This window comes from Ammodytes marinus, assembly GCF_949987685.1.
Source record: "Ammodytes marinus genome assembly, chromosome: 18".
Classification (NCBI taxonomy): Eukaryota; Metazoa; Chordata; class Actinopteri; order Uranoscopiformes; family Ammodytidae; genus Ammodytes; species Ammodytes marinus.
This window is the reverse complement of record NC_137222.1, coordinates 3948789-4020877: the sequence shown is the minus strand read 5'-3', so window position 1 is coordinate 4020877 and position 72089 is coordinate 3948789. Positions and strand designations below refer to the sequence as shown.

Sequence of the window (72089 nt, the reverse complement as noted above, 5' to 3'; positions counted from 1 at the left end):
TTTAAACTTTCTGAAAAGTTACTTTTTATTATCTTATTATTTGTATTATGGAAACGACTTGGAATTTTAAGATGATACAAATATTTGTTTAGACATGTTTGTGTAATTGGTATGCATCTCTCTTTTATTTGTTATCTTTGTTAGGCTACTTTTGTTGCACTGCAGCTTTTATCTAGGCCTACAATTCTAATCTTATTCTACTGTTGTGTTCTTATAACGCCTAGTGAACCAACCTCATGTCCAGCACACTTCATTTAATGGTTGACCCTGTGTCAACCTATAAACCTGAAACTGTTTTATTGACACAACCACACAGTTGTGAATGTATAAAGATAGAATAGATAGATGTCTGTAACACCCTTCTACAAACATTGTAGCCTATATGTATATGTATACAGTATATAGCTCAACTCCTGTGGTCTGACTGTTGAATAATTGCTCATCCCTGCAATGAGAACTGTATCTAATGAGGCTGAGGTTCTTTGGAAAACACTTGGACTGTGTTGCGTCCCTGCAGGGAGAAACGACAGCTGTTCAAACACATGCACAGCTCACGTCTTACACTTTCCACCGTGACACATAATGAAAACTCTGTTGCATATTAAAGCTATATGATGATACAGCACAGCCGTGAAGGCCACGCGGACACATTCTCACACACACACACACACACACACACACACACACACACACACACACACACACACACACACACACACACACACACACACACACACACACACACACACACACACACACACACACACACACACACACACACACACACACACACACACACACACACACACACACACACACACACACAGATAAAGACATGACGGCTTAGAGGTTTAAGATATAGACCTGGGAAAGCACCAACCTTTTCGCACGAGAAACGTAGTGAAAAAAACAACACCATGCACATTTGGCTGTTGTTATTTTAACTGCCCATTCTGTGCAAGTGTAAGCAAGCAAGCAGGCATGGGGTGTGAAATCCTAATGACCCAGTGCGCTTTACCTTTTGGTTAAAGAGGGTATTTCCTAACAACAACAACAACAACACTTCACACCAAAACAAGTGTGAAGAGGAGTCACTTGGAGCCACGGTGGGAATGAAAAACAGAATGGATCTGTCGGGGGGCCTTGAGGCTGACAAAACAAAATGTAAAAAAAAAAGAAAAAAAATCCAAAATGAATTCCAATAACTTTGTTCTGCTGACCCCGTCACATCACCACAGTATGACCACAGAGATGTGGCAGCTCTCAGGGGCCCCTCAAGACCCCCGATACCAATTAGAGAGATTAGAGAGGAGTCAAGACAAGAGCAGGAGAGTGCCTTAACCAAACAACACATACACCCCACCCCCACCACCCTTCTCCGCGTCACCCAGCTGGCATACCAGAGCAACAGGATGACTGTTAAAAACAACATCAAAGTGGGGTTGAGAAAAGCCCAAATGGTGAACTGCTCAAGGGTCACCGTTAACTACAAGGAACCTGACATCAACCCCCAGACCCCAAAAGGCCCAAATACAGCATGCACTTAAAGGTGCAGTGTGTAATATGACATCATCAAGAAAGTTCTGGAAAATTCTAGAAAGTTCTAGAAAATTCTAGAAAGTTCTAGAATGCAACGCTCCCTGGGTAACCCCACCCCTTTCGAATAATAACAGAAGCTACAGTGGCCTGCAAGGACAAGAACAATTCTAAATTCTAAACAATGCACCTGATGACATTCCAACCATGACGCTTCCAACATGGCGGCGCCAATGCTTTGGTCCTAGGTATTTATGAAATATGGAGACATTTGAGACCCTTTCTAAGGGAAAAAATAATAATAAAAAAAAAATGTTCAGCTATTATGCACTAAATTAAACGTACTTATGGATATTATAATTATTTTCTACAAAGTCTGCTAGGAAATAAAACACACAATTCTACACACTGCAGGTTTAAACAGATAGATATAAGGATGCTGCTGTGTCACTGCTGACGACGAGACTATTTAACATGTTTTCAACTTCTGTGAAAAGCTTGACTGGGTACTTCTTATTTTTACCCATAGGTTCAAGGTTCTTTATTGTTAATTTGTTGTACTTGCATAGCCTACATAGAAAAGCTAAATACCATTTCTTCCGTCAAACATTTGTCATAAAGTGGAACATCAGAAAGTTTTAGTATGAAACATAAAGTTTTGGTTTTGGTTTTTATATGGCATCAGAATAAAATTAAATGACCCAACAACAACCGAGCAGTTATGAGCCTCATGCTCCAACCCAGTAAGGCCCCGGACAAAACTTTTCTTTTAAAACAACTTGGAACAAACTAAAAAGAACACACCCTGATTTCACTTTTTAAGAAGGAGTTCATATAATGCACAGCAGAACCAGAAATCCCATCAGAGCTGGACGGCGGCCAGTTAAGAACAACGGCCAGATTGAGTTTGAGCCAGCGCGGCCTCTTTATGATGGAGCGGACAGCTGCTCTCTCCCCCCAAACTGTACCTCTATAATGACTCTACTGTACTGCTTTCATTCTTTAACTTTCATACTAAACTTCAGTAACACTTTACAATAAGGGTACATTATGTTAGTTAGGCATTAACAGTTAGTAAATGCCTAAGTAAGGCTTAATAAGCATTTACTAAGCATTACATAACTGTTAATACATGCTTAGTAAATGGTTGATAAACATAAACTTAACATTAACTAAGTGTAATGCTTAGTTTATCCTTAACTAAGCATTAGTTAACGAAGCATTAACTAACCATTGATAGCATTAACTATAACAGTTAATTAATGTACCCTTATTGTAAAGTGTTACCCAAACTTCTTTAAGACTGCGTTAAGCTGGGAAAAAATAAAGAGGCCAGTTTACTTTGCAGTCTTGTACTCGACATATTTCAAAATGAGTATACCTCCGGAAATATGCATCCTGTACATGCGGTTGTTCATGGCGACTTGCATATAATAGCGTTTCCAGAATTGGAATGCGGTTGGTTCCCGAGAGTAGATTTTGCAAAATACTCATGCAGAGACAGACGGGCTCTTAAGTTTGTCTCCGCTGCTGTCAGAAGTCATTACACACAAGCCGCCGTGCCAGAACAATCCACTGAACTCTGTATTCAACTGCGTCCAAGCCCAGAGAGAGAGAGAGACAGAGGGGGAGAGAGGGAGGGAGAGATAGAGGCACGGAGAGAGAGAGAGGCAGAGAGAGAGTGAGATAGAGAGAGGAGAGACAGAGAGAGAAAGAGAGAGGGAGAGATAGAGATGGAGAGAGAGACTGAGAGAGAGACAGAGAGAGGGGCAGAGAGAGAAACAGAGAGGCATAGAGACAGGGAGAGAGAGAGAGGCAGAGAGAGAGGAGAGAGAGACAGAGAGGCATAGAGATAGAGAGAGACAGAGACAGCGAGAGAGAAAGAGAGGGAGAGATAGAGAGAAAGAGAGAGGCAGATAGAGAGAGGGGAGGGAGGGAAAGAGAGAAAGAGAGAGGCAGATAGAGAGAGGGGAGGGAGGGAGGGAAGAGTACTCAATATTAAAAAGCTGCCAAATGTTTTCCTTGCCTGCATTTTTCCATTTTTTTCTGCAGCTCACGGAAACTTCTCAGACGCCTGTCCTAGATAAAGCCGATATGCTTTCTTCATTCTTTTCACATGAAAGAGAGGAATTCATCTGCCTTAAGTGAAAGAAAAAAACAAGAAAATGATTTCAACGTTTTTTGCTGGCCTGTGCACAGTCATGGTCTGAGAATGCAGTGTGAGGGTCATCTTTAATCAAGTAATACCCAACACAGCAGTAGAGACATTGTGTTTTCTGGTTTTACATTCGTGAGATAACATATGTGGGATCTAATAACCTGGATCCAAACGATTTCAAGCACTTTCATGATGCCCAGTGGATGATTCTCAATGATTTTGGTGATTCTGTGACATTTGCTCTAGTGCCACTTTAACGCTTCTTAGTGAAATGTACCAACAACTACTGTATTGACAGTCATGAAATTTGGTACATACAGTATATTGTTGGTACTCTACGGAAAAATCCTACAGACCTTTTCTAACCCTCTAAATTTTCATCTATAGCACTTCATATATTTCACTACTCCAATGCAGACAATTGTATTTCCCTGACAAGGACTTTGGTTTCCTCTCTTTCCCATCTATTCTATTGATTGCCATTTTGTCCAGAAATGCATGACCCCTTCAGAATGAATTGCAATAACTATGGTGATCCATTTATCTTTAATCTAGCACGCAATCAGCAGGTCATAATTTGCATTTTACCCATTACTTTATGAACACATGGCTGAACAAATGCATACATTCCCTTAAGAATTAGTTGTAGGCCGACTTTGTGTTGTTTCTTCTCGTCAAATGTCAGCATCCTATAATCTAACATATTGAACATGGTAAACAGAACACATGTTAAACCATGCTAATTAGCAATACAACAGTACAATATAGCATTTAGCTCCCCAGTTTTATTGTCTCCCTCAAAGCTGTCTCCAGCATGGGCCATCCTTTTATCACATGAATTGATGTTTCAGGATGTTACCACATGTTCTAGTGCATCCCTCTGGGGGAAGCCATGCGCCATGGCAGGAAAAGGATTTGACTTTGATCTCATATAGAAGAGAACACATCGAGCCAACAGTTCAAGCAAAGGTCATTCTGTCTGTTAATAGCCAAAAAGTACTAAGAAACATTGTCATTTTCAAGATCGGAAACAGGGTAGCCTACGCTGTGAGGATGTATAGGATATGGACAATTGTTTTGTTGTATCCCGTCACCAAGACTTCTTTTCCGATTCCATTGTCTGGTTTCGTGGAGCAGATTAACACCGTGGCAGTGTATTGAAGCTGGATATTGTTACGAAACAAAGAATGATCTGGCGGTTATTGTTTGAGTTAAGGATATTGCAGGAAAGCAGATGGGGGCTGTAGAATAGATTGGAACAGAGAGAGAGAGTCAAGCAGCTCCAGACAGCGAGGTAGACACTGGTTTGGCCATCACAAAAGAGGAGGCTAATTGACAGTGGGTGCCATTGTAAGATTAATGAGTCCTGCAGTAAAAAATCGGTGTTATAAAAGGAACAATGAAAAACGTCCAGGATTGCTTTAGAATTGCAGCAGCAGACATACTCTTGCTACAGGGGTCGGGTAATGATAAGATAACAGAGACCTTTTCTCTTGAGCACACAGACGATTATAAAGTCACTGAGGGTATCTGTAGCCCAAAAAAGAACTTGCATAGCTATGGAAAAAAGGGAAAGACAGGGGTTTTAGCTTATTGTATGAAACTCTCCTCTCCAAGCCCCGATCACATTTCCCCCTATGAAGGAAACAGCTCATCAGGCCCGAACACAGAGAAGACATTGTTCACTAGATGAGGTACTTTAACTATAGAAACTTAGAAGGAAAATGACTACCACATTAGAAAGGTTAAAAAGAAACTCCTGTACTTCAAGTCAAGTTCACCAATTAACGACGTATCTGATTTGTTTAAAGGTGCTATGAGTAATTTTTTAATATTTCTGAAACGGTCACATTTTTTTCCTCTGATGATCATGAATGACATGTAACTGCAAACGTCCGCATCAGTGCAAAGAATGCTATTTTTATATAGTGTTTCTTATTAGCTTTGTCATGGGTACGCTCACCCAGGAACTACAGCTGGCGTAGTAAAAACACTACCGCTTTTGTCCAAAGGGGTCGCAAGAATGAGCACAAACTGAAAGTACCTCAGAGCAACTTTAATATGCGCAGAAACCAAAGTGTAAATGTCACAGTTCGTCTTCTGTGTCAAACCTTAGAGCTAGGCTAAGCTAACTGCCTGCTTTCTGTAGCCTTATATTCAATGGAAAAACACAAGAGCATCAATCTTCTCATGCAACTCTAACTATATTTCCTAAAAGTTCTACTCCCTCTAAGTGATGCAACATACCATAGAAATAAGGAAATTTGAGATAGTAAGAGTTTGAAGGATTATGAGGGATTATTGGGCTATACTGTGCATGCACATACACACACAGTACAGTCTTGGACGAGCACGGAACAAGATTGTCCGTTTTTCATTTCCCGTGGCACATTCTGTAACTCTGTCTGTTTGGCATTGTGCCGATGTGGGGGCACATATTGAGCCCAGTTCTTAAGGGCATATTGTATTTAGCTGCCGTTTCAAGAGACAGACAGTGAGATGTGACCCTATAAGTAATTACAATGTTTGAGCAGAATTTAATATGATGTTTGTATCCCATGGGGGCATTGTTCCTAGATTATCTGTGACCATTTTTGTTCATGTGGATGGAGAGGCCGATTGGTGGTTAAGATTCCTTCCATTTATAAGGCAAGGCAAGTTTATTTCTATAGCACAATTCAGACACAAGGCCATTCAAAGTGCTTCACAGGGACATACAATACATCAAGATTAGACATTGGAAATTGCAATCTTGGCCTGCATTAGACATCATGTAGGCCGATCACATCCGTGTCTGTTTGGTCTCTTTCCCAAAATCCGATCCCATTCTTGTAATCTAAATGGATCTATCGCATGTGATGTGCCTTTACTAACAGAGGACCTCTCCCACTGTAGTCGGTGGTGAGTTAAACAAACTTTAATAAACACATACCCTACGAGCGAAAGAATAAAACAGATTTCATGAAGAGTCTGGTGGTCAGACCTCTGATGTGTGTGTGTGTGTGTGTGTGTGTGTGTGTGTGTGTGTGTGTGTGTGTGTGTGTGTGTGTGTGTGTGTGTGTGTGTGTGTGTGTGTGTGTGTGTGTGTGTGTGTGTGTGTGTGTGTGTGTGTGCGATGAGACTGTCTTCAGTGACAGTAACCACACGCATACTTTGAATCCAAACACACCACCCCCTGAGCACAGCACAGCACAGCACTATCGGTGGTCTGGTCCCACGACTGTCCCCCTCCGTGACACCATAAAGTAAATCATGATCCGAGTGGACTTACTCCCACTTCCATAGACAAATATTATAAAAACACCATTTGTTAATACTGTATTTGAACCACCATGAAGGAAAGAAGAAAAATTCAACTTCTTTGCAGGATTCAGGAGTCTTACAGAGGAGCTGCAAATACTAATTACAATATTTGGTCCTTTTTTTGCCGACACATAGAGACACAAAGCATTCAGACATCTGCCTCATATGAATAGGCAGAGGAAAAATGTAATACAACTTGCTAGAATTGAGATAAGTTACAGGGCAAGCACATTATTGTGTTGCCTAGTATCATAACTTTGGATGAAATTACATTCCACTTTCATACTGCAGTGATGCTTTCAATTTATGTGCTTTAGTCAAGGGGCATGTTCATCTCGTTTGTAAGTTTGTCACTAGATATTAGATTGAATTTGAGTAGGCTGGATGTGGAAATTTTAAATTAATCTTGTGTTGGGAACCAAGGAAACTTAGGTGTTTTCATCCGTTGCCTCTCAAATAAGAGTATTTCATAGAGGGGGTGGTGCGTGCATGAGGTATCAGGTACAAATATGGCTCCTTTCTGGACCAACCTAGAGTAGAGTATTTGGATTAGCCGTTAGCTCCATTCAGGGTGGTCCTGGGATACAGAGTTTATGTTTTATTTAAACACAGGGCTCCCTGAGTCTGCGTATTGTCAGTGTTCGGACAAAAGCCACGCTGATTAGTTAAACAAGAGATGAGATGCTAGGTCCAATAATGTGTTCTCTGATGACTGGAGTTATATAAAAACCTTTTACACAACCTGGGAGACATAATCCCTGTTTACAGTAGAAGGGTTTGGGGCCTGGCTGAATATAGATTTATGGATGGTGATGGAGTTTTCATATCTTTCTCATAAGCTACTGCTGAACACTGCATGGCACACAATCAGCTATTTCCACTGCGCTACATATTCGGAGCAATTCTTGGATTTCGTCAATTACCTTTAACTCATTCCAGTCTTCTGTTGTCCTGTACTATATGAAGAAAACATTAAATTAAATCATGATTTTTTACTAATGTTTACTTTTAGGTGCTAAATTGGTGAGATATTACAGTCCGCAGCAAAATTACCGGCAGAGCCACGTTACTAGCATGTGACTAAAAAGAACATGGTTGATAATGAATTATTTTTTCTATATTATTAGAGTATTTGTTTTATTTCTTTATTTTCTGCATTCATTTAACTTAGATAATCTAGTGTCTATGTGTGATGTTCCTTACAACCCAGCAGCCACCAACAGAACTCGTGTGGGCTGCAGAGAGAGAGAGAAGGAGAGAGAGAGAGGGAGAGAGACAGATAGAGAGATGGAGGAAGAGAGAGAGAGACAGAAAGACAGAGACACAGAGAGGGAGGGTTGATTGAGTACGCTGTCATCTGAGCAGACACACCACAGAGACACAGCACTATAACACTCCTCATCAGAGTGTAAAGTAAACAGAGCTTGTCTGGACATGGGCAGACATCAGTCAAACAGTGAAGGGGCTACAACAATAACAGCAGGTACTGACCTGTCCGGGGTTTAGCCAGAAAGAAAAGGACCAAAACACTGCTGTGTAAACAAAAATTAAGCAGCAAAAAAAGACAAAGATCTGAGATATCCTTTTCTATTAATCATTTATGTGAACAATAAATCCGTTGGCAGAACAAACCCATGATAAAATGATTTGGCTGAAATACTCTGGTACGTTACCAACAACGACTGCTGTTCCAACCATCTGTTTCCTAATTGTATTTTGGCATTGTTTGGTTTTTTTGTTTGAGTAAAAAAATTAATAGTCAGACAGTGATGCAGCCAGATGAAATAAGAAACTCCTTTAGGGTTTAAGAGGAAATGCCTTTCTTGAAAATACAGACGGGCTAAATAAAAAAAAATCATGCTGAAAGTCTTCCACTTATTTTTGAATACTTGTGTTTCAATATTTGTAGGCCTACATTAAGAATAATAGCGATTGTTTTCAAAGCGAGATTTGTAATCTCATCTTTATACATTAAGCACACACACACCCACGCATACACACACACAAGCACCCAAACACACACATACGTACACACACACAGACACACGTATGTATAAACACACAAACACCACACACAGTAGCAAGGGAAGACGGGCTGGGTTTTTTTTGCTTTTCCTGCTAAATCTAAATATTGACTCAGGAACCCATAATCATACACAGTCTGAACAAAATCGAAAATAAACAAGTGGGCCTGTAATGTGTGAGTGTTTGTGTGTCTCGTGGGCACTGAGGCCCTCCAATGCTGTCACTAGCAAACACACATAAAACAAAGGAAGTGGTTCAGTTTTTTTAGTGAATACCAGACAATATGGATTCCATCCAGCACGCTTAAGCTACGTGCATTACTTTGAATTAACTATATATAGACAAAGAAGCTCTACTGAAAAGTCTTCTGTGTCTGATTGAAACATCTGCTATCAATTCACATAATTTGACTTTGCATACAATATTCAAAAGGCCTCAGTTTGCCAAGACATAAGTAAAAAAGGCAATACAAATTCCATTATGCTCTCGAGAGGAGCTTTGGCACTCCGATGCCAAGTTTCCAAGTGACATCAACGGTGTTATTGCTGCGCTGTAACGTTATTAAAACCTCATTAAGCTTCGTATCGGCCTTTCAATCTAGTTTTCTTTTGCTTCATTTCTGGAGAACTGCCGTTACAATATTGGGGAAAGATACACACATGCTGGCTCTGAAGGCGCCCTTGTTCTACAGGCTTTACTAAATAAACTTGATTGATTGAATGAGGCTTTTGTGTTAGCATACCGTAGGGGTCTTTTTGTTGTTTTCTCAGTGAGTCTCTATGGCTCATTAGTGAAGTGGCATAGCTGTAACATTTCAGGCTCCATACTGAGGCCTGTCAGTTTAAAGCTGTGTACCTACGTTTAGCATCACAGAGCTGCTAGTGTGGCTGTATTATTATTATGTTAATGAAGTGATACAGTTAAAAATACATTGAATAAAGTGAGTGCAGGTTAGTTGTGCATACATACAGGGCTTTGTTTGCAAATCATTGAAGAACATAAGCATTTTTTTTCTGTCTTTATTTAATAAATACAGGGTAAGTCTCTACAAATATCCCTCACAAGATGGACTTTGCATAGTGTGAGGCAGGTTGAGTATACAGAGTGAGATTTCCTGGTTCTTGCACCAATGCAGTTGAGGATATGAGTAGAAACAATGAATGTTCTTATTGAGACTTGATAAGTCCTGCTTTAGGTCGGTCAGCCCCAGTCTTGACCTGCTGAATAAAAAACAACAATATAATTAGTTAGCCCCCTAGACAGTTTTCTTATTGAGTATTGAGTATTTCACACAGTCCTTTGCAAGTTTAAAGGTGCTGTGTGTAATAATATCGGAGTATTTTAGCACTGTCTAGTGGTGGGATTCCAGATTGCAACACTCCCTGGGTAACTCCCTGCTTTCGAATCATTTACAGAAGCTACGGTGACCTTCAAGGACAATAAGCTAGTGACTAAAGATGGCCTAAACCATCACTGCCTCAAGTCATTCCACAATAACAAGTGATGAGGAGAAGTCGTATTATGTTTTGTTATTTATTCAATAGCACTTTCTACACACTACTCCTTTAAAACTTAAATAAGTTAAATACCTCATTTGTGGTGCTTCTTATAGATGGCCAGATATTCATTCACATCATCGGGGGATCCCAGGACTACGGGACATCTCTCGTGGATGGTGGTTGGCTGGATGTCCAGGATATTCATGGCTCCTGTGGTGGCCATTCCTCCGGCCTGCTCCATGATGTAGGCCATGGGGTTGCACTCATACAACAGCCTCAGCTGAAAGGGAAGAAGCAGAAGATAAGTTTGTTGAAAAAATATTATTAAAATAGGCATTACGTAGTTTTCCTTCTTGTACCAGTATTTAATTATTTTTATTGTTGTCATTATTGTCTGTCCAAGGATTGTTGAGTGAGTGAGTGAGTGAGTGAGTGAGTGAGTGAGTGAGTGAGTGAGTGAGTGAGTGAGTGAGTGAGTGAGTGAGTGAGTGAGTGAGTGAGTGAGTGAGTGAGTGAGTGAGTGAGTGAAATACAAATAATTTGATGATCTGAAATTATTCCATACTTAAAACATTTTTCAAACACTTTCAAACCTACTCACCTTGCCCTTAGGACTCTTGACATTAGCAGGATATAAAAAGATCCCTCCGTACACCAAAGTACGATGGACATCAGCCACCATTGAACCCACGTATCTGCTGCCATACGGAGCAGAACCGTCCTAGAAACACACAACAAAGAATTGATTGTATGTGCCAGCAGTATCACACCTTTATATTCAGTGACTCCAACATTTAATACTGGTAACATACTGTAATAAGCCAAAGTAACAATGTTCAAAAGCTGTTCACTGTTCACACTCATTGTCGTTACCTGTGGGAATTTCTTCTTCTGCAGGTATTCTGTCACATCTGGGTAGAACTGCCCTGCGTAGCCCTCATTCAAGCTGTAGATTTTCCCCTTCTTCTTTATCTTCATATCTCGATCCACTAGGATGAACTCACCAATCGCCTACATTACAAAATGCACCGGTGAAAAACGTATCAGAACTTACTAATAAACATATAAACAAACTGAAATAATGTGCAAATGGAATCAAAGTAACAAGACGACAATATACGATAATCGGGTAACAATTTTTTATGCCATATACTATAGTAGAGCCTTGGTCTTACAGGGTCGAGCAGGAAGCCGTTGACTCCCTGGCCGGTGGAGAGGACTATCATGGTGGCGCTGCCGTACAGAGCGTAACCCGCTGCCACTATGTTTCTACCGGGCTGAAGAGAATCCTTCTCATTGGGCTCATCATCTGTGGTCTAAGGAACAAAACATGAACAAATATCACATAACAGGTCATTGGTAACTTTAGATGTAAGATAAAAAAAGTGCGATATTTCACCCTGAAATGCAGTTTAGCAGAAGTATGAAGTAGCACAAAACAGAAATACTTAAAAAAGCATAAGAAGGCCACTGCACTTCAAAATGACTTGATTTGTTTTCACACATGGTAATTTGCAAAACCCCCGGAGAGGGTTTTTGGAAGAACACAAAAATATAGATTCAAGAATAATCCATATAACATATAAATGAATTCCATATAAAACAATTGACCTATACTAATATGAATCTGCTTGCAGTGCCATAGCTGCTGACCTTTTTGTAGATGGCAAAAATTGTTCCGATGGAGACGAGACAGTCGATGTTGGAGGAACCGTCCAGTGGGTCAAAGCACACAATGTATTTTCCCTGTCGGTTGAGAACAAAATGATTGTATCAATATCACAATAATTAAGAATCATAATCAGAATATCTTTATTGTCATTGTAACAAGTACAACGAAATTAAGTGCAGTCCTTGTTCAGTGCAAAAACATCACATTGAGGTAGTACGTATGCATAAACATTCACAACTATGCTTTGGTAGCAACATTAATAATAATAATAATTCCAGAAAAACATGGCAAAAATGATGCATATTTAGAGAGGGCATATATGCTTTTCCCAATGTAAGTACCTGCTTGTCTGGCTCCACAATGAGGGCCCTCTCATCCTCCTCTGACACCAGGACGCAGGAGGAGAAAGAAGACTTGAGCATGTTGATGAACAGGTCATTGGACAAGACATCCAGCTTCTTCACCTGGTCCCCTGTTACGTTGGTGCTTCCAGCGATGCCATGTCTACAGGGGAGAAAAATAGAAGTGGAATGAAGCTTGATTATTTATTTATTTTAAACTTAAATTTTTTTTTTTGCTTTTTCTTGCTTTTATTAGAGAGTGTGGAGAGACAGAGGTGAAATGGGGCAGAGAGGGGAATGACATGCAGAGAACGACCACGGCCTGGATTCTAACCCGTGGTCTGCTGTTTCTGAGGACTGAGCCTCTATGAGCGGGCGCTCTAACCACTACACCATGAGCGCCCTTCCCCCTTAACTGTTAATTCTGATGCAATTATTGAAAACATAACCAATCAATCAATCCCTTATAAACTGTGTGCCCTATTCATTGTTCTTTTGTGTTAGAATAGTACATCAGTTAGAAGATCTGAAGAACCCACTATCTGCTTGACCTTTGCCCCCGTGGATTGTACACAACATGTGCATGTGCAGAGTTTACCTTTGGCCGGAGCCTCAGTTAAAAGTCCTAACAGACTAATGTCACACTGCATGGTAAGTAAAACTAAACACTAAACCCAGGTATCAATTCCTATTTAGAAAGTATAGAAAACCTAATGCAGTGGAACAAAATAGAAATTGAGACTTGCTAACCTAAAAGTTATGAGAAAAGCAAATGGCAATCATCAGATAGCAGTGACTTGAAATTGGTTAGTAAATGTTTAATAGGGTGCACACAAACTGTTGTTGCTGCATCTCATTTATAGGTCCAAATGTTATTGAACAACCCGTGTATTCACTTTCATATTCAGATGCACACTTTAAAAGGAATAGTTCAACATTTTTAATTTCAAGCTTTTTGCCTCACTCTCCAGCTCAAGAAAAGGCAACATAAACCGTTCCTGTAACTGTACGTGTATTTTTGATTTAGAAATGGGCAAAGGTTTCTACTCCAGGTTAGCTTGGCTCATACACTGGTAGTCAAGGGGAGCAGGTCAAAAGATAAACTTTAAAACATCAATAAACACTTCTGTGTGCTTGAGAAATAAAACATTTTGAACTATTCCTTTAATATTCAGATGGATGCATTCAGAGTGGCCTTATATTACCGACACCTTGGAATGAGAAGAAAAAAAATAACAAAACATAATGCTACTCACAGGTTAGCGATGCCAGCCTTCCTGACAGCGGTAGAGATGGCTTTGACGGCGGTGCATATGGAGTTGAGCAGGTTGGTGAGTTCCCCTGTGCCCTGGGCCTTTCTGCCCTCCTCCAGCACAAACCTGGTGAGGGTCAGCACGTTGGTATCGAAGGCTCCTTTCTCAGTCATGTTGCTGTCAGCTGTGGCACTGGCACCAAAATGACTTGGGTTAAATAGGTAAGCATTGCTGCAAAGTCAAAAAAGTGGACTCTAGAACCCAGCTTGGGGGCAGGGACAGGGGTGTGCATCTCTTCCGACCAATCAAACGTGTCCTTTCTCACAGTTACTGATTGGTTTACTCACTTCTTTGACAGTGGGTTAGGAAAGGGGGCAAAGATCAAAGATAGTAACAAAGGCCTTCGCCTGATTCAATCCCTGCTATTTTAGATTGGGGATCTTGTGTTTTGTTGTGTTTGACCCCAATTTCATTGTGTTCCTTTGGGCTGAAGTGCATAATTATTCCCAAAAAGCTTTAAAAATGAACAAATAGTTGCTGGATTTCTATTACTTATGAACTACACAACTTTAGTTTGTTTAGTTTTACAAGTGCCAAGTAATCCTAAAATGTACTTTGTTAATTTAACGTACTTGAGGCTGGAATATACAGTACAGTCACCAACACTGATAGATTCTACCTTTTAATACCGACCCCAACTTAAACCCTAAAAATTAGTTAATGAAAAATGTGTGCAAAGCTTGTAGGGGAGAGTGGCCTAAGTTGTGCATTTCGGAAGTTGTGCCACCCCTTGTTTCTAGAAAACCGTGGAAGAAATTGGAAATGTGACCACATATTTAAGAAGAGCCATCCATTTGACTCATCCTGTAAAGAAGGGAGACACAAGGAATAACATATAAGCACATTTAAGCTCAAAAAACTGTGTTTTGCCTTTCAAAGTAAAATTTCCATGGTCAAGGTTTTTTGATTATTGTCACTTATAGACAAGTTTGAAAACATTTGACACATGTTTTAGTGCTTTGGTATGCTACATTTTGAGTCTATACAGTTAGCACGATGTCAGCCCTAAATTGCTGCATCGTGCTTATTATCCAAATTTCTGGGATTGGGGTGATTTGTGCCAAAGGGCCTAGGTGAGTTATAAGTAAGTAAGTAAGTAAAATGTATTTATAAAAGCACATTTATGACAGTTTGCACTGTCCAAAGTGCTGTACATAGTGCATTCAGTAGGTAAACAATGAAGGTAAAATAACAATAACCAAAATAAAAGACGTAAAGCCCATACATCCACATAAACACAGATAGTAGTGCAGAGGTAAGATAGTTAATGGGGAGGAAACACCAGGGTGTACATATGGGTTTTGAGCCTTGATTTAAAGGCAGAAATGTAGAGGGAATCACATTTGTCAGGTGGCAGTTGGTTCCACAAGCACGGAGCAACTAGTGCAAAGTACATTTCTGAGAGTTGGCCAGTGGCATGGCTGTATACGCTGGTCACCAAAAGAAAGTGATTGTCTACAGTAGCTCAGAAGAGAGTGACATCTCAATTCCACTTAACGACACCACTGATGAGAGTTCAGATGGCCAGAAAGATGATGATGGTGACTTTGTCATTGTGAGCTTTGCAGATAAAACCATTAGATCTGCTAGGCCTTGTTTAACCCATTGATGACTATGGCAATCTAGGATGCATGTCCTTAATGCCTGAGGGTTTTCTGAAAAAATAGTACGAATTGTCAAGTCTACCAAAACCTTAATATCTAAGCCTGTGTAGCACATAGAAACATGAAATAAAATACATTTAAAAGTTAAGGTTCACAGGTTTTATTTAAACATGTTCCCTTAGCGATTACACACCAACACATTTTTCTAAAAATCGTCAAAATTAGATGGGGGAGAAAAAAAATAATAAATAATATAAAATATTTAGTGTGATTTTCGTCAGTAGCCTATAGTGGACCTTGATTCTGCGCACCAAACGCCACTAACTGTTCTGTAATACACTATCGCTGACACAGCCGGCTTATTTTTTTTAAATTATTTTGTTTTATTTTTTATTTTTTTGATTGATGTGATTTTCGGCAAACCACACAACTTTTGGGTGGTCACGTGGTCTTAAAAAAATCAACAAAACCCACCTCATGTGTATTTGAACCAATGACAGTGCATTCTATGCTGCGCATGCCATGAAAATTAGATAAAGTAACAATGCTGCACGATGCAGCATCAGGCAGGAGAGGCAATGTGGCATCGCGCAGCAGCCGTCATCAATGGGTTAAGAAAATTGTCCTTCAATCTTTGTCAACTATTTACTTTATTTACTTTAAGTACACCTTAAATAAGTGATTGTCTAATGGATTTGTCTTGCATTACAGTTTATGAGATATATAGCAATGGCACAATTTACCCCATGGTATTCTCTCCAACCGCACAACTTACATCACACTGGGGGCAAGTTGTGCAACAAGACAACTTTTTTTCCGAAAGCTATATTTCTTCAACAGTTTATTCCAGATCCAAAGTTTTTATTGCCAGGGATGCACAACACCCTGAAATATATGTACATATTTGAGTTGGAGACTTTACTGTCAAGGCCTTACTTTAAAGTCACTTTGAGTGAAAAGTTGCACAACTTAGGCCATTCTCCCCTATAGGAAATGACCAACTCAGCACTTCTTTACAAATTACATGTAATTAAAAAGAAAGAAAAAAAAAGCTTAAACACTGGTTCCCTGTGTGATACTGAAGAAGGGGTAAAGTTCAAATCATGGGACTCATTGTCCTTGCGTACCCTACCCGATTGTATAGAACACCTTTAATTAATAACATGATCTCATAAAACAGTATTTTCAAGGTGATAAGACAGCTGCACTCAGAGAAACCCTGGTGCATGTTGTCAGTCTGTCCATTCATGCATGGGAAGGGTTTTTAGCGTCTATGTCTGCGACACACACACACACACACACACACAAAACAGTAAGATAGTAACAAAGGCCTTCGCCTGATTCAATCCCTGCTATCTTAGATTGGGGATCTTGTGTTTTTTTCCGTCTGCATAGTGAAGTTCCTCTGAACAATGTTTTGAACAAACAAAATGGCTATAATTTATAATGAAATAACATGTAGTCTCAACACATTGTGACCCCGGTTTTCATTGTGTTCCTTTGGGCAGAAGTGCATGATCATTCCCAAAAAGCTTTTAAACAGAAACAATGTTTATAGAACATTACATGAATCACTTTAGCTTAATTCCTATTTCCCTACGCTACGTCAACAAATAGACTTTCTAAATGGTTGCTGGATTTCTATTACTTGTGAACAACACAACTTTAGTTTGTTTAGTTTTACAAGTGTCAAGTAATCCTAAAATCTACTTTGTTAATTTAACGTACTTAAGGCTGGAATATACAGTCACCAACACTGATACTACCTTTTAATAACGACCCCAACTTAAACCCTAAAAATGAGTTTATGAAGAATTAGTGCAAAGCTTGTATAGGAAATGACCAACTCAGCACTTCTTTACAAATTACATGTAATTAAAAAGAAAAAAAAAAAGCTTAAACACTGGTTCCCTGCATACTGAAGAAGGGGTAAAGTTCAAATCATGGGACTAACCGTCTGTGCCTAGCCAACCCTGATTGTATAGAACACCTTTAATTGATAACATGATCTCATAAAACAGTATTCTCAAGGTGATAAGACAGCTGCACTCAGAGAGAGCCCTGGTGCATGTTGTCAGTCTGTCAATTCATGCATGGGAAGGGTTTATGGTGTCTATGTTTGTCACAAACACTTGCATACGCTCACACACACACACACACACACACACACACACACACACACACACACACACACACACACACACACACACACACACACACACACACACACACACACACACACACACACACACACACACACACACACACACACACACACACACACACACACACACACACACACACACACACACACACACACACACACACACACACACACACACACGTAAAACAGTGTTCACTTGGTCTAGGAGTTAAATGAAATGTTACAAAAACCTGTTTCACAACAAAGGGCTAAAGTTGAACTCTGAATTTAACAAAACACCAGCCATGATAATAGGATTAACCATGACGTCATCATGATGGTTAATCTAACACTATTCATTGTCACCGTATGCCCCTTGCATACACTCACATCTAATACAGTTCAAATAAAATGTATATATATATATATATATATATATATATATATATATATATATATATTTCCTTAAAAATAAACTTAAGTTAGTCACATTAGTTAAAAAAACTAATGTGTAGCCTACATATTTGGTGTTGCTGGTGATGTTAAGTGCAAATGTATTTTCCCAATGAGTCCACACGATGTCACTGTTCAGCTCACAAGCTGTCGAATATAAATGAAGTCCGGCCAAACAATACATTCTATTGGTCTACCGTCTATCTTAGTTTTGTAGTTCTCTGCAAATACAGGCAGTATATTAAATCATATGCTCTGTCTCCCTATAATGCCACTGGAGGGAAAATGTAATTTTACAACATACAGTAGCCTATATTAAATAATGTTTGATTCGTTGTGTTAAAGTATATGTAGTATAATTTATGCAGTTAGTATTGTTTTAGCCATGAAAAAGTTGTAAAATGATAGGCCTATCTAAAAAAACTGTTGAGGTAGGAATATTGAAAAAAACATGCTACTGAAAGATGCTGCAGAAAGTTGTAAAGAAGAGACTTCAGACCCCCACAGAGACAAACATCATGTAGTGTTTACGCGGTGTAGTGGTTTCAATAGAAGAAAAGACATCATCAATATTTTACAGAGGGATTTTCATCACCTGACTGACTCCCAGGAGTACCTGCTGTGCTGTGCCGTCTGTGTTGACAGCTCCCCGCGCATGCGCAGTAGCTGTCCTGCTCCTGCAGACTTGAACACTTCTGCACAAACACTAACCTGAGGAACAAAGGAGAAGGACATATTAAACTCGCGGTCGCATTGATGCCATAGGACCTTCCCTAACTTAATAGTGTTGCTGTTTTGAACTTTCTACATCATGGGAACTAGTTGTTGTAGGTGTCCACCTTGTCCTCCTGCTCAGGTGAGTGGCATCCATCAATTTCAAATTAGCCTAGGCTAGGCTAACAACATGTAACTGCACTTAGTACCCAGAAGCCCTCGCTTCGTAGTTTGCACCTGCGTCATAAGCCCTTATAATTAGGCTGCTGTCTTGGGAAATCAGTTTTTTTTTAAATACCCCTTTTTTTTAAGCAAAATAAAGTCAACTTTAACTGTATTATCTTATTTTATATACACTTCATAGGCTCTTATTTTATATACACTTCATAGGCTGTGTCAGTAGGTTATGTTTACATGTGAAATGGCATCTTCCTGTGGTGCAATGTAATCAAGTAGGCCTATGTTTACTCCAGTAGTACCTCATTTCAATTTCATGTATAATTGTCAATATTTAACTTGAGTTTTGGCATTGTTTTACATTTTCAAACTTTTACTACACTTCATCTCAGAGGCAAATAGGCTGACTGTACATTTTCAGGGTCCCCATCTTTAGAAAGTCCTAAAAGGCATGGCGAAAAAATAACCTACGCATATAATGTACAAGACACTAAGGCCTATGTGAATTTCTTGTAAATAAACCCCTCCTTAAACCCCCAACATGCTGACAGCAGAAGGTGCACTGCTTACAGTTGTCATAATACAATTTGCCTTGTTGACAGTTGTATATATTTATACAATTCTTCATATTCAGCTTTGTGAAATACTAGTATTTTTTTTCATATTTCCCTGTGAACTTATATTTTCTCTTGAGTCTTGATGCTTATGTTGGAACAACCAAATGACAACTTACCTATCTCATGTCATGTTATTTTATACTTAAAACCCTATTTAATAAAGTTTTAACTTTTAAATGTAACTAACTCTCTATCAAGGCGAAACATAACGTACGAATATAATGTACAAGACACTAAGGCCTATGTGAATTTCTTGCAAATAAACTCTCCTTAAAACCCCCCCAAGCTGACAGCAGAAGGTGCTTACTGCTTACTGATGAGAAAGTGATATGGGCTTTGCAATGTGGTGAGTCACTGTGTTGTGCACTCAGCCATAATCATTTGCTCGCCTTGCTTTAGCAGAATAATCTATAATATGCCATGACCTGGTATTGCATTTCTTTTATGTAAGCAATGTAAGGTTAGCTGTTATTGACTGCTGGACTGGATCTGGGCTGGGAGCGCGAAGGAGATTGAACGAGTGATGCAGTGGGACAAAACATTTACAGTATGGTGAATGTTGCTAAGTTTTTATTTTTTTTTACAGGTGTATTCAAAGTTCTAACTGGATATAAAGGGAAACGCTCCATAAGTGATACTTTGTGAATCATCACTGATGGCTCAAGGAAGTTACATCTTGAGACATGTGCCAGGTAGGCTAATTATTTAAATTACTTTCACAATAACTTTTTTTTGCTTGATGTATGTGGATTTCCTTATTATTACATTATTTTATGTACTCCATAAAATATGGTTGTCCTTTTGTTTATATTGTTTACACTTGAAATATTGCAAACAAAGTTATCTCACCATCCATTAAAATTATGAATTTGTTTGACGATTTAAAATACAGTTCTACCTGTTTGTTACAAACGTTATGTGTGTAAAGAAGTATTTGATGAATGAAAAAGTTTTCTGTGAATTTTCTTGTGTGTGTGTTCACTGGCCAAAATACTTGAAAGATGTCTGTGGTCGAAAAAAAAAACCTGCCAAGAATATGGTCGGGGCATTTAGAGGGATGGTTGCAGAGTAATTATAGAGTGTGGGTTCAGTCTATGTAGAGAGACATACCATTTGGAGAGAAGTGAATACTAAAAAACAGAGCGTCTACTACACAATGGGTGAAGCCTCCTCTGTCCCTCCTCTTCCTCTGTCCTTCTTATGGGACAGGCTCTGAGAGTTTATAGTCAAAAACATTTTGAGGTGATAGAAGGAAGGCTGTAGACTCGGAATAGAAACGGGCGCTGATGAGCATATGATACTAAGGTAAGAAATAACTGTAGGGGTAGAAAGCATAGATTATAAAGCAGTATGAAGTGAGTCCATTGCTTATCGCAATATTGTGTTTTTGACTGTATTATTTGTTACTGAGAGTTAAGATTTCAAATTTCAAATATGAGTATTGTCGAAGTAAATTTTATTTGATATTTAGTTGTAAACTTAAACTCAATTCATCGGAAATTGTCTTAAGCATTGTTTTCTAACAATTAGGGAGACATTACGACATAGTATGTATTTTAGATTTCCCATTTATGTTTAGACTTTCTTTTTACACTGCTCGAGAACTAAACTATTGTTGTTCCATTGTTCTAACAGGTCAAAGCACTGAAGAGTGTATTCCTAACTGCCTGGGGATTGATTATAGTTATCAGTCGGAGGTGGGTGACCTCAAGTGTTTGGACAATTTCCCAAACGGCATCACCATTAAGCGACTAAGCCTTAAGAGGAGGCCCAGAGTGGCCGTCGGTGTGGAAAAAACACAGAGTGCCATTTCATCCAGCCAGTGGCAATCTGCAGAATCCTTGTCATCATCTGTCAGTGATGATACAAGACTACTGGGCATGTTTTCTTCAACCAGAGGTCGACCTCCTCTGCCTCCACCACACGGTTCCTCACTGGATCACAAACCCTCGAGGAGTGAACGACCAGCAACTTCTCAGATACTTAATGAATCAAAGCCTCAGCCTGCTGCAAGATCCCTTACTTTGCAAAAACAAAGCCCCACGGTGGACAAGACCATTGTGGAGACCGACGAATACTTTGAGCAGGAGTTGACAAAACAACCTCCACCTCAGCCATTACCACGTCGACGACTTGCAAGCTTTGGAGGGGTCAGCTCTGCGGGGTCGCTCTCCCCCTTCACAGGCCTGGGTGCATATAATCAGAACAACAATGGAAATAAGCCCACTTCCGCAGAAGGTGATATGCATGTCCACCTCGGCTCGTCCCTGGGCAGTAGAGGCAGCACAGGATGCCTAAGGCTAAGCCCACAGAGCTCTGGTAGAAGCACCCCAGTTACAAGTCTTGGCTCAATGCACCTGCAGCATGTCCGTGAGCAGATGGTGGTGGCCCTGCAGAGGCTGAAGGAGCTGGAAGAGCAGGTGAAAATCATCCCCATCCTCCAGGTTAAAATCTCAGTCCTTCAGGAGGAAAAGAGGCAACTGGTCAATCAATACAAGAACCAGGGTAACGAAAACGAGGACATAAATGATGCGATCTGGAGGAGGCCATATATAACGGAAAAGTCTGATATTGAGAACAAGGTGAATATAGAGGAAGAGCTTGATCGTTTCAAAAGGGACTGCACTGACCTTAGGGAGTTCAGGCAACTGTCAGAAGAGATGGAGGCATTGGAAAGAACCATCAAAGACAGACATGTGCAAGAATTGCATGGAAAAGGCCATAGCGCTCTTCATGACAAAGCTATCAAGTCTGTTGCAGTTGGAACTGACAAAGATATAGATATCACCGTGTCTAAACCCACAACAGAAAACAAAAGTGTGTGCACTGATCAAGTAGACATGAGGTCCATAGCAACAGAAGTGTCCGAAGATAATCTTGGAATTTACACAGAAAGGGAAGTAGAGCTTCAACAGTTAATAATTGATGCCTTGAAGGAGAGAATGTGTCACTTAGAAGCAGAATTGAAAGACTCCGCTCTCCAGACAGAGATGAGCCGTCTAAAACTAGAGCTTCAAGCTGCAGGAGCTAGGAACCGTGTTGATAAAGCCACCTCTGCTAAGCCGTCCACTATGAACATAAGCATTGAGGCCAGGCCTCCAACCACAAGCCAGGGAGTGGGTAATCACACAGAGCTCCGAGATGCCAGCACAGGGGAGGCAACAGAGGTGAGGAGTGTGGGAGTATCCTGTTGTAGGCCTGAGCTGAAGGATGTTTGCACAGGACCAGATGTGCCCATGAATCACTGGGAGGTCAGGAAGCGAGTGGAGACAGTGGACAAGGGCGTGGGGTTCCAGGTTTTTACCAACACACAAGGAGTTGGGATGGAGATAAAGTTGTGTGATGCAGAAACCAACACGGAGGTACCAGTGGAGAACCTGGGGTCTAAAAAAGGACAGATTAAGTATAAGTCAGTGGCTTGTGGGGACTGTTCTGTTGATGTAATCATCTATCAGGCAAAGGATGTGGTTTCTCAAGGTATTTCCACAGATCCGATCAGAGGAGTTGATCTGGGAATCATGGCGACGCCCCAGACAACTTGTCAGCGCACCAACACTGAGTCCAGTTCAGTGTCTCGCTTTACCAACACCAGCCATGCCTTCAACACAGACTGCAGCACCAACACTGTCCTGAGTACCCAAGACAAGCACACCAGCACCGGTCAGACTGTCACTAGGACAGTTTCTGTGGGCAACAGGGTCAAAGATATCACCCCGGAGACCTGCACCATTGGTGTAGGAACGGCAGATCTGCTAGGAAGTGCCTTAAAACAAACGTCAGGTACAGTCACCAAGGAAACCCGAGACACTGGTGTTGGGTTCTTGAACATTAATGAGAATTTTCTAATTGGTCTGAAAACACGAAACATGGCGTCAGGACCATCTCTTCTGCCCGACCCCATCAGGACCAGGAGCATCGGGGTGGGAGAGGGGCGGATACGGGACCTGTCAGTTCCATCCAGCAAACCAGTCGAGATGCTCCAGCAATCTTCTCAAAAGTCTCAGTGGGACCCAGAGCTGAACCATTACATAGAGAAGATGCAAAGACTCCTGGGGGAGCACGGGGACCTGCTCACAGAGGACTTCACTCCGCAGAGGGAAGGGTTTGTCCAACATCACAGCAGCCAAGGAACTGCCAGCTCAAAGCTCGCCTGCAATAACAAAGCTGCCGAACACAGAGGAAGAGAAGTCCATCCTTTAGATTCTCAGCCACCAGGTAAGACTGTAGGGATGGAGTTAGTGTTTAAGGTGGACAGCGATTCTGGAGAAAGCTTGCACTGTACCTTTGTTAGTACAGCCCCACACACAGTACGGACAGGTAGCGGATCCGGGAGATATTCTCTGATTTTGACAACAAGTTCTCTCCAGAATCACTCCACCTTTACACTATTTAGATGATATTTTTCTGAAAGTTAGTGTTTTTTTATCCTGTATGTTGTTGTTTTCATAAACTCACTAATATCTTCATTCTTTGTTGCAGTCAGTAGAGAGTTTCAGTCCCCATATCAACTTTCACTCGACTCTTCTAAGTGTGACGAAACCAGTGCAGGGAATTACCAACATGGTGGCAATGATTCTGAGGTCAAAAAAATGGTACAGATGTTAGAACAACAAGCATCCTCAGCCCTACAAGGTAAACTTGTGTGTGTGTGTGTGTGTGTGTGTGTGTGTGTGTGTGTGTGTGTGTGTGTGTGTGTGTGTGTGTGTGTGTGTGTGTGTGTGTGTGTGTGTGTGTGTGTGTGTGTGTGTGTGTGTGTGTGTGTGTGTGTGTGTGTGTGTGTGTGTGTGTGTGTGTGTGTGTGTGTGTGTGTGTGTGTGTGTGTGTGTGCGCGTGTGTGCGACAATGTTTTGTAAAGTCAATCTTCATAAGAAATACAAAAAAACCTTGTGAAAATAGTTATGTTTAAAAATATTCAACTTCCAGACCGCTCCCGAGGCCCAGATTAAACTTGTGTTAGGTTGAGAGGAAGTGGCTGTCTTTGGCGTGGCGAGGTTGACATTTTGAGGGACGCACTTGCAATGTTTGGAATGATATCTGGTTTTGGAAGCAGTCTCGTACCACATACAATTTTGTGGCTGAGAGTCTAAAATTTAAATCGGCTTCGTAGGAGGAGCCAGTGTCAGAGAAAAGCTTTCTCTTTTAAAATGAGGCCTTCAGATTTGTAAGAATAAATAAAGCATAATAAAAATATCCTCACTTAGTGTTGCGAAGATATTTTTTTTGTGTTTGTGTCTATTAATTGCCTTGTATTGTATTTAATGAAATACACTGCAGATGATACAATGCGGATGTTAAGTCTTACAAGCTGTTGCTGCATTGTTGTTTTCAGAGAGGTCCACTTGTGTTGGTGTGCCGCGCTCTGTAATGAAGAAACAGAAAGGAGACCAGGGCTGTAGCAGCAACAGGAAGAGCATGAAGTTTATGAGGGTGACCACAGGGTAATCATCTCATGTCTGAACTAGTTTTTTAAACAACGAGGACTCATTTGAAGTGCGTTAACTCTTGTGGATTTCTCCTTAGATTGGACCCCATGTCATCTTACGAATTCTCTGCAAGTGAGAAGGCTAATTACTCTGACGAAGTTGAAAGGAGAGGAAACAAAAAACTAAGGGATGGGTCTCAAGATGGAACGCATGTGAAAAAGAGCAAAGGTGGCTCCAACAAGGGATCGAAAGGCACCGCAAAATCACACACTCAACAGAGGTAATAATGAAGTCCAGAAAGAAGGCCATTTATCCTGATATTTTAATGGCTGGTTTCTGCTCTGACCTGAATTTACAACGTGTAACCTTTAGCATTTCATTTCTTTCAGGTGTAAGTTAAGCCAAAGGATGCTCTCAGCTTGCCAGGCCTTAAAGATGCACCTGAGTGATGACACAGCTTTATCCAGCAGGGAATTGGTAAGTTTCACTATAATCAGTGTGTGAGCCATTGAAGGTCAGTGTGTGTGTGTGTGTGTGTGTGCGCGTGCGTGCGTGCACATTTAATGGTATGCCTCTGAATGGTGGCGGTGGAGCGATGCTGGAGCAGGATGTGCTCAGACTGAGTATGTCATTTTAAATGAAATGACTTTGGCATTGGACACAATGGAATGTGTAGCACTGTAATTGTCTGTCATTTTCTCCTAACTTATTTGTGAAAAAGACTTTTCACTTTCATGATGATTTGGTGAAAATATAGAAGAAGAGATAGTACAAAGGGAGTATAGTGAAAGGGAACAATCATGGGGTGTGGAGGAAATGACAGTGCCCGAGTCTTCCTTTGTTTTGGAGATTTTTCTAGTCACTTGTTGCTTTGTTACATGGTAAATGGTCTCCACTTATATAGCACTTTTCACGTTCATTCAATCACACACACATTCATACACCGATAGCAGCAGCTACCACGCAGGGTTCACTCGACTATCGGGAGCAATTTAGGCTTCAGTGTCTCTTTGCCCAGGGATACTTTGACATGTGGCGGGGAGGCAGAGGATCCAAAAACCGACCCTCCAACCCAGTGGACGATCGCTTCACCACAGCAGCCCACTTCTAGTTATGCTCTTTGTTTTCTTTTTTTCACATCCCTGTAATTACAAGATGTTCCTATATAGTTAAAATTGCTCTTCACACTGTGAATTACGACAACTTGCAAGGCATGTATTAAGATGCATGTTTTTATTTTATTTTAACATACACATACCTCAGACTTTGTGGTATTCTGTTTTGCAGCATGAATGTCTTCAAACACTCCAACAAGAGTGGTTCTATGTGTCAAGTCCCAAGTCGGCTTCCCCTGACTCTGTTGAGGACCACTTGTCCACATTTCGGGGCATTTCACCGTCAGTGTTGCAACATATTGTTAACATGGCGGACGGCAATGGAAACACAGCTCTGCACTACAGCGTGTCTCACTCCAACTTCGGCATTGTCAAGAAATTGCTTGATGCAGGTACAGTCATATTCACAGGAGAACTAATGTTTGTCATTTACGTAACATTTTGGCTTTGTCATAATTTCTGTTTTTACTCTCAAAGTTGTTATGACTTAACAATAATTGCACCACACTTAAAAATGACATGTTGGTCGTATAATTCCTGAAAGTAGTAACATGTGTTGCATATAAAAGTCCAATTTAAAAAACATAAGAGTTTTTTCACCAGCTGTGGACAGATACACAAGTGATACAAGGTTCAGACATTTGATTCAGGGCCATTTAGAGGCTTTAACCAATATTAATTGAACTAGCAAACAGTGAATGCGCTTGATGAATGAGGACATTACGTTCTCTTAGTTTTAACTAAAAGCTTTGAACAGCTTTCAGAAGAGCATTGGTCCTACTCTGTCCAGTTTAAGGTATAGAATAGAAATGTTTTACATTTGTTTTATTGTGTTGCCCTCCACGTATATTCCAGGATAAGTAAATAACAAAATGGCCAATATTTATTAACAGTGATTCAAGGTAGCATAATGCTTTACAAGATTATCTGAGTGTGTTTCTTGCTCATTCTTAATGTTAAAAGAACAAGATGTGCACATCACAAAATACATGCTGTTGAGATAAGTGCACAGCAGGATGGAAGCCACAGTGAGTTGATGGTCACTCTGACCCAGGCTAAAATGGGTTTGCATTACTGCTGCTCTGCCAGTTAAGCATGGCCTTTCAGCGTGATTTTATCTATGTCTATGGATCTGAACCTGCACTTTCAATTTGACCATTTGACATTTTCATTAGGAGAAGGCTACCTTTTCTTAAACCAAATAAAATCAAATCAGTGATATTTCTATAGCCCAATATCACAAATAGACATTTGCCGCAGTGGACTTCACATTCTGTTCAGTATGATATCCTCTGCACTAAGAGCCTGAGCTCGACTGAGAAAAAAAACTCCCAGTAAAAAACCCTTTAATGGGATTTTAAAAAATTAAAATAACTAGTGCAGTGCCCGTAGGAAGCAGGTCTGCTGTGTGTTTCCCGCTCGTCACTCATTTCAAGCTTTGGTCGCAGCAGCCAATCGAATCAGGGGGAGGCGGGGTTTAGCCGGAGACTACTTACGCTACATGCCCGCCGTTACTGTGGCCTTCAGTGTGCGCATGTATTCGCCGCCAGCTTGATATAAATATGATAACTTCTACATATTTGGTCAAAAACTTCATAATCAATCAAGGATGCACACCTTCGTGCCGTGCGCAAGCAATATCCGAAAGCTCAGGCCGATCTGACTAACAGTGAGAGAGATATGCGAGTCACAGACAAACACACACAGACTGTTACTAGAATTATTTCATCAAACTACCCAAGTGTTTGAATAATTGAAACTGAGTCAGGCCTTCTTGGAAGCAGGTGAATTTACTTGCAAACAGCATGCAAGGGTCAAACAACATGTATCACAAATGGGCTTACATGATTGAATACATCGAATGAACAGTGTACAGAGATTATATGTAGTGAAATGTGTAGGCGTATACACTCGGTTTGTGTGTCCAGCCCGTTTTGCTGGCGAAAGCAGAAATGTTTTTAATTAGGCAGATAACAGGATATGGGAAATTTAGGGAGTCTTTTCTTACTGTGCACATGAATGCGTCATACCTCTGTATGTGCCAAAATCTTATTAGGCAGTTTCTTCTTCAAGGCTAAACAACAACTTGTAGCAAAACACTTTGGAGTTCTTTGGGACAAAGTTCAACAGCCAGAAAGCATGTATTGTGCATTAAAATATTATACAATCATAAAGCAAACTAAATTCTGTTAACATTCCACCCTTTTTATAATATTTAATGCAACTTTCTGCAACACTTCAAAGCAAAAGGGCAAAGCATATGAGTAAATATATTTCAGTCAAGCAGAATAATATCAAGTACATCAACATCACAGTTGTGAAAATGCAAGTGTGTGTACTGGTGCAACAGTCTATGTATAGTTTCAGAGAGGACAGTCTTTTGCAGAAGCCAGGGAACAGGAACCTAGGTCGTCTTGATGGTCAACAAGTCCCTTTGTGGCATTTTGACGCAAAGTGTCCTTCATATCACAGTCACTGGGGGAATGGTTAGGTATTACCATAACCTATTCAGATTGTTCCTCAGTGTCCAATTGTCCTTATTGAAGCATGGTCAGCTTCGTCTTCTCCTTGCATCTGAAACAGAATGAATTTGAGCAGTAACATGTTCTCAAAAGAAATGCTCATCATTCTGCCAGGGTTGTTTCTAAAATATCATCCTATCCATTTTGCTTGCTCTAGATGTCACAATTAACGCACAACAACATTTTAGGATAGGTTTGATTTCATTCTTCAGTTCACATTTTTTGTCTGTGTTTGGGCAGCATTCAAGCACACACAGGCAGGCAGGCCCTCCCTTTTCTGAATGGGACTGAATCACACACACACATTTTCCTTCAGATACTCCCATTTTTCACCTTACAGAGACTGCGTCTCCCACACACATGTTTTACATGTGCTCTCTCCTTCTCTCTTTTCAAATATGCATTTCATCTATCACATAACACATTATGATCACATTGTTCAGCACACAAATCCCTTTTAACTTGTAGTTCAAATCAAAAGCATTGAACAATTCTTTTTAGTGAACATTTTCATAAAAAGAACACTTTTTTTAAGTTTATGCTGGGACTTTAAATGATTGACTGCACCTTTAATCTTTAAGGTTCACTATGGGGCTTGGATTGGCGAGATATTCAGCTCTAAACTTTAAAGCGTTTAGCAATTTAGTCAGAACTCTGGTCATCTTTAGGAGACGAGCATTTTATAACCCATCATAACAGCATAACAATTGTATGCACACTTACAAAACCTTCTATCTCCCTTCCCCTACATACTTTTTCTTTCTTTATAACATCCATAAACAATCAGTTCCAAACAATCTTTTTCCTCTTACACTTTCAACAACATTCTCTTATTCATCTCCTTGGCCACCACCTTTCTCTTTACTGTTCTTTTTCTCTGCCTCTTTCAGCTGTCGGGTGAATTACCTCATTGTTAATTACAACCTCCTCACAGGCTGTAACTAGCTGCCGGAGTTGAGATGTTAGTTCTTCACTTGTCTTAAGGAGGCTTTTAAGCTGGTCTTTGCTTATTTTTATATCAAATGTATCCATTTTACAAGTAATTTAATTTTTAAAATGTAAAATCTAATATCAAATTACCCAGTAATCTATTTAAACAGGGTGTACACCCTTATTCCCTCCAATTGATTAACAAAATTCACCAATTTAAAACTAGAACACCCTATGTGATGTATTCTAAACAAAACTAATAAGTCTACTCTGCAGTTGTAGACTATTGACAAACATAACAAAACAAAACAAAATCAGCTGTTAATATTCACCTGATTTCAAGAAAGCCTCGACTCGCTCAGTTTTGGCTCTGGATTCCGTCACCCCCCCTCTGTCCAAGTCGAGTCTGCTGACGGCCTCTCCCTGTAGCAACGGGCTGGAGGTCTTCTGTGGAGAGTCCCAGACTCCCCCGTCTTCACGTGCAGGCTCTTCTTGTCCAGAGAAGAGGATGTTGGATCCGGCAACTCGAAGGACCATTTGTTACTAGAATTATTTCATCAAACTACCCAAGTGTTTGAATAATTGAAACTGAGTCAGGCCTTCTTGGAAGCAGGTGAATTTACTTGCAAACAGCATGCAAGGGTCAAACAACATGTATCACAAATGGGCTTACATGATTGAATACATCGAATGAACAGTGTACAGAGATTATATGTAGTGAAATGTGTAGGCGTATACACTCGGTTTGTGTGTCCAGCCCGTTTTGCTGGCGAAAGCAGAAATGTTTTTAATTAGGCAGATAACAGGATATGGGAAATTTAGGGAGTCTTTTCTTACTGTGCACATGAATGCGTCATACCTCTGTATGTGCCAAAATCTTATTAGGCAGTTTCTTCTTCAAGGCTAAACAACAACTTGTAGCAAAACACTTTGGAGTTCTTTGGGACAAAGTTCAACAGCCAGAAAGCATGTATTGTGCATTAAAATATTATACAATCATAAAGCAAACTAAATTCTGTTAACACAGACAGACAGACGTTTCTTGCTTTATAGATAGATAATAGTTTGCAAATACCACCACTACACAGAGAAGATGTGGGCTTCCCAAATTTCTTGCTTACATAGCTCTGTTTTCCTCTCTTTTGTTTTTATAAAACCCGGGCCGATTGACCGACGTCACTTCAGAGGTGTGTAACGTGAATCATCAGAACAAAGCCGGGTACACGCCCATCATGCTGGCTGCCCTCGCCGCTGTGGAGCGGCCAGAGGACATGAGAGTTGTGGAGCAGCTGTTCACTAAAGGAGACGTCAATGCCAAGGCCAGCCAGGTCAGTCAGTATTAAGGTAACGGTGGTGGATGCAGTAGTGTTGCTTTAAAATTGTGTCTATATGTTGCTTTTGGCACTACTAAAAAATGGTTAATATTGTTTCTCTATAACAGCTTTTTTTGGGGGGTGTTACTTTATTTTATTTTATTTATTTTTTATTTTATTTGATGTATGAATGTAAAGAGAAGTTGTGTGTCTCGGCATATGTTATAAAACTGGAGGAAGAAAATAAGTACAAACGAAAGTGAAGTGTTATGACAAGCTGTCGGCCTGCTATCTGCACTGCACACTCACATTACTAAAAGGAGATCCGGCTAACAAGCGGTAAGCAAGCATTTAGAGGATGATCCCCACACACACACACACACATTTAGTTCTTCTCATATTTAATTTTTTTTTTTGCGTTTAGGTTCTATTTTTAGACTTGCTGCAGCTCTCGGGCTCGTTCACAATCAATCTATTCCAAATGTGGCTATTACTAAAATATTTTTCATGCAGAACTAAATGTGGATTTTTACAAGATCAGTTCTTAAAGATATGGTTCAGATATGTTTTGTATGTATTTAACTTTCCTGGAAAAATAGTTTTCATTTGGTATGAATCCTACCAAATTACATGGACATTTTTACATCATTATAAGAAAGTTATATCACTGTGAAAAACAACTTTTTTTGTGTGTGTGTGTGTGTGTGTGTGTGTGTGTGTGTATGTGTGTGTGTGTGTGTCTCTCTGTTTGTGTGCGTGAGTGTGAGTGCATATCTTCATTGAGTGAATCATGAAAACAGTGTGATCTGTCTTATCCTGAAAACGAGACGTGTGTATTCATTGACCCTGCTATCTTCCTGTGTTTGACCCCATTTCCCCCCTCCAGGCCAGTCAGACAGCCCTGATGCTGGCAGTGAGCCACGGCAGGATGGCCATGGTGCAGGGGCTCCTAGCACAGGGGGCCCGGGTCAACCTCCAGGACGATGAAGGCTCCACGGCTCTGATGTGTGCCAGTGAGCACGGGCATGCAGACATCGTCAGACTGCTGCTGACTCAGCCCGACTGTGATGCCACCCTCAATGACAGTGTATGTGTTAGTCACTGCTGTCTGCCACACGCTGGGCAGCTTCTGGAAGTCTAGTTGGCTTCAAGCGGCCGGCCAAGTTGAAGCTTGCGAAATGTGTCTGATGCTGCATTCATGTGGCGTCGGAGAAATCGGAAAACGGGTTTACCACGAGAAAAATGCACATGAAAATCTCTGCTCAAGTCGGAACAAAAGCTCATAAACTCGAGAAAGATTTTGGTCCCTCACTTCCTGACTTGATTGTCATATGCGTTGTCAACATGGCGGGCAAAAGTAGATATTTTGTAAGAAACGTTTTGTTAATTCACGTATTGAACATCAACTTTTAGCTCAACTATCATTTGCAATGTGCTATTACAGTCAGCTGTTTTCTACATCAAGTGGCCAAGACTACTTAGAAAAGTTATCTATTAATGTTAGTACGGTATAAACACCTAACCCTATCATTTACGAATCATATTTTATGGCTCACCAGGGAAAAGCTATCAACGTTGAAATAAAACTCTGAGCTGGAGCAGTCAACACATCTTCTTTGTAGCATCCATGTTGTTTGTTGTTTGTTATTACAACATAGCGACTTGAGCACACGTGAACACACCAAACTCAGAAACTCGGATTATACGATGAACACATGAATGCAGCATCACATGTCGTACTACTAGCCTAGTGAGGAAACATTTGTTGAGAAATGCCATATAAATGTGTAAGGGGAACATTTCATCATTCAATATGGAAATGTACAATAAAGTCAAACCTATCGTAATGTGTATGAGTCTGTGTGTTCACAGGATGAAAGCACAGCTCTGTCCATTGCACTGGAGGCAGGGCATAATGACATTGCAGTACTCCTGTACGCACACGCCAACTTCTCCAAAGGACAAGCAGGGGTATGTGCGTCACTACTTTCACACTAACACTTTAACTAAGTATATATGCGGGTAGGTTATAAAAACGTTTTTGGTGGTGTGTGTGTGTGTGTGTGTGTGTGTGTGTGTGTGTTGTGTCTTAACAGGCAGCTGCTCGTCATGCTGGAAGGTCTCTCTCCTCCTCTGGTGGTAGACATATCTTTGAATGAGGTGACGTCCCAACGCCTGAGTGGATGCTTCTGATGTAGTATCACAGCCCCCATAACAAAGGGGAGGACTTTAACAGTGTCAACTTCAAACGTGATCTGTAGGTAGACAAAAAGTGAGTTAGTTGACATGTATTTGCATATCATATTGCAACTCTGCAGTATTTTACATTAATCAGAGTTAATAGTAAATGTCTTATCCTGCAGACATCTATTATAGGCTATAGACTAAGTTTTTCTTTAATTGTTTTTTCTCAGTAAAACAAAAAGAAATTGTTTGTTTACAATCGCAATATTTTATAAATGAAAAAGAAAATTAAATAATATTAAATTAATTTAGAAAAAGATAATAAATATATTTAAATAGAAAAAAAAGTCTTTATTTTGTTTATCATTTTGAAGGTGGAAAAAAAACCTTGAACTTTGTACATCCAGATTTTTATTGTAATGTAAAAAGAAAAATGTACATTTGTATTTATGAGTTGATAATTGTTATATATTTAAATTGCTTTATAATCACGAAGAATGATATATTTTAATCAACAATTCACTTTTTCATCTTACCAAACTTTAAAACTACTGCTACATGCAACTTAAGACAACAGATTCTAAGCAGGTATTGTTGTTGATGATGTACTAGCCTATAAAAGTATATTTCAACATTTTGCTTTCTTGGTTAGCATATTCCTTTTTAGCTTTTGTTTTCAGTATTAATGCTAATCTAAGCTAATTGAATGTTGGCTGTAGCTTCATATGTGTGGTATCAATCTTCTCATCTTGCTCTCTGCAAGGAATTGATTAAAAAGAGTGCTTGTCTTAATTATAGTGGATAGTTGTGACACTGACCAAAAGCTGAACAGCCTCGTTTTTCTTTTCTGTGATTAAAGTTACATTGTATTGCTCTCACTGCTATGCTCTCCTGTCATTGTAGGTTTTAACTGTGAAACATCCGTTTCAATTTGAAAAATATTAATTTATCTGTAAACTTAGGATCACACAAGTAAAATAGTTAGTGTATTATACATTTGCACAATGTAGTCAATACACATTCCAATAGTTCACACACATTTATTATCCATTTCATGAAGGGAAATAACAAGCTCTTATATTGTGCTAAGCTGGATAAGGGTTGTTTCTACACCATGTCCTCACATTTCTATTATTAACTCAACCGGTTAAGAAAAACCCTTCTTGAAACTACTCGCCTCTGTATCCATTGACTATTTCACAAGGATACATCAGACGGATCCATTCATTTTTAAACACCTTTTCAGATCACAAATATAAACCACAGCAGGCGCTCATTCTTATAGTTTTGTTAGTGACCTGAAAAAAAGCAAATCACAGCCTGAATCACTGATCAAAGCATGGTTGGGTTGAGCCATGCTTTGCACCACTGGAATATAAAACTGAATTTTAGTTTTTAATGACCTGTGAATCATTTAGCATTAATAATAAGAAATACCGGTGCCCTTGCGGAGTTCTGCCTGTTTTTATTAATATTCCATCGGATGAAGCCCAGCGAGGAGAGTTTGTGAGGCTCCATTCGCATTAATTGTGGGACAATAATTTAATTCTGCATCATCTCTGCCATGGAGACACTATCATTGTTTTGTTTTACATAAGAACACTAGTGATGCGGTATAAATTATACGTCAAAAAATATATATATTTAAAAGTTACAAAATGAGCAAATAAATTCACTTTTTTTGAAGTATAAAACATACATCTTCTCAGTATTAATTCTTAAGTACTTGCAAGAATTTTGGTCATAAAACCTTTTTGACATGAGGTCAGCTTGCAGTGACACCGCGGGTTGTCCAATTGATACTCGACATATTGAACATTTTGCCAAATAAAAGGGTTTAAAAACGGTTCTGAGTATATGTACATTGACAGGTGTACGAAATAATATAGTTATTCATCTGAGCGGATGACTGTTTCCCACTACTGTAAGGATTGTGCATGTGTGTGTGTGAGTGACTGAGAGCACACTGAGCAATAAAGTACAATGATATACAAGGTCCAACTTCACAATTTGCAGTTGCCATGGTAACAGTGGGCAGTTTTGAGCAAGTGGTAACACTGAATTGACATCTCTGTTTCGGTTCACATTGGGCAGACCGAGTAGGAACGTCACTGCGCCTTGTTACTTATACTTGAATAGATTTTCGCATGAGAGAGGGCAAATCGTACCAAATAGTGTTAGCCTATTTCAGTGTGTGTACAGTACAGTATGTTGCATGTTCTTCACATCTGCTGGCTAATGGTTTGTTATTTCAAGCCTGGTAGTCTTGTACCCTGTTTTTGTGTTATATGCTTGGGTTCCTCATGTTATATGGTTTGCTTTAAAGGTGCTACGAGGAACTTTTAAATATTTCTGAAACGGTCTAATTTTTCCTCTGATGATAATAAATTACATGTAACAGCAAACGAGACCATGAGTGCAACGAATGCTATTTTTATATTGTTTTTCTTAATGCCGTTGTCATGGGTACACTCACAAAGGAACAACAGCTGCCGTAGTAAAAACATTACCGCTTGTGTCCAAAGGGGGTGCAAGAATTAATAGAAACTGAAAGTTCCTCAGAGCACCTTTTAAATAAATAATAGACAATGTTTTTTTTTTCAAGAACTTTAGCTTTGATTGCTGCTTATTCAGACCTGAATGTTAACATTTTAATTAAATCCCTAAGATTAGAGACCAAGTTTGTTAGGGGACAGCAGTGTCAATGAGTTTAATAGTGGTATTTAAACAGTTTTTGATGGAAGCATTTTAGACCTAGTCAGTCTAGCTCCAGTTCTCTCTGGTTCAATTGTATTCCAGTCCCAGACACACATATTTAATGCATTATACAAGAGGCCAGCGCTCTGTCATTATGAGCCTGATCTTATTTTAAGGACATGCAACAGGATCTTTGTTTTCTTGTGTATTCTTTGCTTCCTGTGGTGGTGAGTTCTTAAATTGCGTGTTGTTTTCCAGCAGCATTTCTGCACATGTTGGAAAAAAAACTAACTGATTCCCAGAAACCAGATGTGTTTGAACATCAGCCCAAACTAGAGAAAGCCCCGTAGCCTATTGCTTCTAATGTGACAGTTCAGCAGCACTGTCAAGAGTTCCAGATATTTATCTTTCTACCTCGGCCAAGAAATGAGATGTAATCTGAGTCGATATTAATGCATTAATCACTCTGCTGGAATTCTGTTGCTATGCTGCACACACAAACTCAAGAAGGGGGAAGGGCTGAAATATGTATATGGTCAATGCTGCTAATTTGGGAAGTGTACTTAAAGGTGGAGTCAGCAATTCTGGAAAACACTTGTTGACAAAACCCCTTGTTTCAAAGTCAGTGAATCTCTCCTCATGATCTGTTAGCTGTTATGTCTGCGCTGAAAAACAATATCTGCTGTTCATACACAGCCTAGGCTCTGTACACAGGTATTTAAACAAAGGGGCCAAGCTAGCAATTTACCCGTTTACAGAGCCTAGGCTGTGTATTAACACTGGATTTTCTTTCCAGCAAACACACAGTACGGACATGTAGCGGATCGTGAGGTGATATTCACTGATTTTGTTTTGACAACAAGCATTCTCCAGAATCACTGACTCCACCTGCAACTGACATGTGGTATAATGTGACACAGCAGGTTGCCCTGGCTTCCTATGTGGACAATATGGGTCAATATGCCTGGCACTAATAATTCCATACAGGAGCATTGTTGACACAATCTTGTCATTGGGAGTCAGGACCATACCCAACAGATGGTGCACACACACACACACACACACACACACACACACACACACACACACACACACACACACACACACACACACACACACACATTTCCAATTTGTTACCAACCGTGTGAACGTTTTGACCAAGAGACCAAATAACTTGTGGATACATAGTAAAACAGTGTAGAGACAATACACCTAGTTTTTCAAAACACAAATAGCCTATTAGTGAAACTTGGATCATGTCCCAGACTGTTACACTGAAAGAGAGAAAGCAGTCCAGATGTTTTAATCACAAAGTGCACAAACAAACACAAGTGTTGACTTGGGGACTTGTCTATAAAAGACCTTGTGCATGATCCATGGGAGGATAGGCTACTCAAGAGTCACAATGTTGCTCTTTGCAAACAGCTGTTGTGTTGACTGTTTCTGTCTGACATGTGGCACACTAACAGGCAGCAGATTGGAGGAGCTCAGTCAACACTATTGGATCCAATGCGTTTTTGGAATCGAAATGTTGTGGAGAACAAAAAGCTTTCTCTCGGCTGTTGAAGGATCAGATGACGGGTCTGGTCTACACATATTGAGGGGAGGGGGCTTGGAACATGTTGCTATTTGAGGGGATATGACCCCCCCTTCCCCACTCCCCTTTTGGCATTAATACGCGCTTTCGTAAATATGCTCCTCGCACCCTGTCTGAACCATGGATGTTGCTGCTGCCTTGCACGCTGGACTCATGTTTCTAAAGACTTCTGCACTATAGTTGACTAAATGAAATGCAACATTAAGTGTTGGTGTGAGGGGGGAATCAAAATGGTCCCGATAACTTTAACAGCAGTGTAGGAAAGGAGAGAGGGGGTAAAAAAAAGGAAAAAAAAATCGGTCTGGCATCAGTCGATATTAAAAACATGCAGAGGGAGACAAGCTCGTGCAGGGCCTTCGAGAGTCAGGAAAAAGACTTCGGAGAGCCGCAGACAGGAGAAGATGGGTATGGCATTTCTATTTCCCCCCTCCCGGCCCATTGATTCCTATATGAAAAACATAGCGCTTTTCTATTCTACCCCCCTTCTGGGCTCTTTTGCTTTGTGAGTGATCAGCTGATGAAGAGACTAGCAGCTCGCCGCTATGCTGGCGTGCTAATTCTCTCCCCAACAGCTGCAGCCGGTCCCGACAGCCCGCCCGCAGACTGCAGTCAGGTAAATATATCCCTCCTTTCTTCTTCATGTCTTTTCTTCTGCGGCGCGGGGATTCAGCCAGGCTACATCGCATGGGAAGAGAGAGGAAGAGATGGATTGAACGTGTGTGTGTGTGTGTGTGTGTGTGTGTGTGTGTGTGTGTGTGTGTGTGTGTGTGTGTCTGCGTGTGTGCGCGCGCGCGCGTCAGGGAGAGAGCGCGCGTGTCTCCGCGTGTGAGAGAGAATGAGTGAGAGCCATTGGGGGCGAGAGAGAGAGTGAGGGATTGTGTAGGTGTGTGCTGTAACAGATGAGGGGGGAATCTTTGCCAGATAAGTCAGGGAAGAGGCAGGCTTGTTAGGAGATATGGCACAGGCATGGATGGAGCGTCACATGCGCGCGCGCACACATACACACACACACACACACAAACATACAGACAACCCTTTGCGCGCGCGCACACACACGCACAGTCAATCAGGCACCAGGCTGCAGACAGCTGGGTTGTACATCTTTGAGCGAGGATTACCCTACCCTCTCTATCCCTCCTGTATTCATGCTGGAAGGATTGCAGCCCCTCAGAGAAAGAAGCGGGGCTTTCAAAGCAGGATTGCTATTGCCGCCTCTGTAGTGCTATAGTCTCCTTAACTCAATTATCTCTGCCATGTCCCTTTGGTTCGGAAGCGCGGGCTGGTATTACAGCGTCAAAGGGCTGTGCTATTGTTATTCATTAATACACTGCACGGTGCTGAGCCTGTTCTGTGGACCATGTGTGTGTGCAAAATACAACATTACAGCATGCTCTCATGTCTGTCCTTGAGAAATACATTTTCACATTCACAATATGCTCTGGTGATGTAAGATGTGAATGCTGCTCTGTGTGTGTGTGTGTGTGTGTCTGTGTGTGTGTGTGTGTGTGTGTGTGTGTGTGTGTGTGTGTGTGTGTGTGTGTGTGTGTGTGTGTGTGTGTGTGTGTGTGTGTGTACATACTGTGTGAGCCTGAATATGATTGATGCATCAAAATGTTGTCTGGATTGGACAGCATGCGTTCTCTAACAATCCCTCCCTCTTCTCTCCAGCAGGGCTGCTCTTGCTGCTGCTATAGAGCTGCTGTTGCTGCATGCATAGCATACTCATGTGTCTGGCCTCTAATTGCCTTTGTGGCAAATACAGTGGTTGCAGTAGAACAGATGAAGCTATTTCGAAAAGGGGAGTGGTGAAATGGTTGAAAATAAGCACTTGTCAAACGCCATACACAGGAAATCATGTTTCCATCTCCATCTTTAAGGCAAGGGCATGACAAATAAATATGAAGCGTTGTGAGCGAATTTAGACAACGCTTCTTCATATTCACATTCATGGTGCATTTCAAAACAATTCTGCCTTCCCCCTCGATAATCATCTCACATCAAAGCCTCCAGATAGAATACTGTCCTACATTTTGCAGAGACAGCAGCACAGCAGCGGGCGCTCCGATCCATGCAAATTCAGACGCTATTGTAATAAATAAATAAACCCGAGTCCCTATTTGAATACAAAACCACACTCTCTGTAATGCTGCCTGCTTAAACTCCAGCCAATACTGCTAATTAGCTGGCAAGTGTGAGTGCCTTCATTTGAAGGATTGAGAATAAGCTGACTGTCTGAAGTGAATGGCTTCTGCCTTTGTACTTAATAAACATTTGAGAACATACTGTGTGAAAGCAGTCTCAGAGCAACCCATGTTGACACAAGAAAAATGTAAAGATGCTCAGAGGAACGTTTAGTTTTTGTTCATTCTAGCACCCCCTTTGGACAAAAGCGGTAGTGTTTTTATGACAGCAGCTGTTGTTTCTGGGTGAGTGTACCCATGAAAAAGGCATCAAGAAAAACTATATCAAAATAGCATTCTTTGGACTGATGGTTTCAACTCTTGTTTGCAGTTACATGTAATTGAATGATCATCAGAGGAAAAATTAGACTGTTTCAGAAATATTTAAAAGTTCCTCATAGCACCTTTTAATTAAAATGTCCACATTCATGGCTGTGTGTGTTTTCTTCCCACAGCCTGAGCCAGAGGAGAACGGTTCCCCGGTGGAGATGGAGGAGGACCTCAGTGTGAAGAAGCTCCAGAGGGACAGCCCACACGTTGAGCAGCAGCTGAAGGCCACGGGGCAGGACGGTGGAGAGAAGGTCAAGAGGAAGAGAGGTCGCCCGCCCGCCGAGAAACTGCCTCCAAATCCACCTGAGCTCACCAGAACTCTGAGCACACTGCTAGATATGGTTATCAACTACAAGGACGGGTGACGATGCTCAATTATTCACCATGTGTTTATGTTAAAGATATAGTGCGTAACTTCTGTTGACCCCCATGAAATATTCGGAGTAATTATAACAACACTGTCGGCCCATCTACATGCGATAAGCCTTCAGTGATCGCGCATGGATTTTATTCCCTCTGCTGTACGTCTTGGTATTTTCTTAGCAGTAGAATCAACAATTGAAACATTTCTTGGGCTCTTTTTGGGATATTTCTGAGCTCCTGTGCCAGTGCCGGGGGGGGGGGGGGGGGGTGGGGGGGGGGCGACACCAGTTTGTAAATGATGCCATACTGAAAAAAATACAGAGAGTTTTGTGGAGCTGATAGGCTTAATCAACTTTGTGTCAACTCGTTTTGCCAATGGCTTGAATGTAACCGAATTTAATTTAAGTGAAAAAGTTACGCGCTGTAGCTTTAAGCGCAGCCTCTTACTGGTCTGCGAATCTTTTCAACTTCTTTCTGTTATGTCTCTCTTGCTTCACCCTTTGACCTCGTCTCTGTACATTTATGGGCTACATCCATAAGGCCTCGGGATACGCACACATTTTAATTTTATTCTAGTAGTTGAAGATGAAACGCTTTCAACTCATGAGGACGCCTCTTTGAATAATTCACACTGTCCCTGTTGACTTTTTATGCAATCGCCCGGCTTCTAACGTTTTACTTGTGCTCAATCTGAACTCATTTACATGTTCCGTTTGTTGTACTGTACTGCAGACGGCCCCTATACTCAACTATTGCTAAGTTGAGGCGTATACTGGCTTGTGAAGTATGTTAAGAAACGAGGAGGCATTTCACACCATCAACATTAACTGCACAAGTCCAGTGGAACAGAATTATATTTGTGTAGCTGTCACAAACTTTTGCAGTCACACATTTGAGACAATTCTAAAACAATTTCACAGTTTTCACAAGCATTTTCTTAAATACCCAAGACCTATAAATGTTGTTTGTGTAAATTGTGCCAAGCTACGACTTCATTCAATGTAGCAATCAGGGTGCGATTATTATGTGGCAGCTTTGTCATTTAGAGATTAGAAGATATTCAAAGTGTGTGTTAATTCTTGCACGCCCTTTGGACAAAAGTGGTTGTGTTTTTACTACGCCAGGTTGAGCGTAGCCTGACAAAGGCATAAAGAAAGGAAAAAACCTAAAACAGCATTCTTTTCACTGATGGTCTCGTTTACTGTTGCATGTAATTTATGATCATCAGAGGAAACATTTGACGGTTTCAGAAATATTCACAAGTTCCTCGTAGTTACTTTAAGTAGGGATTATCACTAAACAATATGATAATGGCACTTATGGCAGTTGTCGATCTTTCGAAAACAGCGTTTAAAGCGAAAAGCAAAACACAAATTGTTTTAAAATTCCAGGACAGTGAGAAAAGTTATAATGTTAGCGTATAATACATTATTACCAGCTATGGCCATTCTGGGCTTCCATAGATGTCAATCATATACGGACAATGTTGGACAAATCAGAGCATGTGAACTAACTGTCCTGGTGTGTGTCTGCAGGTTGGGTCGCCAGATCAGTAAAGGCTTTGTGCAGCTCCCCTCTAAGAAGGAGGTACCAGAGTACTACGAGCTGATCCGAAAACCTGTGGACTTCAGAAGGATCAGGGTATGTGTCACTTATATTTTTGATTGCATTTTGTGTTTTTCCTTTTTGGAATACCGTGTCATGTTAAATTATTTAATGATAACACTGATTATTCAATGCAGCGGTCACATTGAGTTTTTTGACACTGACCCTCTACTTTACAGGAACGAGTGCGTAATCACAAATACAGAAGTGTTGGCGATTTGGAGAAGGACGTTTTCCTCCTGTGTCACAACGCTCAGACGTATAACCTGGAAGGATCGCAGGTGAAAAGCCCTCAAGGAACTTTTTCATTCTTCTCATTCTAACAACAAAATTACTTTTTCACAATCTCCGAAATATTGTTGTCGTCTTTAAAAGAGTTTGGATTTTGGATTGTTGTGAATTTGTCTGTCTGTCTGTCTGTCTGTCTGTCTGTCTGTCTGTCTGTCTGTCTGTCTGTCTGTCTGTGGGCCTCTGTTTTACGGCTGCAGATCTATGAGGATTCCATTGTCATTAAGTCTGTTTTCGAGAGCGCGAGACAGAGAATTGTCACAGACGAGGAACAGAAAGAGACGGTTAGCGCCGGGCACAGCGACAACGGCGGCGCAGCTGAAGACCAGTTCGTCCCATCGGCAGGTGAGTGTCTTGCTGGTTGTTATTACATTTAAAGCTGCAGTGCGTAACTTTTCAATATAAATGAATGTCGCTAACTTTCAAGCCGTCGCCAAACAAGTTGACACAAAGTTGATTAAGCCCATCAGCTCCACAAAACGCTCTCTGTATTTCGCAGTATGGCAGCGTTTACAAACTGGTGTTGCCGCCCGACACTGCCACAGGAGCTAAAGAAAAATTCCCAAGAAGCGCCCAATAAAGGCTTCAGTTGTTGACTCACATGGAAGTACAGCAAAGACAGTGTTGTTGTAATAACTCAGAATTCCTCATGGGGGTGACAGAAGTTACGCACTATAGCTTCAACAACTTGACTCTTTTGGCCAGAAATTACAAATACAAATATATTTGCGTCAGACTCATCCTTGTCTCTCTTTTTGTAACCAGTGAAAGTATTACCGGTCCAGCTAAAGAAAAGGACGAAGGTGGCGAAGAGGAGAAACGCCATGGCCAAGAGGCTGCACAGTGATTTAGACAGCCATCACAATCTAGAGGATAACACCACGAAAGACGAAGGTTGAACAGAAGGGATCCCTGTTTTTTGTACTCTGGTTCATATACAGTATATATTACTTTTCATTTGAGTCTTCATTTATCAAAGCTAAAGTAAGTTTGAAAACCAAATGGGAAAACCACTCAAAGAGATACCGGTCCTTAAGGAACAATGCTTTCTTTTTTTAATATATACAGTATATATATATATATAGGCCTATATATATATATATATATATATATATATATATATATATATATACAGTATATACACACACACAGTATGTATATGATTCATGCCACTCAAACACCTACTGATGTGCATACAGCTGTTTTTTTTAAATCAAGCTGGTCTTTTACAATCATATCCATTTAAAGGTACAGTGTGTAGTATTGGTGTATTTTGGCATCATCTGGTGGTGGTGAACATTTTGGATTGCAACATTCCCTTGCTAACACTTCCCATACAGATCATTTACAGAAGCTAAGGTGGCATCATCCACCACTGCCTCAAGTCTTTCCACAATATCAAATGGTGAGGTGAAGATGTATTTAGTTATTATAGTACTTGTCTTCCAACAGGTGCATTTATGGCGGACATCCACTATGCGTAAGGTCGTTAAGTTTTTCCGTTCTGCGCTACTGTAGAAACATAACAACATGGTCACCGCCTATGTAGATATCAAAGGCGTATTCTAAGGTAATATAAACTTTTATTTTCAAGTGATTAGACACAAATTTAACTGAATAAAATTCGATTTCCACCAAGTCTGTGATGAAAAACGCCAACACTTTCTACACACTGCACCTTTAATGTCCCTCCATACCTGTAATGGCTTCTGCAATATTCTGCAAAACACCAGTCTCACTGACCCTGCGTTCCAAATCACATACTTTGTATTTTACTACGAAGGTGGAAAGTACAGAAGAGTTTTAGAGTTTTAGGGTCACCGGAGAAAAAAAAAATCTGGTAAGGAAGATTTTTTTTCATTATGTCAAGAAATATCAAGAATAAAGATGAATACTGCAAAATGCTATCAGAGTTAGTGGGGCATCTAGGTATTGTCAGCATACTACAATTGACGTGCATGTATTGGGACATCCTAAATATTTTTCTGGCATACTAAATAGTAGGGAAGTATGGGGATTGGAACGCAGGGTGACTGTTTTAAATCCATCTATTTGATTGTATGAATCCCCTTTATACAGTAGGCTATGTCTTGGAGCATGATGTGTATATCTCTTCCTCCAGAGGAGCACCCGTAGTGACAATGTTAATGTGTTCAGGGTTCGGATAATGAAAGCACATGGTAAGCATATTTTTAAAGTGAACAAAGTAGGTTTGTTTCAAAATCTCTGAATGTGATGTTTTGAGATGATACGTCTTTGATTAAGGGTGCTATGAGGAACTTTTAAATATGTCTGAACAGTCAAATTTTTCCTCTAATGATCATTAATTACATGTAACAGCAAACGAAACTATCAAGGCAAAGAATGCTATTTTTATATAGTTTTTCTTTATGCCTTTGTCATGGGTACACTCACCCAGGAACTACAGCTGGCGTAGTAAAAACACTACAGCTTTTGTCCAAAGGGGGTGCAAGAATGAACACTAACGGAAAGTTCCCCGGAGCACCTTTAAAGAAAAACAGTGGATGTATGAAGTCGACACTTGTACAAACAGCAGAACTTGATACTTGTTGGAATAGGTTTGGGTCTGATCAAGTGGTTATCAAGCTGGACATTTGTAACCCTTAGTATATATTCACATATTGTACAGTTTGTGTTGAAAACGTCCTCTCTCCTGATTGTTGAGGAGGATGGAAGACATTGTTAAGACAATCCCTGAAAAAATATGTATCACATAAAAACTTGCTAAATTAAATTTTTTCCAAAAAGTCTTGCAGGTCTGTGATTATTGTCATTATTATATAAAAGTAGTAATTTCTACTAGCTCTAGAACCGGGGAACAGGATTTTTAAAACTGCACTATGTAACTTTGGGTACAGATAAGTTAACAAATCCCCCTGTTCTGAAACTGACCCTGCGTTCCAAATCACATACTTTTTCTTTTTACTACACTACATACTAAAATACAGAAGAGTTTTAGGGCCACAGGAGAGAGAGAAAAAAAATCAGATAAGGAAGATTATTTTTTCTTTATGTCGAGAAATGTCAGGACTAAAAGACAAATACTGCAAAATTCTATTGGATTGGGACATCCTAAATCTTTTTCTGATGTAATAAATAGTAGGGAAGTATGGGCATTGGAAAGCAGGGTATATAGTGCACCTTTAAATGGAAATACAGCCATTATTCAGTTATAGTAGGACTTCGTTAAGGCAGCAGGTACATGAGTCAGCACTATTCCCATTACACTGTAAATACTATGTGATATGTATTTCTGACAATGTGCCAATAGATGGTGCAAGAGAGCTGCTTGATTCTCCTATAGTCTTCTAGTTGCTTCAAGTGTCTTCTTTAAGCACATGCTCATGTTACAGTGTGTCCGCTCTCATTTATGTTTGCGTCATGTATTTTCTTAATTGATAAGAATATTATACATCCAACTGTAATTAAAGATCGCTATAGTCAGGCTTAACTAAAAGTAAAGAGCTCGGTGCTGTAGGGTTCTTTGTGCAACCGCCACCGACAGCAAAAGATAAATACCTTCCCAATCGCACAAATTAAATGTCAAAGGTGTTCTTTTCTAATCGTTGAGAAATATGTGGATGTTCAAAACTGCTAATGGTTGGACGAGGAGCGAGGACTGAGAGGACATTGGAGCCCAAACTATCATTTGTGAGGGCACAAAAACGAATTTCCACAAATTATATCCAAAGTAAAAGTGGTGTGACAACCTCAGTAATACAAAGATAGGCCCCTACAGTACATCATTTGTCATGTTTATCCCCATTACGTGTGGCCCACATGTTATTAATATGTCCTGTTCACACTGTAAAAGAGAAGTCTTTCCATCATCTAAAAGTACAGTAGCTACGAGGAACTTTTAGATATTTCTGAAACAGTCCAATTTTTCCTCTGATGATCATGAATTACATGTACAGCAAATGAGACCATCAGTGCAACGAATGCTATTTTTTATATAGTTTTTCTTAATGCCTTTGTCAAGGGTACGCTCACCCAGGAACAACAGCTGACGTAGTAAAAACACTACCGCTTTTGTCCAAATGGAGTTCAAGAATTAAAACGAACTGAAAGTTCCTTGTAGCACCTTTAATAGGAAACAGAACTAGAAATGATTCAAAGCAATCACATAGCAAACCCTGATTGCACAAGTCAGAGAACCCCTTGCCTTGTGATCACGCATCATGCACATAATACATTTTGATGATCGTGCGTCAATGCTATTCTCCATGGCAGTGGCGAAGTGCAGTGGCGTGCACAGACATTTTGGGGGGCAGGTGCTCATTGCAAAAAAAAGGGCACAATATATTCTATCGATGAATGACCAAATAATGTTAAGGGTACTTGTACTTGGCCTAATGACTTTTAATACCCGGCCACACATAGAGTGTTTCTCAAAGGAATTTGGGAGACTGTGTTTGGGACCCTGGACCTTCTAGGGGGATCCGGGGGAATGCTCCCCCGAAAGAAAGATTTGAACCTTTTAAAGTAAAATGCATCAATCTGGTGCACTTTGAGAAGAAAGCTAAGGCTAAATCACCTGTGTCAATGTGGGCTATTTAGTACTATTTTCTGGAATAATTTGGAGACACAGAATTACCAAAAAGCAGAAAGAAAAAATGTACGTTTGAAAAAAAAACTGTCATCTTCGGATTTTTTTTAAATAATCCCTTATCCCGAATTCTCTCTTTGAAGTCTTCGTTAGGCCCCTGATCTCCGTACTAATAAGATCCTTCTAAGGTAAATAGGCTACAAGATTACTGCAAGTCTTGTAACAGAAATAACTTATGGTTGGGACAAAATAATATAATTAGCTTATATAGCTTCATGACTGATTTAGTACCACCAACCCACTTTGTGTAGTTAAAATAAAATGTGTAATAAAAACAGCTTTTAAGATATTTGAATAACATTTGAGGAACAGTTCAACATTAAAATATGAGCTTTAAAAGGCCCTGAATAGTTAACATGACTCTGACCTTTCATCTTCATCTTCCTCCTTGCTGCTGGTGGATGCTTTCATCCAGGAGAGCAGAGAGCTGCTCCCCTGGGCTGCCTGCTGTAGCTCCCTTTCTTTTTCCTTTTTAACCTCTCCTTTCTAGGCATTATACTGCAATTTGTAAATAAAAAGGGACCAACCATATAAATTAAGACTGCTTGGTTACATTACAACCAGGCACAAGGCTACTTTTTCTGCAGGCAATTGGGAATTGCCTGTTTGTCATTTAGCAAATAAATTACTGCATGTGTTAATTATAGCCTAAAGTTAACCTAAACAACACTAATATTCAGCATGCTGATAGATTCACATGCTGTACCAGTGACAAACTCCGCCGACATTAGTTGTGTTCATCACGTCATATCTATTTTTTTTTGGGCTAGCTTGTTAAGCAGGACAGTCGGCTAATTTATGCTCTGCTGTGTGGCGCTGCATGATAGAGGCTACTTTAAAACAGAGACAAATAAATGCAAGTTATAGCTTGGCAACTGAGGCTTAGGGGGCAAACAATACACTCTTGACTCCATTCATGTATGTGTTACCTCGCTGGTGGGGCAGGGCAGGCCGGGGAGTAGGTGTGTGTGTGCAGCAGCTGTGAACTGCTGCTGCAACGCGCCTCCGTTTGTGTCCACTCTGCGCGTTCACGTTGACAAAGGAAGTGTGTGCGGAGGAAGAGGAGGGGGGGGGGGCGCATATTTATTGGGGCATTATTGTCAAACGTTTTTAATCGTTGAGCATTTATAGATGATAATGTCGGCATAGGCAACATACACTGTAAAAAAAAAAAAAAAAAAAAAAAAAAAACGAACTTTCTGATTTTTTATTTTATTTTTTTTCAAAAGGGCACTTGATTGGGCCAGGGGAAAAGGGCAGGTGCTCAGCACCACTTCAGGTCTACCTGTGCACGCCACTGGCGAAGTGGGTAGGGAGATCGCCTCTGGAGTGCAGGGTCGGAGGTTCGCCTACCCGCCACATGTCGAAGTGTCCCTGAGCAAGACACTGAACCCCAAATTGCTCCCCCATGGTTCAGAGAGCGCCTTGCATGGCAGCTACTGCCATCGGTGTATGAGTGTGTGTATGAATGGGTGAATGTGGTAAGATATGTAAAGCGCTTTGGGCTGAGAAAATCGGCTAGAAGGCGCTATGTAAGTCAAGTCCATCTATACAGTATAGCCTATAGGTCAAGCTGTCACCAAGAAAGCATTTTTTGTAAATGTTGAACTATTCCTTTAAAGTTGCATTAATCTGGGGTGTTCTGGTGGCGTAGTGATAGAGTCGCACCATATTGGCTCTGGCCTTTTTTTTTTGCCAGTATTTGACCGCGAGGGGACAGAAAGACTCAAAAACACAGGTGAGGGGGCGCCCTTAGCTCAGTTGGTAGGGTGTCCCCCCCCCCCCGGGCCGGGCCCAGCAGCAGACCCGGGTTCGATTCCTGCCCGCGGTCGTTCTCTGCATGTCACTCCCCTCTATGCCCCATTTCACCTCTGTCTCTTCACACTATCAATAAAGCATGCCAACAAATGCCAAGAAAAAATATATTAAAAAAAAACACAGGTAAGGAAACATTTTGTGCCATTGGAGTCTCCTTCTGAACACCTGTTGAAACTGATCTCTTCACGGCATGTTGATCTCACCTCAGTGGCCTCCGTTTACATTTACTGTGGCATTCTCGGTTTATGCAAAACCGTTCACATTTCAGGAAGTTATTCGAGTCTTTTTATATGAATAAATTTCACTTACCAGAGCCTCAGGTAAGTGAAATTTATTCACTCAGCGCAGTCGAGTATAAGCGCGCAGAGACAACCACTGAATACATTTATGCGAAGGGGTGTCTCGTATCACAGCCAGGACTTGAATTTGTGCCATTTCTAGGAATGACACGGATGTCAGTGAATTCATCATAATAAGCCATGGCCACACACTCAAGAAGACAATGATATACAGTGGGTTGACCGTGGCCTGTGGCAGGTGTGGCATATCAATATGCTGATTAGAAAGTATGATTATTGCACACAGGTGTGCCTTTGAGTGGCCTTTTATTGTGGCCACCAGAAAGCCATGTTCGGAAAGCCATACTAACATCCTACTCATAGTCATTTTGACGTCAATTTATGTGACGGTTGTGTATGCGAGTTTGGGTAGGCGAGAAATGCCCGGATGAGTACTAACTTCCGGGAAGATTTTGTTTATGATCGGTAGAATACTTTTCCTACTCATATAAAGCAAAAAAGGCACATTTCAGATTATTGTGGCCATCCTAAGGCACACCTGTGCAATATTCATGCTGTCTAATCAGCATCTTGATATGCCACACCCGTGAGGTGGGATGGATCATCTCAGCAAAGTAGAAGTGATCACTAACATATATTTAGACAAAATTTGTAGAAGATATTTGAGAGAGATATTGAAAAAGTTTTGGATTTTTGAGTAAAGCGCATGAAAAATGGGAGCAAAAAGAAAAGTTTTGTGTTTATATTTTTGTTCAGCACCGGCCACTTTATAAGGTACAGCGGTTCATTTTCTTGTTAACACATATAACTTATCAGCCAATCACATGTCAGCAACTCAATGCATTTAGGCATGTAGACCTGGACGGGACAACTTATTGAGGTTGAAACCGAGCAACAGAATAAGGAAGAAAGGGGTTTTAAGTGACTTTGAACATGGCAATGTTGAGGGTGCCAGGAGGGCTGGTATGAGTATTTCAGAAACTGCCTATCTACTGGGATTTTCACTCTAAACCATCTCTAGGGTTTACAGAGAATGGTCCGAAAGAGAAAAAATATCCAGTGAGCGGCATTTGTGTGGATGTAAAATGCCTTGTTGAAGTCAGAGGTCAGTGGAGGATGGGCATACTGGTTCGAGATGATGGAAAGGCAACAGTAACTCAAATAACCACTCGTTACAACCAGGGTATGCAAAACACGACCAACCTTGAAGCAGATGGGCTACAGCAACAGAAGACCCCACCGGGCGCCACTCCTGTCAGCTAAAAACAGGAAAATTAGGCTACAATTCACACAGGATCACCAAAATTGGACAATTGAAGATTGAAAAATAATGCCTGGTCTGATGAGTCTCAATTTCAGTAATGACATTCAGATGGCAGGTTCAGAATTTGGCGTAAACAACATGAAAGTATGGATCCATCCTGCCGTGCACCATCAACCATGCCATGTTCAAAGTCACCTATAACCCCCTTTCTTCCCCATTCCATTCTGATGCTCGGTTTGACCTCAATACATTGTCTTGACAACGTCTAAATGCATAAATGCATTAAATTGCTGCCATGTGATTGGCTGATTAGCTTTTTGTTTTTATAAGCCATTGAACAAGTGTACCTAATAAAGTGGCCGGTGAGTGTGTATATACTGTATATATTTGCACAGATTCTATATCGGGCCCAGTTTATATGGGCATGAAGCCTCTGGCAATAGTAAACAGTAATGGTAAACTTGATGTAGGAATAAAAAAGTATTTGTGGTGATCAAAAACAAGATATTTAATAAAAATGTGGCACATTACATTTAAATGTATTTCAAAGATATAGCAAATTAGCTATCTGTCATGTAAAGATTATAACAAATGAATGCAGATCATTTGATATTGTGCATTAGAAGGGGTTTGCATGGTTGATTGTGTATCAAAGGGTTAATGAAGTGCCGAGTGTCAGAAGCAAAAAGCTCCTCACAGACGTTGGGGGGTTAGCTCTGTCCTTAGTGAGCGGGCGGGGCCGCTGAAAAAGCGTGGGCTCTTAGTACAGTAAATAGCTCTGGGAAACACAATGGCACGTAATGTCTTTATGATGAAAATGGCACATAAAGTGACACATAAACCCTAATGGAAGAGGTGGGGTGGACATATTGCTCATGGTAAAATGCACTAATGGCTTTTGGAGATTAGAGTAAGCCCCAGAAGGTGAATTTAATCTGTTGAGAAGACAATTCATTTTTTCCATTTCCCCATAGGGAACGGATTTAATAGATAGTTACTGTGGTGTGTTTATCATTGGCTTAGCTAATCACTTGTTATATCAGTTAGATCGTATTTAACCTATTTGCTCTTTAACTGTCAGTCTTGGTAGGCAAATGACAACACATTTTATCGTTGATTTTATCAAGTTATTTTTTCATTTTCTCATCATTTGTATTTAATTTTTTCATAATAATTTTCCCTGCCTAAGGACAACTGGCATGCTGTTTTTTTTTTTTTTTAAACCTACTCCGAGTGGATTTTTTTATCTGTTGTCAAAGCAAACCAAGCAATCGAACAACTTGTTTCAACTAATGACTTGGTTTGAACAAAACAGTAAAGGCCGAATTCCACCGGCTGCGTCTCCGGTCCTTCCCCGCTCCAGCACGGCAGAAACAAAAATACAATTAAGAGCAGTCAGTGGGTGAGTTTCCACCACGGCCGCTGCGCCGTCTCACTGCTCCGCTGCTGCTCCAGCTCTCCGGTGAAATATGCACTGCTTCTATTTCTGCCGGATGCCGGAGCTCACCGCATCAATTTAGCACAGAACACATCGAGATAGACAGGAACACAGGCGCAGACAAAACAATAAAACCTCCGGTTAATTTTCAAAATAAGACACTCGGTGTTCACTGCAGGTGACATTCTCAAAACAGTGACACATACAAGCATGTCCACTGTTCTTTTACTCGTTCGGATGGGAACAATAACCTTCCGTGCGTTCGTTGTTGTGTAAATACCATATAGGAGAATCATATTATCAAGAGCGATCGCCCGTCACTTTTATTACCACGGGAACTCCTCGTTCTCGCGACCCCAGCAGTTCAGCGGAGCTGGCCGTGCTGGTTTGAAAACGGAGCCGGTGGGTATTGCCGCACGTGAGCGCACGGAGCAAAACCGTTGGACACCGCACCCGCAGCCAGTGGAATTCCGGGGTTACACATCAGCTGTCTTCTGTTACAGTACATGTAGCAATTTGTGTCACAGTCAAAACTGCTGTATCAGTAAAAGAATACCATTAAAAGTAACCGTATTGGAACCTCCAGCTTGAGGGCCAATGACCTGAATGTCAACAATAACTCAATTAATGCCTTTCCTCTGCATTTGTTTTGGTCCTCTGCTTTCATTCCTTATTTTCAGTGATGAATGAGGCATTTTATGTGCATTGTATAGTGGAAATAATATATTCTGAAGCCTGAAGTGTTAGCTACTGTATACCGGCACGTACTACCGGTTCATATATTGACTCAATTACTTATTTGAGGTGTGCTCCAGAAATAAGTCGTTCCACACACACACACACACACACACACACACACACACACACACACACACACACACACACACACACACACACACACACACACACACACACACATACACACACACACACACACACACACACACGTACACACATACACACACACAGTACTGTATACATCTCATTCATCTTTACTTCAAACAGAATACAAAAATAAAAAAGCGAGGTTGAAACAGCATAGAAAAAAAGCAAGCATATTTATAAAGTGTCATGAACAATATTAATAAATGATGATATGAGATGTGGAGGGAAAGTAAAATAAGGTCAACAGATCCATTATTTATTCTGATGATTCTTACACTCATTTTTCAGTCTGAAATGTTAATCATATGGAAATGATGTATCTCCGTCTCAAAGCTCAGTTCTGGCATTGCCTCAAGACAGATGGACTGTATAATTCATATTTACATTTACATTTACATAACATCATTATGTACCATACGCTCACCACCCAGGTACGTTTAAGAATGAGAGCCAGAGAACAACTAGCCTAATGCAAGATGTCAAAAAAATCATCTATGCATTTTCATACAGTTGGTAAACTTACAAACGTATCCTCCCCATGATCTGTTTGAAAACTCTTGTTAAAAGTAGAGATTTTTTTTTATAAAGAACTACTGCTACAGAAGACCTTCCACTGATGAGGTTGGAAAAACATGGGGGGGTGGGGGGGGGGAATGCACGCACACCAATAACATATTCACTATTTAAAGGATTAACATCTCAGAAATCCTTCACCCACACGACAGTGACACTTAAGCCATTAATGCAGAATCGTTGGGACATATACAATCCCGATGTGCTTTGTTTATTTGTTTGGAAATGCCAGGGGAAAATTATGAATATCAATGATTTATGTGAGGGTTTCATGAACTGTCCATTGCCTCTCTTTCTCTTGTTATGTTGCTGTATAGTAAGACCAAAGTTGAGGAGAATGTTGAGATCGTTTTTTATATCAGTTGTAGAACATCACAGTGTACAGCGTATACCAAGGCCTTGATAATGCGTTCACAGCCCACAACTCATCCATACAAATTGAAAATCTGTTAATTAAAAGTGCTAAATATATTCTGTACACATATCCAATACAGCTGCATGGGCTGAGGTGAAGTGCTCTCCTTCACAAGAGACTGATAGACACTTTGAAGAGAGGACAGGTTGCCTTGAAAATGGAGGTTTAGTTTAACATTGAAGAGAGGACGATTGTGCACTGGTAATACAAATCCACTCAACCGCTCGTTTCGATTATAGGTTTTTGGGAAAGACACCGTGGCAATGTTTATTTTAACTTTTTAAGGCGAGACACTGAAGGCTACATTGTTTTTTCAAGCACTGGTCAGTTTTGGCATTTTGGTCTATTTTGCTTCAATAACAGTTATTTCATAATAGTATAAATAAAAAGTCCAAAATGTACATTTAAGTGTTTATTTGGCTAAACCTTGTCTGTTTGCCTCTGTATATTTCTCATAGAACCATCTTAACGGCCATTATCTCAACATTATTAATATTATTTTTTTCAATACTCTGAACCAAAAATCGCAACTTCTACAGAACATCAACTTAACTTTCCACAATCATTCTTAGAATTATGCTGAAGTTCATTGCAGAAGGATTTGTTCATATGTCGATATATTGACCTGTACCTACATTTTATTTGTTTTATGTATCCAAAATCATATATATCCAAAATTGTAGTACAAATTTTTTTTTTTTAATGTACGAAATCAACTGGCAAAGAATGTTTCATGATGATGAACTGACTTATATATTGTTTTACAAATTTGGAGTTGAATAATTGCTATTGTTTGTAGTAGCCCAGGGTTGGAAAACAGCAATAAGACTTTTCACTTTAAACTTACAAAGATCTCATAATCTACATTGGGTAAAGTTTATTTTAATTGTGTTTTTAGGAGCGTAATAGGACACTTCTGGTCCAGGAAAACACCATAACATCATCTCAATCCACTAATATATTTTCTGTATTCGTTTAGGGTAGAATACATATGTGTAATCACACAACTCGGATCAGCAAACTGTAATCAGCAACTGAAATTAATTAAAATGGTATATGCTCAGGCTCATACGTGAATATGAAGGATATAATATATACATATATAAAGGTCAATCAGCAGGGGCAGTCCCCCTTGAATGTCGCTCATTCTGTATGCTGGCAAATTACCTTTGTGCTGTCACTCAGTAATGCTATTTATAGATGAACAGTCACATTATGAATAGCCAACTAAGCCTGCTTCTCTTTTATGTGTTATTATAACCATTAGGTCCATTATCAGCATTGTACTATAAATGCATAGCTAATCACAAGAAAAGGATGTAGAAAAAGCAAAGTCCATGAAAAGGGCAGCAAAACATAGCTTTTTTCTATGTTGATTTTAATCTTTTTCTTTCGGTCCTACTACGTATTTTTCTCAATCTTTCTTCAATTAATTAAACATTTCCTCTTAATTAATTGACCATTGACAAACAATCAGGTCTGAATCATTCTATCATCATAAATCAAAAGAAAATAATTTTGAGGCACCTGGAACCAAATGTGAGACTAGAATTGTAAACCAAACTGTGGGCCCTGCTGTTGTAAAACAACAACAGTGAAACTGTATTTTTTCAGGAAGCTTTATTACTTCAAACAGTGATCCACATTTATGAGTATAAACCTTCAAAAATTCTACCAAAAGAAGCAATTAAGCCAGCCTCTGATTTTAAAGGTTAAGTCTGGCTTTTTTCCAAGTCCCAAAACTAACAATGCACCAATTCTATAAAAAAATATTCTTTTTGAAAGGCCATTTCTTTATGTGCCATGGACTTCCTTTGTTACATGGACTCTGTAGTTTATTTTGAGACGATCCACAAAAACAACGTTTTCCCCATGATCTCAAAATGACCTTCAATTAACCAATGTTGTATCTTTTTTATTTTTTTATTAGCAAACAGTCTGCAAATCTTATTTTTTCCCATTGTGCAAACATACAACAAATATCACTGGCAGTAGGCTACAATATGTTTACCCATACATTTTTTTTAAACACAATTAAATGAGCCAGAAAAGGGTGGTTGAAATAAATGTCACATAATACATTTAATTAACTTCACACTTAAAAGCAACCATGAAATTGCATACATATATGTACACCAATTCTCCCTGTGCAGTGCAATCTATGTGCAGATGAGGTAAGAAGATCCACGCAAACTATAAATAAATAAATAACAGACATTTTCATCCAAACATTCATAAAACCAGATGAAATACGGACTGAATATACTTGCTTTGCATTATTATTATTTTTTTTTCAATCCCAGAGGCTGGTGACTTGATCGCTCTCCGTTTATCCTGAGCGCTTTAATTATGGTCAGACGTAGAACTTGATTATATCTGCTGCTGTGTGCTGTGTTCACGCTGTCACATAGGAAAGCATTCACACATAACAACCCGAAGCGTACAGTAAGGAAATCAGCAGTAACTTGATTCGAACCTCATTATGACACACGCCTGCCTACTGCCTAGGTGGATAGATTATTTTTTGTAACTGTAGATTCATGAACCTTTCCAATCCTTCTACTAACACATGTTCTTGAAGCAGTACTGCCACCAACTTAAAGGGACAGTTTTGAGAAAAAAATGGCATCAATATGTATCAAATCATGATTTAAAAATAAATAAAATAAATAATAATATAGATTTAAAAGAAAAGAGGGATCCACTCTTAAAAAACATTGCTCTAGAGCGCTACCAGTGGTCAAAAACACCCGCAGGGCCCCTTTAAGATTTGGGCAGAAACACATCCCTAACTGTAGCTTGCTAAACAGTGATCTACAATAAACAATGAATGGGCTAATGCGGGGATTTCCATCAAATACGGTTTTAATTCATTCATTCTACGATTATTTATGAAATATCCTGCCTGTGATTCTGCACGTTAATGTTTTCCTGCTCCAGTATCAGCGCTGTTCAATAACACATGATGCATGTAGCAATGACGTTTCAAATGTGAACAAACATAGCACTGACCCTTTGACATCTAGAAAAGAACTGTACATCATCCAATTGTACAACCGTACATTGATTGACCTTCAATAACACTATCATTGTGTGAAATTGCAAGGCCAACCAGCAACCATTATAGCTTCACTATAGCAGAACATAATGTACGGTTCACACATTAGATCGAGACCTGAAGTTTTTTTATACACAGTAAAGTACAGGAGTCATGGTAACATGCAATTTTATCTGCTCTCCTTTCAGGTGAGGCTGTACTTAACGAGAGATGTGTCTTTCAAATCATTGAATCATCAAACGCCAAAGACGCCTTCATTCTTTTTGACTTAAAAAAGCTTTACGGAGTAAGAGCGATACTCAGGGCACTCCAATATAATAGCCAGATAGAACCTTGTTCTTTGCAGGTCACTGCCATTGGTCAAAGCTGATCAACTACAGAAACACACTAGTGAAAAAGCAGATTATTAACCTTCACAGGAAACACAGTGTATTCATGACAAAAGTATCCACAATTGTTCATTAAAAAATTACACAACAAGACAATGGTATTTTTTGGGCATTTCATGGTCAGCGGCTCAGTTGAAATATTTGCAAGGGTGGGGATGTATGGAACAAGAAGCAAGTTGCCACACATGGATTTGTAAAGTGACTAAGGACGAATAGCTTTTAAATGTTTAGGAAACAGTATCCTTCCGTGTCTTTCACTTGCTTCCTAAACAAATGCACGTGACACCGGAATGCGCCAGCAAAGATTTTTAGGACAGCAGGTGCTGGTGTAGTAAAAAACCCTACTGCCTTTGTCCAGAGGGGCCGCAAGAATCAGCAAAAAGTGAAAGTCACCATAATGTTGTAGATTAGAAAAATACCTACGATTTCAGGCCCCTTAAAGCTGGGGTGGAGGATTTGGGGAGAAAATGGCAGTTGGGATACCTCAACTGCTCCACTTGTTCTCTTTGGTCCCTCCCCTAAGGTCCCTCCCGGACACGCTCTACACCAACAAAGTCGTGCCAAAGTGAATGGACAGTCCCAACAGCCAATAAGAACAGAGAATCGGAGCCTCGCTCTGATTGGTCAAAGTGTCAGCTCATGTTAACTTTGACCAATCAGAAATCATATACCCCAGCTTTGAAGTCTCTTTGTTTATTCTAGAACTTTTAATATACAGAATGTAAACATTCACAGGAGGGATATTTTAAAAGATTCATAATTACAAATGTTGCAACTACATTCACTTGGAACAAACAGTTAAAAGTTATAGTGCGTGACTTCTGTTGCCCCCATGAGGAATTCTGAGGATTAACAACAACAACAGTGTGGGTGCATCTACATGAGTTAAGCCGTTGGTGATCCCGCATGGATTATATTCCTCCTACTGAATGTCCACGTTTTCTTCTTATCAGTAGACTAAACAACTGGGTGCTTCATGAGCTCCTGCGCAAATGGGGGCCGACACACTATTTGTTAAATGCTGCCATACTGAGAAATACAGAGAAAGTTTAGTGGAGCTGATAGGCTTAATCAACGTTTTATCCACGTATTTGGCAATGGCTTAACATAAAAAAGTTATGCACTATAGCTTTAATATTTTTATATCTTCATTGCCCTTGAAATTCAAAACACAATCCTACAAAAGTCTCTTTAAAGCTGGGACACCTTGTCCAAGTCCTCCATGATCATGTCCTGTTCTTTGATGTCACTTCTACCACTCAGACACCCTCCTTCCTGATACAATAACTTCCCATTCGCCACCAACACAGGTCCATCTTTGTCTTTTGAGCCAGATCTATTGAGGACGGCCGTCTCCATCGGTAGCACCGCGTTCCCTCGGATCCGGTTGGAGAAGGTCTTCTGGCGCTCTATTTTGACCGAGCACAGCTGGAACTTGAACGCCGCTTGAAAGCCCCGGCGAAAGTTCACGTTGAAGAAACCGTAGATGATGGGGTTGACGCTGCTGTTGAAGAAGGCCAGCCAGTGAGCGAGGGGATACACGTATATGTTGATGACACGGTGCTGGTGCTCCGTGAGACTTGCGTAGTCGCTCAGCATCATAAGGGCCCACAGTGGAAGCCAGGACAAACTGAACAGCAGCGCCACAATCAGCAGCATCATTATAACCCGAGTTTTCCGCTTTGAGACACTGTGACGACCCTCCATGCTCGATTTGTTGCCGCAGAAGCCTTTTTCGGACGCGGTTTGTCCACTGGCCCTCATGGCAGGCATAGTGGGCTTGGAGAGGGTCAGGCCGATACGGGCGTACATAATGACAATAAGGCTGAGAGGAGCGAGGTAGATGTTGGTGAAGAGGACAGTGGTGTAGATCTTACGCAAATCCTGATTGGGCCAGTTTTCGCGGCACCAGTAGAAGGGGCTGGAGTCGTTGTTGGGTCTGTAGATGATTCGCACTGTTTCCTCTGTCGTGACTTGGAGCATGACCCCAGAGGGACACATGATTGACACAGCAAGGACCCATATAATGACGATAATTAGCTTTGAAGTGGGGATGGTCAGCTTCTGCTTGAAAGGGTAGACAATGCAGCGGAACCTGACACAGAGGGGGTTGAAAAATTAGTGTTCCCGAGATGACACCCACGCTCACAGATGCAAATAAGAAGCATTAATATTATGACACGCCTCACCTGTCAACAGCGATTGCCACCAGGGTGAACACAGATGCGGACACGGATATCCCTTGAACCATACCGCTTAGCTTACACACTACGCTGCCAAATGGCCATCCTGCAGAAAGAGGCAAAAAATATATATATATATATATATATATATATATATATATATATATGCGTATAAAAACATCTCTTTGGGGGATTTTTGTCAAATTTGGCACAAACTCACAGTTGGACTCGAGGGTGAACTGATTGGATTTTGGAGTTCAAAGGTCAATGGGACCTGAAATCCTGTGAGCGCAATATTTAAAGAACGCAATATGGGATTTCTGTCAAATTAGGCACAGATTTACACAGATTTACACAGATTTATGGGTGAAATTAACCTATTCTGGAGGTCAAAGGTTACTGCGACCATCCATATTGTGATGTTGCAATGGCCGTGTACCATATTATAGCTTCTGATGGGGTTTACCTTCTTTAAAGCATTGCCTACCAAGACTTTCATCATTCGGAAATGTTATGCCTTGCGGAGGCATATAAGCAGGTGGTAGTTCAAGTTTTATATCTTCAATTTTGATTAAGAGACAACAAATTGAACATTAAAAAGAAAAACCTGTGATGATGTTGTCCACCAGTGTGGTTGGCATGCAGAAGATTCCAACCAGCAGGTCACTGATGGCGAGGTTTAGGATGAACAGGTTTGTGACAGTGCGCATGTTCTTGCTGCGCAGCACGATGAAACACACCACCCCGTTGCCCACCATGCAAACCAGAAAGATCAGGAGGTAGGCCACGGTGAAGACCACGGCCACAGAGGGCTTGTGGAGGTAGAAGTCCACATAGGTGATGTTCTGGTGGGTCGGAGGGTTTTCCTGCAATCTTGAGGATTCGGAAAGATTCAGGCCGCCCCAGGTCATGTTGAGAACTCCATTCTGGGCCATGGTGATATCTGCGTGTAAGACCAGCTGAAAGGTGGAGATGTAATACATGTTTAACCAATCATGTGCTCAGCATGCGTTCTTGGATAAATAGCTGATACCCTCTGTTTACAAACTCAACCCAATTATGAAGCAGATCATTACAACACACTTTCTCCCAGTGGAGGAGCAATCCATTAGACCAGGAGAAGGAATCAATTGGTAACTACATAAAACACTATAGAAGCTATCAAGAAATCAATAAAAGCAATTCTTGTCTTTTGATCCTTGTGGGTCGGTTGATTCAGTCAAGTGCATGCTCTCCCATGATCTCTCATAACAGCAAACTAACTGTTATGAGAGATCATTTCTAACTGAAATGACCAATATGTTCTGAGGGCGGTGGGAAAGTGTGGTTGATTGCTTGCCCATTGGTTAAATCAAATGGTTCCACAGCCTGCATTCTGGCAAGACATTATTTATGTGATTGGTAAATTTGATACATTTGGTTGGGTTTTTGGAAACTTTCTTTCTTCAAATGTCTCCCGTACTCATTGCCTTTTACACAATGGTGACTTCTATTTAGCCTAATTACATTTTTCATTTACTATTCAATGTATTTGATGTATCTACTGTGTAATTCATGGGCCTGTCAAATCAATGTCATCCTTTCTTGTGTGAATGTTGTCTTTGATGGTAGAAACAGACCGTACGTCAGGTTTAGTTTAGGATAAATATTTGATCAACATCATTTCATTCATTCATAATAAATACTTCAATAAGTAATTGCATAGGAAATCATGCATTGTAATTAATGCCATGTTTACACGATAAGAAAAATGGTAATAACTTCTTATAAATCACAATAGAAGTTGCCTTTGAAATGCGAATATAATTCTGTAAACTTCTCTAATTAATTTCCAGGTTAAAAACCAGATGTGTCACTGTGACAGTTTGCCTCATTTGCTATTTCACAAACGCTCCAAGTTTATCGCTCTCCGTTATTTTTCTTGTTTTATAGTGCTTTCAAGGGGCATGCCTGCCTGGTAATTAGTTCATATCCATCTTAACAGTGCCTCAGTGATAGCCAGAGAAAAATTAATTTTAATTTAACATACAAAAGGTCTTTCTCCACAGTTTTACCAACAAAAGTAACATCTACAGTTTACGCATAATGCATAAGTAACAATATCTACTACTTTTTTACTTACCTTAGAGGAAACAGAATCTGTATTGTAATTCCTTTTCTTCAGTCCTTACAGATGGTACAGATCCATTTGACAGAATGATTCAGCGCAAAACGATTTGCACTCTGATCCCTATGTGGACTCCCTGTGCGTCTGCTCGGTCTGCCTGCCAGCCTCACACTGCTGTAGTGCCTGTAGATGGCAACATATGTGATATGCAGTGTGTTGCATGTGCTGGTGGGGGGGGGGGGGGGGGGGGGGGGGAATACATTGCCGGAATAGAAAAGAATATCTACAGCAGTGGTTCTCAATAATTTTCTGTCATGCAGGGGACAGACATGTTTTCGTGCCCCCCCCCCCCCTCTAAATTGAAATACTATTGAGAACCTGCTAATATTTATTTATTTATCTGTACAAAACCACTGCATGAGTTTCTGGCACGAGCATTCTGCATACAATCACCTTATTATCAAATTAGATAACAAAAATTAGCTGAGCTAACCTCTGCAGCAAAAAAATTCAAAGTTCTGTGTGAATCTCAGGACAGAGAAACAAGAGCAAATGATTCACTGAGGTTTGCATTTCATTCAAAACATTTTTAAACTGTAACCATAGTTAAGGTGGTGTTTTTTTATTATTATAGGCCAATAGGCCTACTGTGATGCGATAATCAATAATTCATTAATGTTATTATTAGTCTACTTGCTTGATTTCTTTTTAAATAGCCTACAGAGACACTTGGAGACACATGTGGACATTTATTTACTGCAAATCGCGGCCTTTCGCGCGGATATGACCATACACAAGCACACATCGCGCTTGCAAGCACTTTAAAAAAAATATTTTCTTTTTGGTCAGTTGGAAATCAAGGCAGCCCGCGCCCCACCATTTGAGAAGCACTGATCTACAGTATGTTGTAGGTGTTGTATGGCTTGAACTGGATAGCACAAAAGGAAGATTTTTCTAAATAGACTGTGTGTTTCTTTCACTTTCTTAAAGAATGTCATTGACTTCTGTTTTGGAACAACCTATTAGATTTCAAGCAAAAGAGATGTCATCATTGCTCAGCCCTTGCAAATGTCAGGCCTCACCTTTTGCTATTAACAGCACAAACCTGGGCCAATCAAATGTGAAGTTTATGACGTGCATGTGTGTGTCTACGACTGAATCCGACTCACTTTCTCATTTTACATTTTAAATTGGATTTATTGTGCAGCCTTGCTCTTCATTAATGCAGCCAAATAATTATTATACGGTTAACACCCAGAGAAAATACTCACAATATTGCAGAGAGAATTCATGATTAGTGGCATGTGTTAGAGAAAAATTGGCTTTAATGGTGGGAGAAAGGCAGGGGGCTGAGAAGCAGAAGTTATAAAAGAAAAAAATACATATTTGATTTATTGCAGTAGCGAGAGCTGAGTGGACGTGTCAAGGACTGATTGCTCCGCTGAGTGCTACTTTATATTGAGTTAGGAGAACATGAAGATAGAGTAAAGGAAGTGACATGGCTACTAATGTGGTGTGAGAAAGAACCCTTGACACTATACCATACGTGCAATATGCTGCAGAGTCCTTAATTAACACGTCACTTCTTGTGGTTGGCAGTGGCGAAGTGGGTAAGGAGGTCACCTCTGGAGTGCAGGGTCGGAGGTTCGATCCCCCGCCTACCATCCACGTATGATTGGGTGAATGTGTACGAAACAATGTAAATCGCTTTGAGTCTGTGGAAAAACCAGGGAAAAGCGCTATATAAGTGGAGTCCATTTACCATTAAAAATGTAGAAAACCTGCACTGTGGGGGATTCTGGAGAGATGAGAGAGTGGGAAGAGAAGGAGGCTTCAGGCTACTGTCAGCTGGGGAATGTGTGAAGTTTAGAGGCACTTTGTGAAATAGAGATTTGTGTGTAATTACCAATTGTGTGGAAAGCAGCTGTCAAGTTGTCAAAGGCAGAGACCTGTATGTATGTGTGTGTGTCCTCAGGCCTCGTTTGCATTGGTGAAACCTGGGTATGTTAGTGTGTGTGTTTCTGTCTGTAAGTTTGTCCGCGAGTGTTTTTTGTGAAATTTCTACAGCAACTACACCCCCACACTCCATGGGCCTCTCCTTGGACACAGCTGTGCTCCAGGCTACTGGTATGGGTGTCAGAAAAGGGATTCAATAACATCATTCTGCTGTTCCTTCCCCATGGCTATATCGGCCAATCAAAGTTTCTAATTGCACTCTCTTTTTGGCTCCCATGCGTCCATCCCTTCAGGCTACATTTCTGCTCCGGGATATTTGTGTCCTTGGTTAAAAAAATGCTGATGCTCTTTATTACGTTTCACCTGCACACTGACCTCTGCATGAGTTGAATGAATAAGGGACCCCTTTGTTTGTCTACCAGCAGTTTGGCAAGCACCAGGGTTGAAACATTAAAAAAATATATAAATGATTCGCCTTAAAGGGACAGTTCAGTACTCTACTCGCCTGCTTGTTCAATCTTTAAATTCATTTTTGCATTACTCATTGGTTGCCTGTCTATCCTCTTCCAGTTTCCCTCTAGCAACATCTGTGAATGGATCAGCAACACGTAAGATTTTGCAGTGGTTAAGGACGCCACCTGGAGACGTGGGACGTAATCCCGGCGCTGGAAACCTTAGTTTTCCCTGGTGGAGACGAGACGGTGTGGATCCTCTGGCAGCATCTGAAGTCTTCCTGGATCCACACTATTCGCACTTTACTTTAGTATTACCATGTAAACATCTGGTCAATGATCAAATTCCTTCGTGATTTTCTCTACTTATGACATCTATTGCAGTATGTCCGTCCTGGGAGAGGGATCCCTTACTTTGTCGACTCTCCCTGAAATTTCTTAATTATTTTTTTTAATCCCGGTAAAGGGTTTTTTACTGGGAGTTTTTTCTCAGCCGAGCTAAGGGTGTAAGGGCAGGGTGTCATATTGTATCATATTGTATGAAATGTAAAGCCCACTGAGACGAATGTTATTTGTGATTTTAGGCTAAACAAATAAAACTGATTTGATTTGATTATTTCTAAACTGGGATTGTATGGGGTACTAAGGCATTGTTAGTGTGTTACTTTATGGAGATGGTAGTCAGTGCAGTCACTACAAGGAGCTAGGGGAGATGGCGCTGTATGTAGTCAGCATTGCACTGTTGCAGAGGGAGCCAGAAGAAAACGTTTTTTCTCCACATGTATAAATGCTAACTTTAAACCTAAATATCCCTTCAATTGTCACCAAACTGAGATTTTTTTCCGCAGCTCTAGTTAGCCGCCACGCGCAATTTTAGTTTTCTTGTGTCTCTTGAATAATCTGCAGTAGCTCTGCCGCCAGCTTTATAAGATAACACACTAACCATGCCTAAGTATATAAAACCCCCCTTAAAAAATACTGAACAACTATCCCTTTAATGTATGGAAAAATGTCTCTCAGAACGTTTGTTAGAAATAACTTATAAATAATTGAGTGTGCACACAGAGCTAGTAAAAGTAGTATGTACACATCAGGTCTGGTACAGAAAAGTAAACGAGCAGAGACAGAATCACATCTTTTTCAGGAAAGTTTATTCAACCTTTTATGTCCTCTGTGTAAATTCACAAAACGAGGAGAGGGCCTCAAACTCACAGAAGAAGGTTAAGAGGGGATTTAAAAACATGAATAATTTGCATCGTGCACCTGTGGTTCCTGCTTAAACATTCACAGCAGCGTTCCAAGAAGTTCTAGCTGAGCCACTGACATTTTAGAGAAACAAAAAGGAATAAATTAATTGGCCCGAGGCATTAGCATTTAAGTGTTACCTGGAGGGGAAAATGTCCAAACTTTTTATATTTTTCTGAGGTGGAACTTTTTTTTTTGCAATGCTGGTAATTGACCTTTCAAAATAAAAGCTCAAAGCTAAATCATATGCTGGCAGTCAATGTATGCCTTTTTGTTTGAGGTTGTAATAAGTAATAAGAAGAAACAACCTTGTGTTTACTCGTTATGAAGATCATTTCTCGTGGTGACGACACATTAACCCCTTTTTTCTCTAAATATTAGTAATTAATATAAGTTATAATAAGAAATCAAGCCCATTTTCTAAAGATATTTAACTTAATTAAACAAAATTTGCAAAAATCGGTTCTCAGCTTCCTTAACATCTAAACTTCAATCTTACACGTATCCTTAAACATTATCCCTGCGTTCCAAATCACATACTCTTTCTTTTTACTACACTACATACTAAAGTACAGAAAAGTTTTAGGGCGACAGGAGGGAAAAAAAATCAGACAAGGTAGATTTTTTTTTCATTATGTTGAGAAACGTCAAGAATAAAGACGAGTACTCCAAAATGCTATTGGAGTTAGTGGGGCATTTATGTATTTTCAGCATACTACAATTGACGTGCATGTATTAAGACATCCTAAATCTTTTTTTTTTGCATACTAAATAGTAGGGAAGTATGGGAATTGGAACGCAGGGTATGTTTCCCACATACACAGCACCGAAGAGTTCAGATTGTGTAGCAACCCAATTAAGGTACACATACTTATTTTTATTTTATTTTTTAACATTATTTGAATAATTGTTTTTACTCACTTGTTCTGTCGGTTGCATTTTTTTTTTTTTTTTTTTGTCTGTTGTCTGATTGTCTGTTTTTATTTATGAGTACACGCATATGTTTGTTTCATGTGATTGGTGTCGACCAATCAAGGGACAAAGGATGCAAATTAGCACTTGCTACAATCCTGTATATTTACATGTAAATGTCTATTAATATGCAATGTCCCTTTAAATAAACTTAAACTAATACTGAGGGGTTTTATCAAGTGTGACACTGCTAATAACAAATCCATAATTGCTTTGGCTGGCAGAGAGAACGGCATGCGCTTTTTTTAAAAAAATGACAGTGTTCTCATTTTGAACACCTAAGGGAGAAAACAAATGAAGGGCTCCCATAGACTGTGAAATGACACAGTGAATAAAGTGTGGGCGGGAAAAAAATCACAGGTTATTCTATTAAACCTTGGAGACCATGTCATTGGAGCTAGTGGGTGGGCTGTCAGTTTATTAAGAGTGTTAAAGCTGTCAAGGGATGAAGCCGTACAGAGAAGAACATCTTATTCTACCCTAGATATCCAATCTTTATTTCCATGCCTTGCATTCAGAGCTGTTCCAGATTGTATTTGTTTTCAAAACCTTGGCACCTCGTTCTAGTAAGGCACCATTTAATCAGAACAAAAATTGAGTTGCCAAGTTTGTGAAGAATCCCTGACACTGACTTGGCCCTTGCTTATTTTGTACCAAGATCCTTTTTATTAACAACTTATCAACATGAATTCCCACAGTCTTGGTAGCTGAAGAGGGGGATGACATGCAGCAAAGGTCCACAGGTTGGATTTGTACCCGCTATACCACTGTGACAAGCCAGAGCCAATATGGTACGCGCTCTACCCACTACGCCACGGAGCGCCGCCCCAATTCCCACAGTCTTTAATCATTACAGACCATTTCATTAATGACTTGCTAACTTTATAAAGCCCGACTTTATGTGGGGTTTTTTTTTATGGAGTAACAACATTAACTTAATACTTCAAATGTCTGTTTCTGTCTCAAATAATTGGCCTCTTACAAACAGACAGCAACATCAACAATCCCTCTCAGTCCCTTGTCTCAATGCTTGGTCCTCTCCTGTTCATCCTCCACCTCAACTTCCAACACTGATGACATCTAGTTATGCATCTACGTCTCCTTTGAACATCATGATGTCAGCCACACAACAAAAGCAGCTCTTTTCCACATCAAAAACATAGCTTACCCATCACTCTCCTTCTCAACAGCCAACACTTTGAATAATGCTTTCTTTAAAAGTGCTCCGAGGAACTTTCAATTTGTGTTAATTCGTGTGCCTCCTTTGGACAAAAGCTGTAGTTTTTCTACTACGCCAGCTGCTGTTCCTGGGTGAGAGTGCCCATGACAAAGGCGTTAAGAAAACTATATAGAAAAAGCATTATTTTCACTGATAGTCTCATTTGCTGTTATATGTAATGGAAGAATAAGACTGTTTCAGAAATATTTAAAAGTTCCTCGTAGCATCTTTAACATGCGGAATCGACAACTGAAACGGTAGTCTTTATGGCACACAATCCTAAATAGACTTTCCCTACTCACCTACTTCCGCTCCCATGACTACATACCCCTTGTCCCTCCGAGAAGTCCACTGGGTCCCTCTCTGTGCACATTGGATCCATTTCAAAGTCCTTCTGCAAATCCCTTTACAATCAGCCCCCCTCCTACCTCAACGATTTCTCCTGTAACCTCCGCTCCTTTGAAGCAAACCTTCTGTCACCTCCAAGGACATACCAGTGATAAGGCCTTTCTCCATTGATCACCCCTCCACTGCCTCAGGCACTATTTCCCCCAAACACATTCAAGACTGCACCGACCTCCACACGAACATATCACTTCTCAAAACCCAGCGTTTTAACATGGGTTTGTTTATTCAGTTATGAGAGTATAACTTGAAAAAAATGCACTTCTCCGACACACCAAAAGTTACATAGAGCCCCTTTAATAACTGATGTGACGATAACAGTTTTGAGCAGAAATAATTTTGTTTTAATCCAGTTTTTTTTTTCCTATTTGGGTTCTGCAGAGTTCTCATGACTTTGCCTTTAAGAAAAGAGACACCACTGCCCCCTGGAGCCAAAATGTTATGCACTTTGGGTTTGAACTCGATGCAAAGGAGCAACTGAAACATAGGCCTACATATACAGTACATGTTTGCATATGCCATACAGGAGGAAGCTGACCATATCACCAATCTTATTTAAAGTATATTAACTGCGTATATATTTATTTAACAGCATTATTCTAATTCAATTACAGTTTAGTCGACCTTAAACACATTTAAAGATATTTTTGCTACAGTTTTGCAACAGTTTACAGTGTCACGCATCAGAATTTGACATTACAAAAAAATTTGGAATTCATTATTTATTACGGATTTTTTTTTTGGGGTGTTTTTTTATTTTAACCTTTAATTGACAGTTGAAGATCGGAAAGATAGGAGTGTAAATGGCGAGAGAGGGGGCAGAGATCCGCGGGTTGGATTTGAACCCTCAACCACTGCAATAAAGGCCTGAGCCAATATGGTGCGTGCCCTACCCACTACGCCACATAGCGCCCTATTACGGATGTTTTTAAGGACACTTGGTGTCGATCCATAAGGTAATCCCTTTCTGAGCTTTGACGGTGGTTCTCAAGTCATTTGAGAAACAATCTGTTCTAATCGAATATCATTCACCTGAGCAAATGTCAGGCAAAACACACTGATGTTCTCACACATATCAGAGCGGATAATAATCACACCTCGCACGAAGCACGAACACACACACACACACCTCTCTTGGCAAATGACAGGAATACCATGTCTCATAGTAATGAGCCAATTAGTTTCATTGCAGCCAACTGTGATGATGGAAACCATGCAGGCCTTGTTCTCATCTTCACTGTGACACTGAGCCCTTACAGCAGGTCCTGCTAATGATGTTACGGCTAAAGCTCAGAGCTTCACGTTCACCCAATAACCCCTTAACAAGACAGACAGTCAATCCATGTGTCTGCACCACCATCCCAAAACCGGATATTTGATGATTATTATAGAATTGCGCAATGGCTTGAGGTGGAGTCAGCGATTCTGGAGAACACTTGTCAATTTAACTGTCAAAATCAGTGTACAGTATATCTCCTCACGCTCCACTACCACTGTTAATACACAGCCTAGGCTCTGTAAACGAGGGGGCCCACCATAGCTTTGGCAATTCAGAGAGTCATAGGCTGTGTATTAACACCGTTTTTTTTGTCCTGCGCACACACAGTATGGACAGCTACAAATTCTCCCAGCTTTTGACAAGCATTCTCCAGAATCACTTACTCCACCTTTAAGTTAAAAACACTTTGTTCTTGTATTAAAGTTATATTCAGAAGTAAGACCTCTGTATGCTGCGTTGAGCATATATACTGTACATGTCAGAATTCACAAAACACTGTTACAAACTATCAGTAAATTGTAAAAATCCCACCCACAGTGTTGTCCAAACTTTTATGATAAAAAAAAAGAAAAGAAAACACATACACAACTATGTATTTAAGAATCATTTGGAGTTTTATTGCTCTCATTGAAAACACTCATCCATTAAAAAAATAAAATAACACACACAGACATCTGCTTCCTTCATGGTTATTGATCACATCAGATGCTTGTATATAAAATGTGTTTCGATCGATTGGACAACAAAATATATATAATACATTAATTTCTGGAATCGGAACCAGAAAGTAAAAAAAAAAAAAAAAAGTCAAGATATACAGTTCACAGAACAAAGTGGAAGACGATGGGTTTTTTTGTGAATTTTTGGTTTCAAAGCTACTTTAACAGTCTCGCGCTCTCAACGGGATATTGCAGTGATTGTGAAAACATTCATTAAAGCCCTTATTTGCACTACAAATCAGAAATGGCACCGATTGTGCTTCTTCAAAGAACGATCGTACGTTTCTAATGATTTTAAATGTGCTACATTCAGATATGCATTAATAATAATAAAAATATCCTAAAATCGACTGAATCAGTTTAAATTAAGTGTGTATATTTTAATAAAAATCAGCAACAGAAGCATGATCAAGTCATTTGGATAATACAGGACCATTTAAAATATTGATCATCAAAACTGTCACTATATGGATTTAAAATAATGATGCACTGAACATAGTGTCAAGTTTAAAATGAAGCAAAAATATGTTGTACCTTGTACACAAAAAAAAAGAAGTTCTTCCAGCACAGGAAGTGACATCATTGCATTGCCTCACAGTGATTGTTTGTTGATTTGCATAATATAATAAAATAACAATAAAAGCACATACACACACACACACACACACACACAACATAATAATAACATCAATAAAAAAAAACATTTACTCAACGATTGAAAATCACATTTACAGCTTTTCAATGATCACATATCAAATGAGAATTCAACTCATAAAATTGACTTTTAGAGCCGAGTTCATGGTCAAGTTTGCATTCATTCCAAAAAGGGGCGTGGCTTACCTTTCCATCAATGTTGTTATGTGAAACCTCAAAAGAGTGACGCTCTATTGATGTCATTTTATTATCAGATAATGCTATTATTGGTTGCATCTGTATAGAGATAGTTAAAAATGACAACTTTGAAATGTTTTGCTTTAGGGACGGAAAAACCTTTAATGTAATTTTGGTAGAATTTACCCCTTTAAAAAAAATGATTGCATGAATTCACATATCCTATGCAGTGCCCGACGAAAATAATCAATCAAGTGTTTTGATCATGTCATAAATAATTGCACAACAGATGATTTTTAATATACATAATTCCCGGCACCTACTGAAAAAAAATATATAAGGAGGTAGAGCTAAATAAAAAAGGTATTATACATTTTATGTCTCCCTATAACAGGGAAAAGACAGCCGAGGCAAAAGATTATCTTCAAATTTTCCCAAATGGGCAAGTTAAAAAGGCCAAAGCCATTGTCAAGATTCAAAGAGCAAATCATTTTCGCCAAGAGTTTAAATATAATAAATATAGGAAGAAAAAAAAGGGAGAAATATAGAAAAATAATCAGAAGTTCCAGTCTGTATGGTGTAGATCCATTCACGTCTTACCATACTGAGACAAAAATGCTCTTCTTATATTTCTCTCTGGATGTGCTTTACTTTGATGCTTTATAAAAGATGATTATGCCCGTTATAATAATTAATGTCCTCTCCTGACTGTGCAACGGTGAGCTTTTTGTTCTTTGGATACATAAATAAGGATTTGGCAGGCATCTCTCATGTCCAAATACAACCGCTCCACTATTCTATAAACGTTGGATTCAAGGAGTTATTTAACTAAATCTTTCAGGTAACTCTGAAAAATAAGATATATTTTATAAAAACGGTTCGAGAAGAATTGTTTTGGTGATATTTGGAAATAATTTAAAGAATGTGGTGAAGTCCTCCTGTAATGTAAAAAAAAAAAAATGTGCAGCCTATTTACCCATTGTATTCTGGACTTTAACTGGAGGCTTAATTTAAAGAGATACCTGTACACATTCGTAAAGATAATGTCCCATAAAAATTGCACACACATGATTGGAGTTGCCCGTTTGTTTTTCTAAGGCTGATGAAGAGTGTCAAAAACAAAAAAATTCAAAATTTTAAGACAAATACTTCGAGCCTTCCTCATCCTCACACACGAAAAACATTAGAAAAAAATACCGTAACTAGGAGACACTTTGGTAGGAGAGAGGACGGTTGTGATTGCCGTGTTGTGCTGGTTTTGCTACTGCTGCTGCCTCTTTGGTTAAGTCAGTCACAGATTAGTTTCCGGGCGATTCGTACAGCATATACCGTTTTCCTCAACGTCCCTTTTAATTTGAAAATGAGGCCTTGAACCTTTGTCAAGACTGAAAGAGAGGGAGAAAGGATAGTAAATGTTAACACAGTGTTGTGTGAACTCAAAATTATGCAGTGTGAATTTACTCAAATGCTAATTTTTAAAAGGTGCAGTGTGTAATATTGGAATATCTCCTTTTAGTAACCCCTCCTGTCAAATAATAACAGAAGCTTCGGTGGCCTTCAAGGACAAGAAGCTAGTTACTAAAGATGGCTTCATCCACCACTGCCTAAAGTCTTTTCACAATATCAAGTGATGTAGACAATATCAAGATGCATTTAGTTATTTATTCTATAGTACTTCTACTTCATCTTCCAACAGGTGCATTTCCCCAGGAAGGCCAATTACAAAAAACGCATATGGCCAGTAGCTCAGGATTTCGTGACATTTTATTTAACCTTTATTTATACTCGATATTTCATTGAGGGGTGACCCTCATTTACAATGTCGAGAAAATAAAAAACATATTAAATGA

The 72089-nt window shown here is 40.0% G+C and overlaps 5 protein-coding genes across 5 annotated transcripts in view; 2 read left to right on the top strand and 3 right to left on the bottom strand.

Moving 5' to 3' along the window:
• Window positions 1-10612: 10612 nt before the first annotated feature.
• fbp1b (fructose-1,6-bisphosphatase 1b) lies at window positions 10613-13960 on the bottom strand (the record flags this gene model as incomplete). The annotated part of the gene is made up of 7 exons (XM_080047144.1): window positions 10613-10801; window positions 11123-11242; window positions 11395-11532; window positions 11697-11837; window positions 12175-12267; window positions 12535-12697; window positions 13791-13960. 7 exons carry the CDS (start codon window positions 13958-13960, stop codon window positions 10613-10615), a joined length of 1014 nt encoding a protein of 337 aa, XP_079903270.1.
• A 6831-nt stretch (window positions 13961-20791) lies between these two features.
• Window positions 20792-33300, top strand: LOC307265429 (KN motif and ankyrin repeat domain-containing protein 1-like). The gene is made up of 11 exons (XM_080047173.1): window positions 20792-20860; window positions 21191-23770; window positions 24035-24187; window positions 24885-24993; window positions 25076-25258; window positions 25368-25455; window positions 26266-26485; window positions 30731-30873; window positions 31745-31945; window positions 32731-32829; window positions 32955-33300. The coding sequence occupies exons 2-11, from the start codon at window positions 21436-21438 to the stop codon at window positions 33015-33017; spliced, it is 3594 nt and encodes a 1197-aa protein (XP_079903299.1). The 5' UTR covers window positions 20792-20860; window positions 21191-21435; the 3' UTR covers window positions 33018-33300.
• A 4194-nt stretch (window positions 33301-37494) lies between these two features.
• LOC307265550 (putative global transcription activator SNF2L2) lies at window positions 37495-43181 on the top strand. Its single transcript, XM_080047307.1, has 6 exons — window positions 37495-37949; window positions 39972-40207; window positions 41745-41850; window positions 41994-42095; window positions 42303-42447; window positions 42868-43181. Exons 1-6 carry the CDS (start codon window positions 37854-37856, stop codon window positions 42999-43001), a joined length of 819 nt encoding a protein of 272 aa, XP_079903433.1. The 5' UTR covers window positions 37495-37853; the 3' UTR covers window positions 43002-43181.
• Window positions 43182-58062: 14881 nt separating this feature from the next.
• On the bottom strand, window positions 58063-60037 carry LOC307265004 (neuropeptide FF receptor 2-like; the record flags this gene model as incomplete). The annotated part of the gene is made up of 3 exons (XM_080046574.1): window positions 58063-58966; window positions 59061-59160; window positions 59662-60037. The coding sequence occupies 3 exons, from the start codon at window positions 60035-60037 to the stop codon at window positions 58063-58065; spliced, it is 1380 nt and encodes a 459-aa protein (XP_079902700.1).
• A 9245-nt stretch (window positions 60038-69282) lies between these two features.
• LOC307265422 (electrogenic sodium bicarbonate cotransporter 1-like) overlaps window positions 69283-72089 on the bottom strand; it is a 44353-nt gene continuing 41546 nt past the window's right edge. The window contains exon 26 of the mRNA XM_080047163.1: window positions 69283-71624. The gene's annotated coding sequence lies outside the window, so the exon portion shown is untranslated. The remainder of the gene's footprint in view (window positions 71625-72089) is intronic.

Bases quoted from the DNA above. Each gene is read 5' to 3' on its own strand.
- LOC307265550 (XM_080047307.1), top strand. From the start codon at position 37,854: ATGAAGAGACTAGCAGCTCGCCGCTATGCTGGCGTGCTAATTCTCTCC. The intron at 41,851-41,993 runs GTATGTGTCACT...TCTACTTTACAG, and splicing joins TGGACTTCAGAAGGATCAGG to GAACGAGTGCGTAATCACAA. The intron at 42,448-42,867 runs GTGAGTGTCTTG...TTTTGTAACCAG, and splicing joins CCAGTTCGTCCCATCGGCAG to TGAAAGTATTACCGGTCCAG.
- LOC307265429 (XM_080047173.1), top strand. From the start codon at position 21,436: ATGTTTTCTTCAACCAGAGGTCGACCTCCTCTGCCTCCACCACACGGT. The intron at 24,188-24,884 runs GTAAACTTGTGT...TGTTGTTTTCAG, and splicing joins AGCATCCTCAGCCCTACAAG to AGAGGTCCACTTGTGTTGGT. The intron at 26,486-30,730 runs GTACAGTCATAT...ACGTCACTTCAG, and splicing joins CAAGAAATTGCTTGATGCAG to AGGTGTGTAACGTGAATCAT.